The 63,857-nt window shown below is 29.7% G+C and overlaps 1 protein-coding gene across 1 annotated transcript; it reads right to left on the reverse strand.

The window, feature by feature from the left end:
- Positions 1–12,268: 12,268 nt before the first annotated feature.
- Positions 12,269–60,694, reverse strand: LOC112689594 (protein tincar). The gene is made up of 10 exons (XM_025563375.1): positions 60,362–60,694; positions 29,577–29,750; positions 21,520–21,837; positions 18,775–18,921; positions 17,680–17,873; positions 16,961–17,567; positions 16,720–16,879; positions 15,877–16,015; positions 15,082–15,228; positions 12,269–13,457 (listed from the first exon to the last, which is right to left on the reverse strand). Exons 2-10 carry the CDS (start codon positions 29,710–29,712, stop codon positions 12,639–12,641), a joined length of 2,667 nt encoding a protein of 888 aa, XP_025419160.1. The 5' UTR covers positions 29,713–29,750; positions 60,362–60,694; the 3' UTR covers positions 12,269–12,638.
- Between the last annotated feature and the right edge of the window lie 3,163 nt (positions 60,695–63,857).

Raw genomic sequence — 63,857 nt, forward strand, 5'->3', positions numbered from 1 at the left:
CTTTTTTCAGTCTATGATTGTTTAGAACAGGGGTCTCTGTATTATTTGGGTATTATTATTATTATTATAATTATTACTATTATCATTATTATTATTATTATTATAATTATTACTATTGTTATTATTATTATTATTTATAATTTTATATATTATTTATATCTGACCAGCAAATAAGTTTTAACCAATTCCCCTACCTAAAAAAAAAAAAAAAAACGGTGAATAATCTAAAAATATGTAAAATATTCAATGTATTTTTAAAATATTTATGAATATACATATTTCTATAAAATTAAAAAGACATGTGTTAATACATTTTGGTCAGCTAAGAGCTTTTGATATTTTATGTGGCTCTCGAGGGAAAAAGTTTGGAAACCCCAAGTTTAGAACAATGAGTGAGTTATACATGGTATAAGGACAACAAGTTGGTGGGTTATCGATTTTTTGTGATGTCTAATAAAAACAATTCTCAAATGCATTAATATCTAATTGCTCAAAAGTTAACGTATAAGAAATATATGTCTCACTATCATAACGCGGAGCGACTTTAAATCATCTCTTAGTATTATATATTATATGAAAGATTCGAATACGACGAGGACACATAAAAGGACCCATTTAATTGAACTAGTTTAATATTTTAGTAGCAGTTACGTCAATCCCGCAAATAAATAGACAAATAAGTAAGGGTGGACTTTATGGACAAACAGGGATGCCCTTTGGGCCATTTATTATTTATAATTTTAATCAAACGCTGGTTTAATAAAAAAAAAAAAAAATATAGTTTTCAATATTATACATACACGCGTGCAAAATATACAATATATCCCACGAGGATTAACTGCTTTAGGAGATTGGTTCTTTTGAGATTAATAACTCTTCGTGGGACACAATACGTTTTTAAAAACAATTTTTCAGTATTTTAGTCAATAATTTTTTTCCAAATAAATATTTTAATTTACATATTTTAATTCTGCCGATCGTTTCCATATGAATACATGATTTTCTGTAAATCTTATTGAGCTTATCAGTTCATAAATATCTGTACGCGGCCACATGTAAAATGCATGGTATGGATTCACTTGTTTGGTACATAGAAAATGGTTATTTTATCTTTTTTATTTATTTTTTATATATTTATGTCTTATACATAATTTTGTATGCGAAGATTCTCTATTACGCAAACAGATAAGTTTTTGTTCTGATAGTAATTTTTTTTCTCAATATTTATCGTATTCGTTTAATACGGTTTGAGAATCGCAAGGTGGATTATCTTTTTGGTGCGTATAATGGTGCACAATAACCTACTAAAGTCGAGATACCAAATGCAATATGCACGATATCAAGATTTGGGGTAAGTATCTGTTACTTTGATATTAGTACTTATACGTACCTTTATAATTAAATCATCACGAATTCGAGTAACTTGTCCAACGTTCATTCGAAGGCGCACTCACATTTCGTTGTCTATTGTGTTTTTCCTTGGATATTTGGTGCCCGCATGATTGCTGGTTTATTCGAACGCCCGGTAAAGGTGGAAGAAGATGAAAGTTCTGGACCAATGGAAATTTATGAGGACGATGTTGTGTCATGTTCATTCCCATGACTAATGAATCGACAACGGGATTGGATACAAACGATTTCGGAAACGAGTGCAACTCAGGTTGAACTTTTAGACTGGGACATGGCTCAGAAGAGACAACTAAAGGGCCGCATCAAATTAAATTTTATTATTATGCGCCATGTCAAATATGTCTCAACCTTTTTTATATAACTTATCGCACTTAAAAAGGCCATTTTCAGGGTCACTAATTAAACCACAAAGGACGTTATCTGCAAAAACGCACTATATACCTTTAGACTAATGGAAGAAAAAAACTAAGAATATCGGAAGCTGAACTGGAAGAATGGGTAATCGACGATCGAAGAAGAACGATTGACAGGAAAATTATATTTACGAATAGGAAAGATCATCCCCGATGCGTAGATACTGAATCCATCCTGATACCAGCAATACCGGGTGAGTGACAAGAAAATACTTATCACTAATAAATACACCATAGTCAGCTACCAAAGATAAGTTTGCTAGTTGGTACGATAAAATATATTTATATCGAGTACAGTCCATGAAAAAGACTCTTAACATTCTCAGTTCGGTTGTCCATTCGACTACACGTATACCATTACCTACTCGAACTCAGTCCACAACCATTCCACCACGTTCCAGTTGTCATCAAACCACAACCCAACATTGCATCGATACCTCTCCTCCTAATCCTTTCGCAGCAATATTCACAATGACACAATGAGTCGTGGTAGCCGCAAACGAAAAACTCTTCTATTTCGAATTCCCTCCACAATCGTTCCGCTGAGCAATAGTGAGAATGGGAAATCCTTTTTAACACTCGCTGCTAAAAAGGGTGAACTGCATCCTTTCCCGTCACTGTTAGAAGCCGAATCATTGAACATTCAATCAGTTAAAATTCAAGCCACTGCTTAGGTTTAAAGCTGGAAGCAGAAGCGTTGGTTCACATGACTAGAGTGGGTCCGCAGGTTGTAGATAGCAGTATTTAAACACTCCCACATGGTGAGGGATGGATTCGGAATAAATTGAATACATCTTTCCGAACAGCGAACTTGCGTTAAAGACTACAGCGGCTTCTACCAATTCGTATAAATTGCGTTAAATGTTGATTTTGCCTCGAGACGCGAGGCCTTTCGACGAGCATAATTTAATTCGAATTGGTTAACGGAGCCAACGTCAAAAGGCTAGTGGGTTCGAAATGCGATCGTCCCTCGAAATCGAGTTCCTGTCCTTACATGGCGGCCTGTCACATTTCACGTTAATATCGGATCACTTCCCTCATCCTATAGCCAAATGCGATGACGGTGGGTGCCTGAACTGTGATGACCGCGGGTTGGATTCCGTATTAACACGGAAGATAGCGGGGTAACTTCCCATTGACGAGGTATGTCCAACCAACGATACTAACGATATGGATGGTACGTCAGGTGGCACGGCGGCACAAGTTACGTAAGCTCTGCGTGTTAATTTCCCGCACCAAATCAACTGAGGTTGGTTTTGACGGGGTTAATGATTTCAACGGAGAAATAAAAAGGAGTCCGAAATTTGCGCAATTGAGCTCACATTCGGTCCCGTAAAGGTCAGGTTAATTTCTGTTCTTTGTGAGAAGCTATATGCCATTGCGACGAGATTACTCCCGCGGGATATCAGAAATACTCAGGATGGCAATGTTTACTTCTTTGGGGGTGTAACCTCTTTAGCGACGCAAGGCACCTGCTCTCAGTCAGCAATCACAGTCATTCAGAAAACACTGAACCTCCAACCAATTAAAAACAAAAAATTCCATCATTAATTATAACTTCTATAGATTGGCGTAAAATTGCTAACCAAGGTAAATATCTTAACATCCGACCCTTATAAATTCAGGTTAATTCAGAGAATATTTAATCAAAATAAAATAAATATTCATACCTTTGCACACCCTGAATGCAGGACTCTTAATATCATCCTATAGAGTATTCCTCTTGACATATCAATTGATGAAATTCAAGCCAAATTAGAAAACCTTTTATTTAAATCAATCTTCATCAAAAGATTTGGCAGCCCCAACAAAACTATGTCGATTTTCTTAGTGATCCTAAAGTACAATAACTTAGTAAAAAAATGTATGAACTTAACAATTATTTTACGTACAAAATATCGATTGAGACATACAAAAAAATCGGACCAGTGCAGTGTTTTCCTTGCCAGCATTTTGGCTACTGCTCGAAAAACTGTTACCACTTAACACGATTTGTTATATGTACTGGTCAACTCGCCGTAAAAGACTGTACAAATATCAGAGATGAGACACCAACCTGCTGCAATTGTGATGGGCCACATACGGCAAACTATCGAGGTTGCCTCTACTATGTACATGTTATCAACTTAAAAGCCACAAATAGCATGTTATTGTTGCAACAAGTCCATCCAGCCGAAAAATTCAACAATCACTTATCTAGTTCAACCACCGTTTACAAGTCAACCGATCACCCTCCATCAGCTATTCGCAAGCCTTAACCCTCTCAAATCAACCAGTAACCAACACAAATTTTCTATTAAAATTATAAATTGATCTAATAACCACAGTTGGATCAAAAACTTATATTCACAGCTCATGCGAGAACGACGTGCGAAAAAGCTAGCAGAGCCGTCCAGAACCTGTCTAGAATTTTGCCCAACGTCAGTGCTGCTAAGCAAGCCAAACGAATGCTCATGTCAAACGTGGTGCACTCAATGCTCCTTTATGGTGCCCCAGTGTGGGCTAATAAAATGAGCAAAAAAGGAATGTCGAAACTGGCCAAGGTCCAGAGACGCATCGCGCTGAGGGTCGCGTCAGCTTACCGCACTTCATCTACAGATGCAGTCCTAGTAATAACGGGAATTCCCCCCATAGACCTCCAGGCTTTAAAACGAAAAGCGATATACGACAATCGACTGAGACCAGAAACCGGCGAGGTGAGAGAAGAAGCAGAAAGCATGCTGAACAGGACATGGCAGGGCCGTTGGGACAGCGACGAGGCGAAAGGCAGATGGACGCATAAGATAATCAGTGATATCTCGCGTTGGAGGAATAGGAGGCACGGGCACACTGACTATTGGCTGACCCAAGCACTGACTAGCCATGGATGCTTCAGCCACTACTTGCATAAAATAGGAAAGCTAGGAACCCCAGAGTGCTGGTACTGCGGTCACAACGACGATGACGCATTTCATACGATCTTCGAATGCGACGCCTGGGAGACTAGAAGATTCCGCGTGGAAACAGAAATTGGAGGAAGACTTCAACCTGAGAACATGATGGACCACATGTTGAAGGATAAACAGACGTGGGATACCATCAACGGATTCGTACGCGAAGTGCTACAAAAAAAGACTGAGGAAGAAAGAAGGAGACAAGCAATTGTCGCAGCTGCACCGTTGAGACGGCACCAGGGATCTGAAGTGAACATAAATTATTTATATATTACTTTTTGACGTATGCCGAAGGCAAAACTTGAGGGGATAGAGCCCCTCATAAATTGTAAATTAACCTAAGTAACTTGTGCGGTCTAACACTGGGGTATTGTCTCTGTGCAGACCACAAAATGTTGTATGTTAGATGTACCGATCCGTGATTGTAAGGGCTAGGCAGGCGGGGGATTGTCCCGCCTCCCACCCGCGAGGTTATATAACTACTGTGTTTTTCTTGTTGTTATTGGTATTTTTGTAATATTTATTTTTTTCCAATAAATGATGAATACTAGGGGGTGAAATGACTCACGTCAGTGCCATCCCTAGTATTCGGTTCAAAATGTAAAAAAAAAAAAAAAAATAACCACAGTTATAACTGTGGAAGATTCAAAAACTCAATTAATAATTATAATCAATTTATTCATAATCGTACTATCGTCTCAAAATGAATCTTGAGTTAAAAATTATTATCTGGAACGCTAAAGGTTTTAAAGACAAGATCAATGAATTTAATGCATTCACCATCAAAATTATATCTCGCATCATTCTAATAAACGATACTCAACTCTACTACAAAATTACAGTTAAACTTCCAAATTATTTCATCTATCGCACAAACAATATCAGCCCAACAAATGGAAAGACGCATAGCGGCACAGCAATTAGTGTTCGCCGCAACGTAGTACACCGATAAATTAAAATTAATACCACTACAGCATCTACTGCTATAGAAATATCAACAGGTAACAAAAACATCCAAATTACGTAAGTTTATAAAAAAAAAATTACGAACAACTCTCTAAGGGAATGATATATATAAAACTTACGGCAGCGGACTAATTATAGTAGCGGGTGATCTAAATGCAAAACACACACATTGGAATATTGGCTGTACAAATGCGGCTAGAAGGAAACTACATAATCACATTTTAAAATCCGACTTCAACACCTCCGATATATTCATTATATCTAAACTGTATCAATTACTTGTTTAATGCATTTGAATACAATTATTTTCAAATAACGTTTTCCCCCGTTGAACGTATCTAGATATAAATTGTTGACCCGCAAATCGTATTTCAGTCACACCTAATACTGTCCAACGCGGCTGCATTTTTAAGCTTAGTGCACGGTCGGCCCGGATTGATCACGATTTCCTAACTAAATAACCTAACCTAACCACTTGCATATATATGGAATTATTAGATACAAAATATACTATGTTAATATCGTAAATTATCCCAACATTTTTACTAAGTAAAATGATCGACGAACAATTGCACACCGTTTCGTGGTGTCACTGGCGCCTTGGACGTATCGATTCCGAGCACTCCTTTGCCACAAAGCTATGTTCTCAAATCATTCGTTCTAAAACATGATGCACCCTATTGCACAAACCCATCATCACCACTGTTAGCCAACGAACCAAGAGTTGCAGAGGCTGCTTATGAATCGGTAACTAATTTTCTTTATGGCTTTCCATTGTCTTTGAAATAAAAATTAATTTCTCACACCACTTTCTAAATTAAAAGAATCATTGTTTTATTACAAAACAATATTTAGTACTATCAAAAAACACTACTTTTCCGTACAATCTAAGTGGCCATTTTATAAAATAGTAAACCGTGCTAAACATGTTCTCAAAAACGTCGTAGGGTGCAAATATCGTTCGTCGTCATGGATGTGGCTGAATTGCCTATACAGAGCGCCGCACGTCGATCCTTCAATATTGTATTATAACGTTAACTTAAATTCAGTATTTGTTTTTTTTTTATTAAAATTTCATTTAATTGCACTGCATTTTTATTTTTTGAACAACAATAGCTCATAAATTTGCTGAAATTCCATATTTCATCGATAAATTCGTTGAAAAACAGTTATTTTAATAGTTACATAACTTGCGAGCAAGCCTGAGCATTACGAGTTAATAAGTTAAACGTTAAGTTAATTTAACTTATTAACTTAACTTATTTCATAACTGATAAATTAACTTAACTCATTATATGTATTATCTATCTCTATACAGTAGGTATACTCTACTCTTATACGTATTTTACCGTAGACATTAGAATCACAGCTTTTCGCGTTCTTTTATCGTTAACTAAGCTCGTGTAGGTACGTTAATACATTTATTGCAAGCTTACTTCATCACAACATCTTAAAAAAGCACATGCAATTTCCAAGATCATTAGTGCAAGAAATATAGATAATTATCGATTCTTAAAAATATTGTTATATTTACACTGCAGTACGTATGTGTAAAAATATAATATTATTGCTCGTGTATGTATGACCATGGTAAAAAAAAAAAAAATTAATAAAGATTTTTCATGTTCCTGTGAGTTTGATAAATTGCTTTTTTTAATTTCGTTGGCCTTATTTCGGATAAATTGATTCACACTCATACACGTGTACACGAAAAAGGTCTCTATAAAATATATAGGTAAATGTTTCAGTTTTTAGAAAGTTAAGCCTATTAGCGGGTTGCCAAGGATACGCCACGTAGCGAATAATAAGTCTGTTAAAAGTTTCACTTTTGTTCCTCTTCGTACATAAATATAAATCCATTGTTATGACTATTATTATTATTTCAACCAAATCATTTAGAATACCATAACATGGTTGTCGTTTATTTTATGGAAACTGCGAAAATCTAAGTTTCCCGTATTGTTAGTGTACGTTAAGACCGTGTACACTTATAAAGTAAACTTTTTTTCTTGTGTTGGTCTTTATATTCTTTATCTGCTAGTTACCAACAATTTGTGTTAGATTTAGTTTGATTAAACTTACATATTCGAACGATTGAATCGATTTAAAAACAATAAATTGTAACGCACAAATTAATTGGTACAATATCGTTGTGAGACTCGGTTTGTCAAAAATCACTAACAGCATTCTACAACTCTATAACTTCGAATAGCCGAACAAGATTTGAAACGAATAGCCGAGATTTTCCTCGATCTGCATTTCACGTGCATGTGCGTACTACGTACAGACTTCGATTGGATGACCTGCAGCTGTGGCGCGATCGAAATTTCATTGATTCGGAGGGGAGCGAACGGGTACAAACAAGTGTTAATGATTCACACGTTCAAATTCAGTCTGTTACAGTGATTACTATTCACTTTTAATAGCATTGCAAGCTATGTTGATGTGGATCCTAATTATAATTTGTGCGTGTTACACCTATACGTAAGCGATGATCACATGATTTTATGTCGATTCAAAAACTATTATTTTTTCACGGGTATCGCATAATTGATGTGTGGTGGAACCCTCCCCCCCTCCCTTAATAGAATAAGAAAAATGAACTATACCGCACCTGCCATTCGTAATCTCTGAACTCTGCACTCGCGAGTGTTGCAATACCGTCTGACGTGTGCAGTATGAAACGGATGTATAATGTTTAACGATAAAAAAAATTTTTCGATTCTCTTCTGCGGGTTACATATAGTTCAACGGCAACCATACGGGATCGTGCAAGAAAATTTCAAAAGTTGTCACGTTACGATTGAATTCCAGTTGTACATAATCCGATGGCTTCTATATTTTTACAAAGAAAACGAGTAAGTTGTTGAGATGTCTGTAGACATATTACCGTTAAATGTGTACACCTTGTCCATACGATATTATAATATATAACTGTTTTCCAATGGCTTATCGAAAAAAAAAATCAATTCTTAAACACTACGTCTGATATAACATTCATTGGTAACGAATCGTCTGAAAGGTTGTTGAAATCATTTTGAATAAAAAAAAAAAACCTCAAATAAACCGAAATACAACACGGCGTGCAGTGGATCAATGTGTGCGAAAATATTAACGCGAACACGGAAATAAATACTATCAAAAGCCAATGCATATGTTGTAGAGTACTCATGTGGGCACGATAAAATAAAAAAAGAATGCTATGATAATACAAAGAACATATTTGCGGAAGTAATAAAACACAATCAATATTATTTGGGAACTCCGTTTCTCTTATACTTCTTAACATACGCTGCACTTGTATTATTTCCAATTCAAACTTATAATAAGTTTTTCCACGTGATAAAACAGTGAAAAAAAGTTTTGTACAGTTAGTTACGACGTCTTGAAAATTGTCGATGAAATCGATCGATTGCAAGTCAGACAGAGTTATAAAACTCGTTTCGAGAAATGTAAAGGTAGACGTGGACGCTTAAATGAAATCGGATGGTATATTCATGCCAAAAACGTTTCAAGAAAAATATCAATCAGCCGATTGTCATTAATGAATTGAACAAAAACGTACTAAACACTTTATAAGTTAATCTATATCTACCAATTCAGGAAGGTGGAGTTTTATACACGTGTAAAGTATATCTTAAAACCGTTTATTAATACGTAAAAATCAATGACTTATGGATTGGAACAGCGTTCTAAGTTTAATTAAAATCTCGTGTAATAAAGTAATACGTATTTCATCGAGACGACTTGTGAACCGAGTGTTATGTTTCACAACACCAGTTCCGTAAGTGAACGCCGTATAGTCGATAATTGCAATTTATTTCGGCGAAAACTAAATCATCCGGTTATGTTCGTATATTTGGGAATTCGTTCGACCAAAATTTAGTGATGATACGAGAAAACAACTAGTGAAAACAGTGTACAATATAGCCTAACGATATTATACGATTGGGTCGGACGAAAAAATAAAAATAAATAAAGAATAATTGACGTTTAGCAAATCCACTGCATGACAATACTTTAATCCCATGGTCAATGCGAACCAATGCATTATTTTTTTATTTATATTCCGTTCAGATTTATAAGCTCTTTGGAAATAGTTATTTATTGAATTCGCGCTCGACGCCAACATCAAAATAACGGTGCGTAATAGCCAAAAAATCGTGTGTAGTTTTTAATCTCTACTTGAAATATATTTCATTCACAATAGAAAAACACTGGTTGTTACTCTGTAACACACGTCATAGTGATGGCATTTTAAAAAACTCATATTTTCCGCTAAATAACGGCAATAAATGTACACGTGTCATAACATAATAATGCCTTGTTTGACATGTTCACTCGGATTCAACGGGCCCACGTTTGAATAAAGTTTGGATGAATGGTTTGTGACGCGCGCAGTGGTGGTAATCCGTATTTATCTCGAAAACCGAATCACACGCGGATTATGTACGGTGAACTTTTTGCATCCGAATTGACATTCAGAGCACTCCTCACCGGTATGTAGATTTGACGACCAGACGTAAAACGTATATATAAAGGTACAATACGATTGTAACCGGGTGTCTACGGTTTGACAGTTTTCACAACATTTTATTCTGCAAAATAATAATTCAAACGCTCTCTTTGCGTTACAATAGTAAAATTATTGTGAAACATAATTTGAATTCGATGTGGATGGATAGGTTTTTGGGTTGTAATAAAATATTTCTGAGCTACAATACGTATTGGTTCAAAATACAAATGAGATCTTTATTTTAAAATTATAAAACACAACGTATCTAAGTACCTATAAATAATACATTGTAAATAAATCGGAAAATAATTATTACTATAATCATAATATAGTTATTATGTAAATCGTTATAATATGGCTTTTTATGGTTAACACTACGCAACAATAATATGATGATGATATGGTCGACAAAGGAAGGTAAGGATGTAGGAAACAATGCGGATTTTCACTTAGAGTGTTATATTTCGCGTGCTCAAATGCACGCAAAATGTATGTTATCTCTATATAATTTAATATACAATATATTATAATAACACATTTTTTTTTCTTCATAATATATCCATAAAATTATTATAGATATGTGCACACGTAATTTATATATATATATATTTAATACATATGTTTAAAAAAAAAAAAAAAAAAAAAGGTATATAATATGTAAAAAACATTATTTTGATAGTAAAAAAAACCTATAAGTATACAAAAAATTGTACGAAAATAATGGATAAAAGCCCAAATTTTATAAAATCAAAACATTGTAGCACCAAGGGTAATAACAGTCCATTGAAGGGAATATTAAAAATAAAATGGACGATAGAAAATGAGTCGGCGGAATCGTGGTCACATATATATAATTATATATTATATCATACATACGACCTATTTATAATAAATAAATAAATACGTACAAAACGTAGGGATATAAATATTAAAACGATATTATAGCCCATGAAAAACCGTGAGGGCGACGATATATCTTTGACGAATTGACAGAAATTGATAAAATACATGTCAATCGAATATACGATTATTAACCGTACGTAAATTTTCTTCTTCTACATATCATAGTCTTATTACGCGTTGCACGAAATCTAATATGTAATGTCATCATTTTAATAATACCCATTAATTGTTTGAATATAATATTAAATCATAACACAAAGATAATATTTCACGTATACATTACTAATTACGATCATACATAATCCCTGACAATAATAGATATATTCGTGATCAGTATTTATCATAGCTGTATAGATAACCCAGGTATTATCAATGTGTTTCATTAGCCTATTTTTTGTATGGTTTAACCAAGGGATCGATAGGGATTTTTTTTCACATTTCTATCCGTAATATGGTTACATTGGCACAAGAACTAAATAATTTCAGAATTTTCCATTAAAAAAAAAATTAAATTAAATTAAAAACAAACTTTAAATCCATATTACATTGGAAATTTTGCAATTCATCAGTAATAATATCCGTGATAAATATTCGAACAATTTGCAATATTATAACAATAAAAATACAGGATAGACAGATATAACTGTAAGTCCCCGGAGGATATTTTTATAATGTTGTGTAACTCGCATATAACAATAAACATCCCATTTCCCTGTAATATTATTGTTTATACGAACATGCACGGCATGAGTGTAATTTTTGTGGCGGAATAGGACGGCGTCGTTATATTTATACTGCATCTAAAATAATACATTATTGTAATATTTACGAAAACAAAACTATTTCTCTCTCATTCTACCATAAATATATATATAAATATAAATTATATTAGATTGATATAATATACATATACGTATGCAGTCTATCGGGTAATAAATATATATATATATATATAATAATAAAGAGAAAATTAATTAATAGTCACAGACGGTAAGCTCAATGTGACAATGATATTCATATATAGATCTCGGTCGGACGTATGTACTATACAGGTATATTATTATATACGTAACGATAATATTATAATAGTTTACTATAACTAATTACAATACAATATGTAAATATATAATAAATTAGTGATAGTGAACAATGATAATAGTAAATTGTAAATCGCGAGTAAAACACACACACACACACACAAATAAATACTCGCAGAAACATAGAAATCGCATACGGACTAGATAGTTCCTTTCCACCACCACATTATCTCACTGCTGTCCGCTGGTTGTGGCGTTAAGGGATGGAAAAGGTTACTGAATGGCAACGAAATAATTTCTCCCCATGAAGGTATAGAAACAATGCAAGAAGATCACGCACCGCAACGGGTGAGCCACGAGCAGTTGTACAAAACAATCGTAAAAAGTGTACAAAAATAAAAAAATTTAAACCTCTCGTCCGGGTCGGTGCGCGGATTTTAAGAACGGATCGTCGTTTACATTACTGCCTGTACGACTGTTGCTGCTGTTGCTGCTGGAACAACCTGACGCCGTTGTGGTGCGTTGGTATGGTCGAGTGATTCCGAGACCGGACGGCCGCGATCGCGGCTGCCGTGGTGCCGCCGTTCGACGACGACCACTGCAACCGCGAGTGCTGCTGGTACCCGTTGCTGTCGTGCTGGTACTGCTTCTGGTTCTGATACTGGTGCGAATAATGCGCTTTGTTGTTGACGAGCTGCTGCTGATGGTGGTGCTGTTGCTGATGGTGCTGCGGAGGCGTCGGTGGCTGTTGCACGTTGTGTGGCATCGTCCTCCAGCCCGGCACCGAGCCGGGCCGGTTGCGCGCGCCTCGCGGTTCCGTGAACGAGCTCAGCGACACGTTCGTCGGTCGCGTGCATGGGTCCGGCGGCATCCGGGCTTTGGCCCCAGGACCACCTTTATGCCGGATCACCACCGTATCCACGGACAGGTCCGCATAGCTGGCCCGTCGTCTTTGCTCGTCCGTCGGCGACGGCGTGGACGTGGCCGACGGCAGTTGAAGCGGTGGCGGCGGCGGTGGCAATGGCATCGTGGCCGCCGTCTCCTGGCTACTATTCGAGTGCACACCGCTGGAGGACTCGCTGTGGCCACTGCATACGGCCTGCGGCGAATGGCCGGCCACGGACGCTTCGGATTCGGACTTGACCGCGTCCTCCTCAAAGTCATCTGTGGCCGTCACGGACGCAGAACCGCCGCCATTGAGCGCCGAGCTGCCCGTCATCATCGTCGTCAACCCAGTCGCCCTGTATACACCGTGATACGGGTCTTGTTGCTTACATACCTGTAACCGAACACGTACGGCAAAACCGTCAGCAATTACAAAAATCTGTTAGCGATCGGGGGGGGGGGGGGGGGGCGATTTCGTGGTGTATATTATATCCGTATAAACGGTTTTATGTTTGTAAACTTTGTGTTACCGATAGGTTTTGTAAAATTACTACTTTCAGATTTTCGGTTAGGGTGTGAACCGCTGGTCTCCCATGTCCACGTTCACTCGTGGATTTGAACTTTTTCTTCGCTACAAAATGTATTCTTTAATTTTTTTCTTTTTAGTTTCTTCGTATTGTCACCTTGTCGCCGCAGAAGCGCATTGCATTTAATTAAATGACAAACTTTCGGCTTACGCGATAGTAGCGGGCTAACAGTGGCATTCGCACAGTAGAAGTGTGGGTATACACGGAAGAGTTGGGGGATGCTTGTATCCGCCACTGAAAGTTTTGAAACGCTTTTACAAAAATTAACTTCGTTGTTTTATTTGCAAGTAGTCAGCGGAATGTTTATAAGGAATTTATCTGTTCGCCCAAGTGCGAGTTCAAATACAACTACGTGGCCAAACATAGTATGCAACACCAATGCAAAACTTTTAACAACTTTTCATAGAATCATCTGTATTTAAATGAACTACGGGCAGTATGCATTGATAAAATAATGAATTTAATTTCTAACGCTCCTTATAACACGTTAAACACGTTTAATTAAAAGTAAGCTTTGACGACGTGTAAAATGATGGCTTAATTATTTTTCTGGATTTGTAAATGAAAAAGCAATTTTATAACGATATTATTATAGGAACCAGGGAGAGAAATAAAAACTATATAATGAATGTTTATGAAAATAATTTTATTACACCCGAAGGAGCCCATTTTTTCAAGCAAAACTACCCTTTTATTTTGAAAAATATTTAGTTTTTTCAATCTGTTTAACGTGAAATTTACCACGGGCCTTACAACCCTTTATAAAGTAACATTTTAACGCAGTACAGATTTAACTAAACAAATTTGGATTCCCCTAATTTTGTGGAATTCAAAGGAAATTAACATGGTTATAATGTTATTTCAATCAATATTTGTTAAACAACTATAAATTAATATTAGATAGTGTTGATTTCATTACGGTTGCCGCCGAAGTAATAGAGGGCAAACATATCCTGAATACGCTATAATAACTGAAAACGTGATAAAACTACAGAATGTATAGCAACTATACACATATAAATAATTTTAATATAACATTGCCGGTAAAAATGTACTTGTTATGAATGATTGAGAAAGAAAAATGTCTGATAATGTTTTAAATATTAAAATGAATAAAATGTTGGATCCAAATTTTTACTAGATAAAATGATTATCTTTAAAAATGTATGATTTCAATAAATTTATATTTAATTAAATATAGTTTAACTCAGAGATAGTACAATAGTTAGCATAAAGTTTACGAGGGAACTTAAATTTCGTGTTTTCTCAGACCAAATCAAAAATGTTGGAAAAAAATTGCTTTTAGCAAATTGGCTTTTTAACTGATAGCCAACGAATCATTTTTTAGCAGAGATACGATAAAAACATGAACAATTAAAATCGTATCACTTTTTGTGATCTCTCATGAGATAGTCTACGTGTAATATTTACTTGATTTTTGCTCTTATGGAATTCTGCAGCTGAACTAATGTCTTCCACGGGTGGTGGTGGAGGTGGTGGTGTGGCTGGTGAGTAAAACAGTTCTCTTGTATTGGCACTCGCATACGTTATCACGCCTTCTCGGACCGTTTCCAATAGCTGCACAACAAAAACCATCAAATACATTATTTATGTCTCCTTTGATATACGTGTGTAGGGGGTTTAAAAAAGTATTAAAAAAAAAAAAACATCACTAAATATGCCACTAATTAATATCGGTCGACTAAGATACCATAATTTATTTTTATAGCGGAATGTATTGAACTTTTGAACAACACACAGATGATTTTTTTTGCGATTAGCCTTATCAATCCTTTTTTGCAAATTTTAAATATTATACATCATTTTTTTAAGAAGGAATCTTCTTATAATTCATTTCGAATTATCTAATCAAAATGTAACGTTATAAAAAAAAAATCGCATGTAAGATTTGTTCAACAACACATTTTTTTAATTCCTTCGTTTCTTTTTAAATACCATAGCGAATTTGATGTTATGCTATTATTTATTTTTAGCCTATAATTAATTTAATAATTCATGACAATTTTTTGATATTTAAAACATAATAAAATGGTAAGTATGACACTTATTTTTATATCACATAATTCTTATCTACTAATCTGAGACTAAATTCTTGTTCACGTTTTAAAGCTCACTTCTATTCAAGACGTAAACTGATCCCATCCGCATTTTTAAAATACTACAATACCATTCACATTACGAGAAAATTAAATTAATTGCACTTGCCTTCGTGTCCTCAGACGTGTTGTCATCGCTGTGGTCGTTTGCCGCTCTGGTGACCATTGGCAATTCACGCAGTTTCGCATAATCTCCATCGTCCTCGGGGCTTACTCCCCTCCGGTCAACTTTTTGCATAGGAATGCCTCTGTGGGAAAAAAATCATTACTTTATAATCATACCTACATGATTGCGTATTGTGTTTCGAATTCGATTTGTCCGTTCCATTATTCGTGGTAATACAACTCGTATGTACACTGTACATTAAATTATATTTTGTACCAACAATCGATTCACCAGTGGGTGGGAGTAATTTGGGATGACTATAACTTATGAGATAAACACTTCTTTTTCGTTTCGTTTTTTTTTTTTTTTTTTTTTTTTATTTACTGAGCAACACTATCAAACTACAAAAATTATAATTACAACTCTTCGTTAAGTTTTTTCATGATACATTGTTTTCTCGAATGTCATATTCATTGTTGAATCACATTGAAATTAATATCAGACGTAGGCGCAGTCAGAATGACTCAGATTTCATTGGACTAGACAATAAGTGTAACTATTTCTCAGTTGATAAATTCTAATGAATATGTCTTACAAGTCGGCTACCACTGGACAATATTTATTATTAGACATTATGTTAGAATAATATTTTATGTATAATAACGACAATATACTTTTGAAAAAACTGTTGTATATATGATGCATCATATATGTTACGGTAAATAGTATTGAAAGACTAAATGTCTTAACGTTTTACAAATCATTGACCTATTCTAAGTTATACTTGAAAAAACTATAGGTCACGTGCCACAAATATTTATTGTGATTAACATAAAAGTTACTTACTTTGTGGACTTTTTAGTTCGTCTGCAACTAAAACAACCAGACGGTTCGTCTGATTCATCCATTTCGCTCAAACAACTGCGCCCAGAACTAGACTTTGGTCGCGGCCAGTATATTTGTTCGTCACTCATCGTTTTAGGTGTTCGTTTTGACTTGTGCTTATCTGAAATAAGAATGATAATCATATTATACCAACGATCCAAAGAACATGTTGTTGATGAATTATGCGTTGAACGACTCTCACTGTAATTCACTCGAGTATAATCGGTCACTACTCTTTCCACTACAGAGGTCACGATTCTTTTAGCGGTTTTTTCAGTCAACGAGTACGTTGCGCCTTGAGCCACCACCAGCATGGGAACTCGTTGGTCTTCATTGCCGTCATCGGACATACCCAACGAGTCGTATTCTAGGAACAGGTGAAGGTTGAACTTCCAGCAAGGCTTTAAAGTCAACACGGACCACATGGCTATCCACACGAACACGTGCGCGGTGGAGTTCAACAAGCACACCAAGACCACACCGTTTAAGGACGATCGGAAAACAACGATCGCATTGTACAACAAGGGGCTTTCGGATGCTATGACGGCGAGTAACGTCAAAACGCTGGCGCAGTACGGCATCAGACTAGAGTAGGCATCGGTGATCGTCTTATGACCACCGGTCTGACGTTTCACAAAGGTGTTGAAACGCGAATACCCGTAATAGTAGATGATCGAGTTGGACACGAATATCAAGACCGTGGTAATGGTAAATAAGACCGCGGTATCTAAATAGTCCAACACTAGATGATAAGTGTTAGTCCCGGCCGGCAACTCCTTCACCATTTTGCTGACGCCCAATACTTGCATCTATACACACACACACACACACACACACACACACACACATGCACGCACGCATACACATTTCAACGGTAAAACGTGAATTTGCTGTAGAGAAGAGTGTAATATAAAATGTTACCTTGTACAGAACACATGTGAAAAGATATAGGGATAAGCACTGTATGGCGTTGGCAAATAGCTGGACAGAAAAGAGTGTGGCGAAACACTTATTGGTTTCCCAGAATACGGATGCGTAACGACCGCAATAAATGAACAGAGCCATGGCGTAGTTTAAAAATTCAATGGACATTGTACCATCTGTATCCGCACCATCTGTAAATTATTTTAAACATATAATAATCAATAATGGAAATTTGATTTATCATTTTTTTGACAATATTGAATGTGATCGTGGTTCCATAAGTTCCGAGTGTGTGTAATTGTTTAGTATAATTAACACCGATATTGATTGATACAAAAAAAATATTATGATACAACGGTTTTTATTCAACTCAAGATTTATCAATAAGTGTTAACAATACATATTTATTTAAATTTTATTAAATAATCTTGTTGCAGTAAAAAAGTTTATGACAAAAAAAAAACTTGATAGCATTAATATTTAGACAAACAGTGGAAGTTTGGAAACTAAAACCGTATACAGTATAATTCACACATATCAGCATAAAGGCAGAGTAAAAAAAACAAATTTAATTTAATTAAAGAATAATTCTATGTACTTAACTAACACGTAGGTTGGTCTGCCAATCTTAATATTTAATTGTTCGATGTTAATATATCTGATCCCGACGGCAAATGTATTCTTTTACATTTTCTAGACAGTTTATATTTAATTTTTAATACGTTTTACAAAAGGTTTTATATATTAATTGATTTAGATCTTATTTAGTATTTATTTTACTATTATTATGACTGTAATCTTACAGTTATAGTATAAATATATTTAAAAAGTTGAAAATACAATTGTATATATTCTAAATAATATGCCACAACGAAATTATTATTTTTTGCGGTAAATATTTCATTTACATTAAAAACTAAAGCTAAATTATCACAAAATTATAACATTTTATAACAACATCACAATTAATTATTATTAAATGATTGAAAAAGTTATTAGTTTGTAATAAATTTGAAAATTTTTCGTTTTGTTTAAAGAATTACAACATTTTCTTTGTATTGAAAAAATAATGAAATAAGATAAATTACTTACAGGATCTATTGGTTGATGGCGATGATGACTGAGGAACAAGAACCGACTGTGTTTTAGGTTCGATGTGCAATTTCAGGGTTGAGTTGGATGAACCTGACTGATGTCCACTAATAACCAGAAAATCCAAGTCGGTTTTCCAAATATTATCTAAAACGCGTGCGAAAATCGTTAGTTAGATTACTCATTGTTTAATGCTTAACGGAGTTTTTCAAAAGACAATCATGCATAAAGAAATTTGTAAAAACGTAAACGTCATTATTAATAAGAAATTGATAATGCTATATGAGAAATATCAAAGGTTTAAAAGCAAACATGCTAAAATTTGTTTTAAAGTTAAAAATATTTTTTGAGGATGGCAGTAATAGGATAACATTGTAATAATAGTTTAAATGTTAATTGCTTTAAATTAACTCGTAGAGCAGCTAATTATTCGATCTGAATCAAACGTTAAAACCTTAATTTTTATGACATTCTGTGAACTTGTATTTATGATACTATAAGAAATTATAAATTATCTAAAAATAAATTTGTATATTTAGTTTATAACGTATTGTTTCTTTATTAAAAGTGTATATACATGCTCGCTTATAAATTTGATAATTTAAAATTAATTTTACTAATTTTTAATTGGTTTTTTTCTATAATGTAACTTTAATAAATACTATGTAATTATCAATCACGTAGTACGAAACATATTTTAATACAAAAATAGTATATAAAAAATATATTGGTCTACGAGCAGTGAAGTTACATGCCTAAGTTGCAATAAAATTAACAAATAATTATTATTAGCATCATGTTATCATATTACATAAATATAAATATAATAAATTACTTAGTACTGATCTACAATATCCAAAATTATTTGTATGAACATATTTCTTACTCTGTAAAATGAATTGATCACAAATAACCAACAAATACGACTAATTATAGATGTAATAACTAATTCATGTCATCAGTTTGTAGTGATCAAAAATATTAAACCAAAAGTATATTTAATATATGGCTCTACAGTAAACGTTAATATTCATTATCCGAAATCGACAATTATTATTAACGTTACTATTATGGGTTAATACTCTTTTAGCTTATTTACACAATAGAGTTATGAGTGTATACTATTTATATACACTGTATATAGTCTATAGGTGACCTTACACTATATAGGAGTATGAATATTCTATGAGAGATCATTATCTGGTTGGGTGTATGTAGAGTCTATGTATGTATTTATTTTTGAATTTTTACTTAATATTTACCAACATTTAAAAAAAAAAAAAAAGAAAGAGTATCTACGCTATGCAAGAAGGTGTGTTCGTTTTCGACCAAGACCATACCCTTCCCTTTTCGGCTGATTCACTTTTCGACCAAAATCGTACCCTTCCCCTTTCGGCCGATTCATTTTTTGATGAAATTTAAAATAGGCGAATTCCCTTTTCGACTAAAACAAAAATTCATTTAATAAATTTAAAATAATAAAATAACGATATACAATGTTTCATTATGATGGAAACTACTATATTATATTAATGACGACGGGGTTTTAATCACGTAGCGAGGTTTTAGGTTCACATACAGAGCATAATCCCATTTGCAACAGTATCAAGGTTTATACAAAAACTAGGTTAGGCTTGAACTATAATTCCCCCTAGGGCGAAGCCCCATTCCTCCGAAAAGTGCCACGCAGTGGCACTTGAGTTTGTGAGTGGAGCCGGTAGGCGTAACAAGCGAAGTCCTAACATTTTTAAAATTAAAGTTCCGATTTTTTTAAAAAAAAAATGCAAACAATTTTCACTACGACAAGAGATAAACACTAGATACAAAATATCATTATCTTTTATATTAATATCTTAATAATTATTGACAAAAATTGTACATCATTATTTCATTATTTTAAATTTATTATATACATTTTTGTTTTGGTCGAAAAGGGAATCGGCCAAAAAGCGAAGGGTACGTTTTTGGTCGAAAATGGCCATACCCTTAAAAAGATACATTGACTCGTGAATTTAACACACAACAAAGAAGAGTAAAATTAACCATTTCCTTAAGAATAATTTGGGTTTTTTTTTTAGTAAATTCATAAAATATAAATAAAAAAATATAGTAAAAATGAATGAAATAACTGCATGCCAGAAATTTACGCCATCAACGACAATAACGAGTGTAACATCTAGAGTAACGTATTAGACAGTATGTTAGCATGAATAAAGATACTAATAGAAGACATTTAGGGAACCAAAATCTCCCTCCCCTGTATCACTGATAAGTTCCTCTACTAAATACAATCATATCTTAAATAACATCAACGTTGATGATATATTGTTGGTGTATATGTGCTAACGGAGCGGTTTATTATTTTAAAAAAAAGAACATACAATCAAATAATATTATGAATCCATCGATAAATGATATTCATATCAAAAATTAACTTATTGCCTTCAAACACATTACCAAGTATCCAAATACTTGTACGCTTTGAAAAATTCGAAACATGTTGCAAAAACGTGCGTTTGAAATGTTTATACATACTAGCATATAAACATTAGGATTATTAACATGGTTTTAAAAACGACTTGTACGAATGCGTATTAAAATAATAAAATGATAATTATAACCGAAGCGATGCTACTAAGCTTATCTCTGTTGAACAGGGGAAGGAAAGAATAGGTAATCTAGGAATAGGTAGGACATTATTAGTACACAGGAGAATTGTAGAGTACCCCGTGTCATAATGCTTACCTGTGGACATGAGACCGACTTGCACAAGTCTAGCTTCGATCATGAGCTTGACGACAAGCAGGGCTAGTGCGGTGAACGAGTGCAGCGTGGACGAAGACGGCGGACCGTGCGTCCAGCACGATGACAGCCGACGACGGCGGACATCCAACAGGTTGCCCAGCTTGTCCGAGTCGTTGGCCATGTTTCCTGTGCGGAAGGCCGCGGTAAATGCTACCAACGGCACAAGGATCGCGGCCATTCCGATGGTGGCCACGAAACAGTGCACTTCGTATCGGGGCGGCAGTACGCTCTTCGGCGGCCATACTACTTCTAAGTATTCTGAAAAAGATAATAGCCCGACGATGGTGAATAAGGTAGTGAAGTCATTGTATTAAATCGATTTTTGTAGATTCTTGAATTCCTAGGCTATTTATACCTACAAATGCATTACCTAAGTGTGTTTCGTTTGATTGTTAACGTAAATAAGATTTTTTTTTTTATTGCAATAAATTACAAATTTGGCGATTTATTTATTTTTTAGTGAAATTTCAACGATTTTTTATAATTTCTGTAATATTTTGAAAATACTTTTCTTGATTTCATTACTTATAATGCAGAATATGAATGCATTTAATTTTGTTGTATTTAAATGTTTTCCAAGCAATTTTTAAGACTATAATGGATATCTGTATATTATACATCTGAGAATTAAGTTTTTTTTCATAAATAATATAATTTTATGTGGACTGAGCACTGGTGAAGGATTAGAGTGGTCTATAATAATAAGTATTACATCGTAAACTTAACAAGAATGTCTTCATATGCTTTACAACATATTAGTTTCGAAAACTTTCATATAAACTTTTCCAAGTAAAGTGATTATTCGGTTTATTTACAGGTATGCTTTTCATTAAATTTTAGATTTCAAACAATGATATATAAATGTACCGGAATTTTCAAAATGTCTGTTTCAAGGGCTTTCTTTTATTCAAAACAATATTCACTAATAATCATAATTTTCAATCATTAATATTCAATATGCGTATATGAATTTTTGTATTTTTTATGGGTTCTTAAGTAAATTTTTCAAAACATAATTTTATGAAAGTGTTATCAATTTGTGTCGTGATTTTGTTATAGAAATTTTATAGAATAGGTACAGACAATAATTATGAGGATAACTATAAATGTTGAATAATTTAAAAAAAAACACATGGGTTTTCTTGGTAAATTAATGTTAATAAACTGTATTTGTATACTGTGTAAGTCTAATATATCTATAAGTATAAAACAATCTTGCAGAAAACATATTATTACTCAGTACTAGAGTATTATTTTTGCTATATATCAGACAATATAATCATTTGTTTCAAAGGCGCTCTCCTCGCTCGCTACAGTATCCGATTATATTAAATTGTCAAATCAAAAACTTATTACATCGTCCTAAATGCAATATATATATATATATTAATATACAGTATATACTATCATTCTTGCGTATATCACGATTGTTCTTACTCATAAAACATACTGCATCGTATTTAAGAATAGTTATCTGTAATCTGATATTATATTTTTCATGTACTGTTCAAACAACAGGACATAATATGGAAAAAGATAATTGTTTTTTTTTATTTTTCGTCTTAGTAGGAGGTATGAAATAAAAATGACCTCGTCATTGTTCATTATTGATTTTATGAATACTGTGCTTAAATTGATTTATTAATAAAATATTCTGTTATTAAACAATGTAATATAATATAGTTCATGCACTGTAAATTATAAAATAAAACAACATACATATATTTATATGGAATAAATAGACGCAATCCATACAGTTTTTTTTAAACTATGTACAAAAATAATCACCTTAAAATATTTATAAAGATATGATGAATTTCCGAACAAATATGTTTGGAACGAGAATGAACATATCATTTTTGATTTTTCTCGCAAAAAAAAAAAAAAAGAAAAAAGAAAAAGAAAACAATTACTTAGCATCTATATTTTATAAGCCATTTTAACACTAGTCGTAATTACGCTACAAGCTTATTTGTACTTGAACAGTATAAACAAATATTATATCAAAGTTTCATTAAAATTTAACTTATACTGCATAAATTAAATAAAAACATATTAATACCAACAAAACCATATAGGTATGCTAAAAATAATATTAATAATTTATTCGGAGTCAGCTAAAATACATTTATTTATGTCTTTAAAATTACCTATATAATTAGGTACCTAAAATATATTGGAATATATTTTTCGTATTAATGTTTGTGTTTTTAATTTGATTCCAAAATAAAAGATTTTATAAAAATGTTGGGTACTACTACAATCAATGTTTGAGCATTTAAACTTTTAAAGTTAAATGGTTTTAAAAGCCAATTGAATTATAATTGAATCAAGGGATTCAACGATAAGATATAATTAAATGAGAAATCTGGTTTTAATTTTATTTGAAAGTTAATTAACTGTAGAGATTCAATTATTATTATTAATTCGCCCATAACAAAATTAAACAAACGTATATGGTGAATGGTATTTCATCATTACTAATTAAATCTTATATTGATGGTAGAATTCAATGTAATCTATCTATGTTTATTAAAAAATAAAATAAGTTTCTGAAAAATATCAGACGAAGTGTATTAAGTACAATGAAAATATGTCACCACAGTACCACGGTAGTTTGGAAATTAACCTTGTATAAAAACAAACCCTTCTGGTTAAACTCTAATTAACCAAAAGAAATGACAATTCGGAGGTAATCAATTTAATCAGTTAAGCATTTGAAAAAAGAGGTTCTCAAAAAGAAGATAATTTATATTATTTGTAATGAACTTTCTTTGATGTAATACTTCAGTATTCTATTATGATTGAAATACAATACTCGTCCGTTGATCAGCTCTGCTTACTATTTATTTACGTTTTATTTAATATTTATCGTATATAAAATTTTTATTAACAACAATAATTGCTGTTGATTTATATGCAACATAAATTTGATTTTATCGAAAGAATTTATTCCTTGTATTTTGTAAGTTCATAATTTTTCTCATATGGTTTTAATAAATTCAATGTTGATTTGCCATCTTGAATAAACTTGATATTGTTATTATTATTATTATTATTATTTTGTTCATATATTTCAATTAATATTAATTTAAAAATTGTTAAATTTCTCTTGATTTTAGGAATCAAAAACTAAATGTTACGATTTTATTGACTTTGTACAATACACATTTTTACCTAACGATAAATTTTTAATTCGAAACTGATCATACTTTACAAATATAATAATACTCCAAGCTAAGCATTTATCTACTTGTTTATATATAAAATATTTTTTTAATTTATTTCTATGTATATTATATGTTTTCGTTCTTACCTTTAAAATCATAATAAACTTATAGAACACAAATTGTGTGTATGGAAACTGTTCTTATTTTAAATTAATTATGGTTTTGACCACTATGATTCACATCATATATAATATAATATTTATATTCATTATCACATATATATTGTGCATAGTTCATACCTCCTCAAGAAAAAAATTAATAAATAAATAAATAAATACAATAAAACCAGCAAAGTCACTACATTTTAAAATTGTAATCAAATAATGTTTTCAGTTGTATAAGTTCTTGTGAAATAACTTATCCGTCAATAATTCTTAATAAATGTTGAATAATTTGAAATAATTTTGGTACATATTTTAAGTTTTATATATAATATGTAATATATATAATATAAATATATCAAACAAACTCAAATAAAAAATAATGAAATTATAAATATATACATTTTCAAAAACATTTTAAAGATTTCAATGAATATATAATCATTCAATATACCGTTTCAATAAACTAATTAATTACGTAGCGTTTTTTAAAAATATGAACTCAACTAATGTATGGAAATACAATAACAATATTATTGTGATTTTTATTACACATATTTATTGGTAAAGTATAGATAGACATTTTAGTTTGAATATCTAATAAAATATAAGTACAATAATTGCTTGTACAGATCAACCATAATAATGTTTCATAACTTGAACAGATTATATATTGCATTAAAAATAATAATAATATCCTATTTCAAGTTAACAAGTGTAAATAATATTTTTTTTTGTTTGTAAATAATAATAGATACTGCTCCGCAAAGTATGCGGTGTGTATGTATACATGCCATTATTTGAAATAGTAAAGTATTAAGTTTCATGTTCAGCAATCGGTTTTGTAAATAACTTTCTGAAATTAATCCGACAAGGCTCGTACAATTTAAATGGATTTATAATATACAACAATCTATTGGACTTGAGTCATATACAACGCTTACCTATTGTGCGAAAGTAAACGACGCCGAGGCTGATAATAAAATAAGAAATGTACTGCAGTAGGTAAATGAGTTTTTTTTTTTTTTTTGCAAAAGCCTTGAGGATTCAAATGAAATGCTAGAACAAATGATGCTTCGGTTATTAATGGATTTTCTCGGAACACTTTACCGTGTATTAATTCTCGATTACGGACGACGACAACAAAAACACGCCGAAAATAAACTTGTGCACGACGATAAACGACACGTCTCAAACAGAATTACGGACAAGTCAAGTGCGGCGTTTGGGTTTAATACTGGTTCGAGAATCTTGGAACAGACATCGGTCGTATTATACAGTGCACCACTGTAACCCTGATTAGCAGCGAGAATGGATAGCCGACTCGCGTCAATCCCGTTTAACCAATAATATCTTAATCTTTGTCAGATAAATATAAATTACACTTAAAATATTCAAACCCTTTATTTTTCTCACTGCGGATCACTACTACTTATTTCCACCGACATTTTCATTGTTTCAATTGTTTTGGTTTCAAAGCTTTCCTTTCTTTATATATATACGTATTTGCGATGTTTACATTTAATGCACAATACTTCTCAGGCAATTCTTCCCAAAATCACTTTCTATTGGTCAAATTCATATTTCCCGGCACCCTTGTTTTTCTCCGCCATCATTACACCGTTGAAATAAAAAAATTGTTTAATTTTTTATTCATAACTTTCGTATTATCACCCCTTAGCCTTCATATTATATATTATGCCCGTCACGTACAAGTATAAAATATATTATGGTTACGTCAAAATTAATCTTATTTAATTTTTTATCTGGCATATTATGTATAGTATATATGTGCGCAAATTGCGCGCAGACATCATCGTCAATCGACACTGTTTAAGAGCAAACAAATCCAAAATGCACTGTTTATTCGCATTCAACAGTTGGATAATCAAAACAAATTGTTTTGTTGAAATCATTTTTTATAGCTGGAAAATTATAAAACGATAAAAGAAAACGATAGTATAAAGAAATATTAATGAATCACTTTCCCCTTGCTTTATTTCATTTACAATGAAAATATAATATATCCAGACGCGTATTACATTTATATATATAAAATATATTACCAGAAATATTCTTGAATATATAAAAGGATATAAAACATCACCCGTGGTATGATTCAAAGATATATGTTATGGTTTAGAAACATCTCCATTTTCTATATTGTATACCTACATGCAGTGTTAAGCGTAATCGATTAATTTATGTAATCGATTACGATTAGTTGACTATATTAGTTATTAATTATTTAATCATTTTTTAATGTAATCAGTAATCATGATTACATTTTTGTAATCTGTAAACAGTTGCATTTTGTTGTTTTTCGTTGCATTCTGATTCGTATACGGTATACCTACGTTCTACTTATTATATTACAATGAATGACAACGAAGCAAATCCTGTATCAGAAAACAATAGAAATTCATCATCTCTAGATTCACCATATAACCACCACTTCGACGATCAATTGATGGTAATTTTTTTACATTTTTACTTGAAAAATCATGTATATCTGAAAGTATAAGGGTGGTTCAATATGTAAAATATGAGCCAAAAATAGTAGAACTGAAAGGTTATAGAAATTTGTCTTCTAATTTTGTTATACATATAATACGTCGTTATGGCCTTGATGCAGCAGAAGAATATAAAAATAATTTGAGATTAATTAGATCACCAAATAAAAAAATTAAAACTTTTGTTAAACCATTAGAAATTAAAACAACACAAGAAGACTTTAAAAGTAAATTCTGAACATTTTATTTTCAATGGTTCCTTTGAGATTTGTAGAAACCCCATATTTTAAGAAGAAAAATTGAAGCTTTAACAAAACCAGAACGTATCTGGGTATAAAGAAAATCTATAATCGACGCATTCTTACAAAGTATTGAGAAAAGATATTGAAAATTATTTTGATTTTTCTTCTCCTGAATCTCTTAATGCTTCGTTAACAACATTCTCATATCCGCGTTTTAAAAAACGTTAGTTGATAAGTGTAAAAACAAAAAATCGTGATCAAGCTCATTCATATTTTCAAAAAAGCAGCAGATGACGTGATAAGTACACAAAACTCACCACCACCTATTTTTATGAGAAAACACCCATAAATCAAACAGACGATTTGTTTTACTTCGGCATCAACTGGTATAGCAAAATCAGAAGTTCTAAATTTTTGGTCCGATGAAGAAAATAATTTCAATAATCTAGAAAAGTATTCTATTATTAAATAAGTTTTTATTCGATACAATACTCTACTTCCATCGTCAGTACCTGTGGAAAGACTTTTTTCATTTGCAACAATGATAAATCAACCAAGAATTCATAAATTATCTGATCAACTATTTGAAAAATGTGTTGCATTAATAGTAAATATTTTATAAAAATGTTATGATTTTTACATTATTTATTATTGATATTATTATATTATTATTATATATGTATACTATTATTATATTATTATTCTTATGAACTAAATTTATTACAATTTCTATGTTTACATTTAGTTTATTATTAAAAAATTATTTTTCCTAAAAAAAATATGTTTTTGTATTGTTAATTGTCATTTTTTTCTATAGTATATAAATATTGCTTACATTAGAATCATTGTTAAATTCATCCCTTATTTATTCATTTTTTACAATATTCTACATATAATCAATAAGTATAATACATATAAAGTGTGCTACAATGATCAATAAACTGCATCTTTTTTACATTTTTATCTCAAAATATAGTTGTTTTCAGTCTAAAATCGTTATTGAAATATCATTAATCATTAATCATTGAAAATTATTCATGATTACAAATTAACATATTTTGTAATCGTAATCCATACTACGATTACATTATGACTTAATCATTTAAAATAATTTGTTATTGTGATTATTGATGACATTAATTTATATAACATCTAAAAATTTAAATCATAATCTTTAATCATTAATCAAATTACGAATTTTCCAACACTGCATACATATATATATATATATATAAATCGTACGAAAAAATTTAAAACGTTCCCATCAATCGTTTACCGGCAGATTTTAATAAAAAAAAAAAAAGAAATAGGTATTATAACCGTTTAAATTAGAAAAAATATTCGAAGCTTTTAAAATAACATTAACATAAATGAGAGGCATAATTGTGATAAGAATATATAATATTTTCTGTGATTAATTTGAAAAAAATAAAATTTCATATTGATATTGATTTTTTAAACTTTAAGTGCCTATAAGATTTTAGGAAATCAGTACTTAGATTTTGTTTATGAATTTAATTTGAATACATTTTTTTATTCTAGATATTCCATTTCATAATCGAAAAAGAAAAAAATTACAAATTTTTAGGATACCAAAATTGATTTATTGTTAATATTTATTGTTGTTTTTTTTATTACTTTATGTATTATATATTATTATTATTATTTTAAATTACCAATGCGACAAAGCTATACTCTTACTGGTAAGTACGAAAAACCTTGAGTGGTATATTTTTTTCAAGGCTTATATGTATATGTGTCCGATATTATTGCAAATAAAATACAGTTTAATGAAACCATATAAACTATTTTGCACGTGTGTTCCCTGTGGGATAAGGAAAATCCGGCGAAGCATTATTTACGATTCGAACGTCATCGATTTGTTATATTAAATATATATTATGGTCATACCAGATAGTCTTCTAGTGGCCAACAGAACGGAATAGACGTTCAGCACGGTAGCTAACAGTCCGTACCATACGGACCACAAACTGTTGAGCTGACAGAAATGTCCTTTACCGCCTGCATAGTTGACGTTTTCAGCCATCACGTCCGATGCGTAATCATCTCTCGTGCGCTTTTGTCCTGCGGAAAGGAAAAAAATATGTCAACACTTTGTTTATATTGAGATGGGAAAAACACCACTATGAATTCATCTTCCGTGTGATGACAAGCAATATGACAAGTCTATTATACAGGGTCTTCTGGAAAAATGGGGGGAAACAAAAAAATGTACAAGATTTTTTTTATTGAAAACATAATTTACATTACATAATACCATTAATAGTCCACATGTTCAAGTGCTAAAAAGAAATTCCGTGATATAGTGTTAATTTGCATTTTGATGATAATTGTCAAGAAAATTAGGATCGTGTTTTTTTTTCAATATTTTTATGATCTTATTGCTACAATTGGTGATTCAACATAATTTGGACTTTGAAAGTGCTGAAAATAATTCGAGCACTGTTTTTGCTGTATAGTAATACCCCATCGACTAATATCATAATATTATTAATAAAAATAATAATAATAATAAAAATAATACACTCTACCGAATATGCGATGTTACGCTGCACTACGTACGAATGTCACCGCACGAGTAATTCTAATATATCACACCCCGTTATTCCACCAGAACGTAAACGTACAATATTATCACATTTATAATACCTCTCCTATGTGTATAATTTACCCATATCGCCGTGGCACACACGTGCTGTGTGGTACGGGAAATTAATTGTGTCGATTACACAGGCGCACGGCTTGCCTTAATAGAAATAATATTTAATTTCGCTTTTTTCTCTCTATTTTCCCTTCCCCATTATATAATTTAATTTTATTCCGTCTCTGAGCACGATGGATAATTTTTTTTTTTTCAGGGTGATTGCCCTTCAAAGTGCATATATTATATACATACCGGATACGTCCGATGCACCAGTTTAGTATTTCCGAAAAGATGCTCGTTCGACCGACGCGACCGAATAGTAATCGAAAAAAATACATAATACCGTTTTTTTTTAATATTATTTTCTGTGAAGACACCACGAATCTTCCTCTAGTTGGATTTTAGATACTAGCCATTTTCGGCAGCAATGATGATAATTTTTAAATACTCGAAATTTAATTAAAAGACAAGGCGGTTATATTCTGTTGGTTAGAGAGAAGCCTTTCAGCCATTGAGTAATGACCACTTTCGTACACCATTTTAGCTATTAATTTTAGCTTTTAAAATTAAGAATATATATATACATATTTTTTTTAAATAAAAATAACAGCGTATCTTTTACATGATGATCGTTGAATGAAGAGTATTAGATGAGAATAAAATGTTATTGTATAAAATTGTTATTTTTAATAAAATCATGTAATATACATAATCATATTTTTCAGTATCATATTATTTAAGGTTTATATTTGCGAATTATTAATCATTATCACTGTTATTTTCATATAAAATAAAATGTTAAAAAATCTTTTACTGATTGACAACATATTGATGTTCGATTTTTCATAAATAATTTAATTTGTATAGTAATCTTCGGTATTTAGAGCTGGTTAATTTTAAGTTCTTAGATATCATTTAAGATATTAATACATTTTTATTAAGTTTATTGGAAAAATTTCAATAATTATCTATTAAAAAAAAACAATAAAAAAAATAATGTTCTAGGTTTTTAAAGTTTAAATTGGTGACCAAAAATGGACCTTACAAAATGACCGGAAAGGGAAAATTTTATTTTGGTCGAAAACTATTTTTTCTGTACTGTTGTACAAGTTCAAACTCGTATTGTCAGTTAATGTGAAACGCATATACCGATAAAAAAACATCCGGTTTGAAGCACGGCGCAGATCGTATTTCTATACGCATGTTTTATATACACGCATCATTTATTCCGGGTGTTAATATAATTATTGTTGTAATACAATAACCCTGTAGTATTTTATTACAATATTGAAACACAAATAATTTCGAATAACCGAAGACTTTGAACTTATTCATGGCTTTCTACAGCCATTTTATGCCACAACGGTAAGAACAAAATATTTACGTTATCACATGTGTATTTCTCGTAGTGTGCGAATAATATGACTTAAATCATTGAGTACGATAAACGTAATATATAACAGCTAAATGCATACGTTTCACGTGAACTTCTATGTGGTATTATACACTTATAACGGTACTCGACAATGAGTGTTACGCGCGTACCACAATTATAATTATAATATTATGGCTCTGGTAGACTTGGGATTTTTTTTTAATATATTATACTAAGTTGAGATTTTATATTTTGTTTTTTTTTTTTTTTTTTGTAACAAGAACTGTTATATTTTAATTGTTTAAGTATACGGCATATACGTGTCTCAAGGGCGAAACGCATTAATTCGTCGAATGCTAATCGTAACGTAATTATTCCACTTTACTATTTATACTACATTTAGTCTCTACACATAAAATTCAACGACTGAGTTACTATACTATTCTTTATAAATACTTGTATGTCATCGTTGAATTCATATCGTATAGTAGAGTGTAAGACTACCATAGTACCAAAGTATTTTACATAGTACGTGCAAATGTTTTGTAAACGATACATAATACATATGCATATCCTTGAGAATTTAATGAAACAAAGTTTTATGTATATTTTAGAATTATTTTCTTGTCAATAATAATAATTGTAATTCAAAATAATTATTATTGTACCTAAAACATGTTTAATGATGTAAGTTACTTTTGTAATTTTTTTACGGTTCATACATTAAGCTTTGCTTCATACAATTTCTGGTGCCGCACTATCATTCAAATAAAAATAAACTATTATTAAAAACAACTAGTTTGTGGCTAGTAAAAAGCTTTTTAATACGTTTGTAATATCTACTGAAAAACTTGTCGTTTTTTTTTTAACATATAATATATGAAAGATGTATTTGTTAAAATATGATACAAAAATATAATTATGAATAAATATTTGGTTATATATACATACCAGTTCATGGAATTATAATATAATATAATGTAATCGCATAATTTTTACAATAGTAATATTTAGACCTACATATTCGATGAATAAAATGTCTCCCTATATTTCACTCGTACACTTTGAGACTTAAGTATAGTATACGTAGTAAACGATACTATTCAAGCATTGTTCAATGAATAGAATAATAATACTCATCATGGTCACGTAAATTGTAAAATAATTAATTACTTCAGTTTGTGTTGGATAATACAGAGCATTTGTTTTCATTCATTGGGATTAACAAGAGCTATTCGGATATAAAGTTTACAATTTGAAGGTCGTTTTAGAAATTTTGTGCGACTTATAGGAATTTCCAATGATACCAATACCAAAACAAAAAAATTTTGGTATAAAAAATCTATATTAAGTTAATGATTGATTGCCGTTCACTGTATTTGATTTTGAATTAATAATATTTAATTCAATTTTTTTTTTTTTTTTAATCTAGTAATAAAATACGATTTTGCCTTAAAAAAAAATTAAAAAAATTGTCATTCGTTATGGTTCGCAGTGTAACTGAATAAAATAGATATTTAGAATATTTTGAATCGAATCATCCATAGTAATTACATCGTTTTTTAACCACGTTGGAATGTAAATTGTTATTTTTTTTTTGTACAGAAAAAACTTTACATTACACCGCTCGGGATCGAATGCCATGCCAATATTAAGAGAAAATTTTTCTAGAAAGAATTGACAATATTCTTTTATCCAAAAATGTTTGTACTATACACTAAATTCAATCGAACCATTTCTGCCATATACCATTGTTTTAAAAAAAATAAATACCCAATAAATTCCATAAAAATAATAAGTTTTTCCCTTATTCTTAAATGTATTGGACATCATATCTTATGCACATCTGAATATATGCTAAGTGAATTTAAATCTAAACTTATATTGTATACAACGGTGATTTAGTAATCATTTAAAAATAATTCCCCACTTGTAATTTGTCGAAAATTCAGATTCTTTTGGATATAAGATAATAAATTATTTATAATGTTTTAGAAAAAATACTCTTTTAACACTTTTTTTTCTACAAGTACACTTATTAAAGTTAATATCCCGAACTAAATATTAGAAGATTTCATTTATATCACACAAGATTAAACAAAAACAAAATTTTCTAAGACTTATTAATAATACTTTTATACAAAAGAAAATTTGTCATTTTATATTTATATTTACAAATTCTTGTAAATCATAAGACGAAAGAACACAAGATTTACAAAAATCACACAATTGAATTTTAATTATAGTTACAAAATATAATAACAAGACAAACTTGAAAATGTAATTTCAACATTTTACGAGTAACATGCTTGTAAAAAAATCATTATTTTAACCGACTCAAAGTTATTTGTTTAAACCGAAAAATAAGCTGTTATAAGAAAAAATACTTTTATAAACACAATGGTGTAACTTATTTGGATACAGTATAATAGATCAGCATAGCTACAATTTATTATTTCTTATTCATCTCTTACTTTTTTTTTTTTATCGGTAGAACCTAAACAATACGTACTTTTTTTACATAATCCAGACCTTGAAATTGCATTTATTTAAACATTTTGGGTACGTGATCGGATATTTAGTAATATTGGCCCATCATCATCATTACCCGCCGACTGAGTTTTTTTCAACATTATCGGTTCAATGCATCCCCACACCTTTAGAATAATAAGTTAAGACTATCATTACCTATTGTCTTTCAAAATAAATAAATAACTACATGTTCATATAGTTAAGAATATTGATTGCCAGGTGGCGTTGTACATTAATTTTAGGGTGAATGAACGACAACTACCCGATTCTCCAAAATCCATTTACCTAATATATGGCATATTATTATTCAAAACATGAAAAAATAATAATAATAATCATAATACAATTTTGTTCGGAATTTGATTTACAAATTATGAAACGTGATTTCTTTTATTCCTTTTTCATCAGGAAAGTAGTAAGGAATCTCGTTTACAAAACGTATATCACAAATTAAAAATGTGTGATGATTATTCCAAGAAAAGCCAGTGGTGATAGATGTAATGGAATATATTATTTACTTCATTATAAAATAAATGAAAATACACTACAGAAAAAACTTCTGCATTTCAAATCCAGACTTATTCAAATACTAATATTTCACTGAAATTATTTGATAATTCGTTGAACTATAGCACTATTATATAACTATATGGAACATAATTTTAGCAAATTTGAAAATACCATATTCAACTAAATTTGAATCTTCTCGACAGCATAAAAATTGGTTAATATAATTTATTCTTAAAAAATATATTTAACTTGAACAAAGTGCAGTATATAATATCATTATACTACAGTTAATTCTCATTATCTTTAAATACTATGAACATTTTATGAGAAAATTGTACAATAAAATACGAAAATCATAATGCAATAAAATAAATACTACAAGCCTTTAGAACTCTTGAGTTATTTAAACAAGGATTATTTTTTAAGTATATTCAAACATTTCTTAGCATAACTTACCATAAAAATATTTAATTGTAAAAAAAAATATAATTATTTTATAGTATGAACTTTGAAGTATAATGTATTAACTATTATTAACCTATTTAAAAATTTGTAAACATTTTCTAAAATAATAAACCACAAAAATACAGTTACGATGGAGACATACCACTCGTTCACGTTGTTACCAGAAAATATAAAATTCAGTGGTGCAATAAATCTTAAACTCGGCAGTTTTTCTCTGGTTGATTTACAGTATGCGTGTAATTACTGTTTTGTGTTCAACCGCCAAGAGGGGTTTTCAGAAAGATGTCTGTGGGTCACGTTATTTCAGGACATTATAATAAACTGCAATTATATTAAACTTAATTTGCATATCTGCATAGAATATTGTTTTTTTTTTTTTTAAATTTAATTTATTTAATTATTATTTCCTATGTAATTCGTTTTAAAGGGATTGCTGCGTTCACATCTCGAAAAACGTGTGCATGTATATAAATAACACCACAACGTGTTTTCTGTAGGTTTCACGTTCGGTTTTATGTATTCCAAAAGATGGAAGTTTTTATTGGATTATTTTACTTATTTTATGGCAGCGATGAATTGTTATGATATAAAATAAGTATAACAGTAGAGAATATGAAACACGCATGCGATTTTTCGTTTCAATAGAATAAAATAATAAAAAGAAGGGAAAAGTAAACTTCAGCTTCCTGGTTTTTAAATGTAATTTATGAGTATAAAATGAAGTATGACCTATAAATAGTACATTATACATACTACCTCATCAAATCAAAATTTACTTTAATAAAATAACAAACATTAAATCTATATAACACTTGAAGCGACTTTGCTGTTATGCGCATTTTAAACGTGAACAAAATAATCGTTTACAGTTATATGAATTTAATATTAAATGTTAAACAATATTATTTTGGTAAATATGAGCAGATTTTTATGGATTCCAATTATTATAATACACGGAAAACCCAAGGTTTAATTTATTTGATTATAAATATGTATTAAATAAATGTATTTTGAAGTTATTCATACACATCTGTAGTTGCTATGACAATAACGATTTTACTATACATCAATATCGGAGACCGATACTATAACTGCCCGGTGAAAATAAATATAATCACCAGGGGTAGATATGAAGCTTTTTAAGGGGGGTGTACGAATAGGAATATTTATGAGTAATAAAAAAATGCCATAAATACTTGATCGTAATTTGAGCTATTTTTTTAAAAAAAAGTACAACACTTATAATTACATTATGTTTCGTTGAGCGATAACCTATAGATAACATTAATTTATGTTTAATTCTTAAATCATATAAATTATCTAAGATTTAATTTATGGCTATATTCATAACTATTATTTATCATCATGAAACTATACAAAGATATACATTTATAGTATTCAATAGCGAATATTTATAAATATTCATTATGTATATCATTATGACTTATACCAGGTATATTATACCAGTTTCAAAAATATTATATGATAATATCAAAGTTCAAAAGGATTGTTTGCCCCCCTCGTTAATCCACCTTTTCTAATCACTAACACATTTTTGTACATTTAAACCTAAAGGTACATTTTTCAAGGCGCGACATGTAGCCGCGACTGTCGATGAAGACTTGTCGTCGCGACGCATTTTTTCTGATGTGTTTTACTAGATGCGACATATCGCTGCGATGTTAGTAGTTATATTCTCAATTCGCTTGCAAACCTGTCCAAGTACAGATTTGTTCAGGTGTAACGTGTAGTTAATACAAATAATTTTAGTTAATACAGTTTTGTTTAAATTATTATTGATCCATTTATTGAAATATGTATTAATAATAATGATATTTTGATATTGTTATTAAATGAAGATAAAGAAGATTTTATATTTTTCCATCTTAAGTCAAAAAAAAAAAAGAAAACAGATATGTTTAATATGTTAAATATCGTGATACTGAAGGTTTTTACGAAATATTAATTAATAGACATTTAAAAAATAATATCAATCTTAGAAAAGGATGTCTGAAGAAAAATAAAAATCCATTTTATGAATATGAACCGGAAAAAGTGCCTCCTATTAACAATATAATTTTATTTTTGTTATTGTTTCAATAGTCGTTGTGATGTGTCGTGGCGACTTGTCGCGCAGCACTGCTCCCGAAGCAATAGTGTCGTCGGTCGCGGCGGCCCAAAGTTCAGTCAACCTGTCGCATCTTGCAAAACAGTTGATACTATTTTCATGTAAACAGATATTGACGACTTTTCTCACCTTGAAAAACGTATCTTTACTGTACTATTTCCAATAACAATATCTAAATTAATTTGGTGAGGTGATTTGAAAACACAATAAATAATTATCATATGGAACTAGCTGATAAAGGTATTAAAAATAGATAGCTTATATTAAAAATATAAGGAAACAGATAATTTTAAAATGTTACTAAATCGTCCCAATAATTAAGAAATTTTATATATAATTGTAAATGATATCTTGGCAACCAATTATGTTCATATTCTTATGAAAACAGCATAATAATAGTATATAAGTAATCAATTGTATTATGAAATCTAGGGTCGAAATCTAGGGTAGGAACACCAGATTCCTATTATAATAAACAAGGAATAAGGTATATTTTTAGGGATAGTAAAAAGTTACTTTTGATAAAGTTGATGGTTGTTTGTAAATATTCTAGGTAAAAGTATTTTACTTTAGTTTTTAGTTGCTGTAGCTAGGTATAGTTTATTTAAAATATTTTAGTTTAAAAGTCAAATCCCTAATATTCTATTTAATTGATTATGATAAGTTCATGTTATTAATAAAAACATTATTTTTTAGCAAAAAAAAAAAAAAAGTAGGATATTTTTTTGACATTTTATATTTATATTTAATGAACTGTTTTTAACCACTTATAACCCGTGTACATTTTATAACCTTAAAAAAATTAAAATAAAATAAAATTTTATTTTTACTTCTCAACTAATAATTCAAAAAAATATCAGTGTTAAAAAAAAATTGTCTATGTACCATGTACATTGTACATATAATCGATAATTTTAAATGAAATCCTAAAGTTTTTTACTAAGAAATGTTATTAATGGAATGCCTATAGTACAGCCGTTTGACAAAATAAAGTCTACACGGTATACAATAGCTGTCAAAACGTACGTCTGGCAGGTTGTAAAAAAAGACCCAAAGGGTCCTAGGTTATTAAAAGAACCATAATAAAATTCAATAATGGGAAAATAAAATATAACTTTAGTGTGTATAGTAATAATTGCATCCACAATCAACTCTTGTTGGCTACCGGTATGTGTACATAGGCTTCGTATTGTCAATGACTTCTGTGCTAACGCTTACGCGTGAATTAAATTGACTTCACAGAGAAAAATATATAAAAGGGTCGCCTGTAGATCATTATAATATCAGTTTTTTATATTCGTGTAACCACAAAATGATTTATACACAAAAACATCAAACCACCCATTTAATTTGTTTCCAATAAATTAATTAAACGCGTGTGGTCCCTGTCAGCGCTCTGCGATGTGGCAACAATAATTTACATTATGATGACTACTTAGGTTGAACGTTTACAAAAAATAAGCTCGCAGATTATATAACATTCCATGGAGTGCTTTTAAGCCTGTTGAAATTAACGTCGCGTGTGCAACAGTATTTGAAACTCACGTCGATTTAAACTAATAATATTTCAGGAGTATTTAGAGAAACTCTCTCACGACAACAGGATTAAGTGCCTATAGTACACAAACATATGTTGGTAATATTTTTATTTTTTTGTAACGTTCTCACACTCCAAATGACATTTTACACCATTTGGGTCGATGAAAGAGAAACGGACGCAGATGAAATGTTCCGTCGTTGGATGACCTCGTACAGTATATAGGGTTGTTTTTCTTAGGTATATATGTACATATGTGTAATACACATGTCCATCTCGGGTAAATGGAATGAACGATAAACGATATAAAATATGTCCAAAAAAATCATCCTATTGTCATTGTGAATTGTAACCTGTACAATAGGCACATATCCTGTAAAACCTTTTTCGCACACCGTGTCACATACTATCATTCAGTAGATATTATGCAAATATACACATACAAATATGTCAGCCCCTGACAATTGAGATTTTTTGAACACAAGGCTGATTTGAATATTCGATAAGACATATCCAAAACTTATATCTTGATATAGAAATGCTTTTGATTCATAAAAAAATAACTTTCTAAAGGAAGAAAAAAATTGTTATTGTATAAAACTACGAAGAAAATAGTATTTTTTTTACGTACATGCTAATGTACTAACTAAAGCTAATACTATACTTACTATGTGGGTGGTGCACGATAGTCATATTTATTTTTATCAATATTGCAATCGAGGTATTTATGATCTATTGAAACAAGAAACATATTTTTAGTTTGAACCACCATCACAAAATATTTGAAAAAACAATAATGATTAAGACAAAGATAAAACTATAAAATCACTATTTTAAAAAATAAATACTGAAAAATTTACTGAAATGTAATTAAATTAAAATCGATCAATACACAAACAACATAATTATGTTGTCCTATATCAGTTTTATTTTAACTAAATGTTGATAAATTGACATAAACGACTCGTGGAAGCAATTTCAATTAGAAACAAAGTTTAGCTAATGACCAATTCATAAACAATATTACATTAAACATAATAATTCAATTGATTCAGTTGTATTGGAATTCTTTAAATTAGTTAAAATAATCGGTAAATAACTATAATCCTACACAGATTATTAAATTATCAATCCAACAATGCTCCACAAATTTAACTAACCTGGTACTCCAAATCTAAATATTTGTCAAATCATAAAAATATGTTTGAAAAAAAAAACTATGAACGTTAATAATCAAAAACTATTCAAATAAATGTCAAAAAATATTAACATATTGTTACATGATTAATTAAAATAAAAAAATGATTACCTTAATATATAAAGACATTTTATTATATTAATATCGTTATGTTTGAAGTAATTTTAGATTTTTTGTATAAGTATTTCAAAAAAAAAAAAAAAAAAGTATTTCAAAAAGTGAAAATACGTAAAATATACTAGAAATAGTTTAGAACGAATAATTTAATTTTTAATTATTACCATGAATTAATTTTTAAACTTTAAATTATATTTCTTTCCGTTTGAGCATGAGATTTTTAAATGATTTGTTCTATAGAGGGCACGCTGTATAAAGTTAAAATAAACACAACAATTGCATTGAATTCCAACATTATAAATTATTAAATACACAAAATATGCTTACCATTTATTTTAATGTCATTGTATATGTCTAAATATATTGAACGTTAAGCAACTTTATATTAATTGTTATTGAATTTGTATTATCAATTCGCTTAAATGTAAAATATATATTAAAACAAAAAAAAAAACACCATTACGTCAAGCTGATAGCAAAAAATACAGAAGTATAAACATACGAGTATTATATCTACCATCCACTGCATGATAACCGACTGTGTATAATTTAATTTAATTGAAATTATTTCCGCTTAAAAAATACTGCAATATAAAATATAAAATTTTTTTTTTTTATTATTATAATAAGAAAATATACAACTATACAATTAAGCACAACAAGTAATAATGATGGAGAGGATTACATAACATGAAAAATGGCACGATGTAGGAGGGCTCACAATGGAGCTACCTACTTGGGTATTTTATTAATTAATGGAGAAGGTCTCTAACCCAAATATAAAATATTACTTATAATTTAAACATACTACAACAAAATTATTGAATAATAAAAGTAACTATAATAAGTGTTATTTATGAGAATATGTGTTACTAATATTTCTATGTGAGCCATTATTAATAAATATAGTGAGTATTATATTGTATATGTTTTGTAGTTTAATAATTATCTAAGTTCATAGAACATTCCAATTTATTGGGAATCATGGCACTATGATACTCACGATACGCTAATTATCATAGATTGAGATACGTATATTTTATTAATTATTATTAATTTTATTTTATAGATACATATTTTTAACTTTGTATATTTCTATTTGAAAATATCATTTAAAACATGGAACATTGTATTTACTATATATGTACTATGTAGTTATAATTTTTTATGATTCGTTACTTAAGTTTTTTTTTTTACTTAAATAAATAACAATATATTTTAAGGTGTGTAAATGTGAAAAGTATAACAATGGCAGACACTTTTATGTACATTTTTATTAGTAAATAATAACGCTTTCGCCACACACAAAACTAAATATTAATTTGGTAGATAATGTTTATGTTTATGTTTGTGTTTATGGTATCACGAAATACTAAAAATCAAAAAAGATTACATACGTTTTTCTGTTTACTATAGCGAATTACAGAGAAAATATATTTGATATAAAAAATTTTTGTTCGATAAAGTATGATAAATAAAGGAGTTTGTTGTGAGTAGTATTATTTTTATTTAGATTATTATACATTGTATACATATCTGGAAATTGAATAACCAAATTTAATTGAATTTTGTGTCATGAATACATAAAAACATAATTCTAGTGTACGTGTCTATGTGTATGGTAAATAAAAGTAACGAAAAAAAAAAATTATAGATATCATTCGATTCACGATGAAATTACAACTGGAATTTTCTATAATAAAGCTTTATCGAAGTAAAATAAACGATTGAAACGATTTAGATGGTCACTTTATTATAGGGATGGTGGACATACTTAGTTCGTATTATTTACGTGGTCGGCCATAGCGTTATTTCGAGCGCGATTTTTGGTTAAGTCCAAACTAAAAGAAATACGTCGCCGAAGGACGCAGGAGGCATTGCGTATTGATTTTTGACGTATACCGCCGATGTTGCGTCTTTTCGTCTTCCCCCAAACACAGGAATAATAGTAATATGTACGCTTATTTATGTGTGTGTGTGTTTGGGGCGAGGGAAAACTTCCTTTTGCAAGAACCTTGACGTAGGGCGTAAGGGGTTTGAAGACGAGTTCCTTGTTATCTTACGTTAAGTGTGCATTACAAAAAATAACTAAGAGGGGCCCGTATTCGCGATTTACGATCTAATAGAACACCGCCTATATACTGATGTTATTAACCACGTGCTGCAGATCGTGCAAAGAAGTTCGGCCACCCCATGTCCAATACCATCGTCCATATGAGATTAACGCGTACCCCTGATATAAATTTATATATTTTTTAAGGTTATTGCCACGCCACCCCACCCGTACATTCACTACCTTGCAGGCTACACGATAAAAATACAACACTATTTCATATGCCCTTGGGGGTTTCATGTCACATACACCAGGCAGAGTACTTAAGTTGACGGAGTTTCCCGTTAAGCTTTATTTTCACCGTATATAATTTTCTTCTTCAACTACAATATCAACATTGAAAACTGTTTATGTTAGATACATGTGTGTAGGCGCACATGAAAATAAATCTACGACACTATAAATTTTGACATATTTGGCTTTGGTCCAAAATAGTTATCTATTCGAAAAGTTTTACTTCCGCAATAATATTTTTGAAATTATTTGTAGGCAATGAATTCAATTTTCAGTAAGGTTTTCAAATGGTAAAACTTATTTTTATTCAATTTAGATACGGATATTTCAGGCAATATAAACGTTGTTTTGAATACATGCAATCAGTTTAGACATTTTATTGTGACAAACGTAATAATTATCTTTCAGTACAAATATGAAATATAAAAATGACAAATATTCATAGGAATAATACTGATGTACTTCTTTAAAGCTCCAAAAGCGTTACATGTTTTAGTACAAAAATAATTAATTTTTGAAATTTTTCAGTATTAAACATTTCACAAAGCTAATTTAAAATATAATAGTTATATCCTATACAACTTTACTCTTTGACAGAAATATTGCCTTATATAGGAAGCTTCCGAGCATATACCAGATAAATACAAGCTGTTACACTTCATTGGCCATTATATGAAGTCATGTGCAGCTTGCTGTTAAAAATATATAACTAAATCACTTTTCTAACCACTTCAATATATTTTAGTTGTCGGTATATATATATAAATTGTATAAACAATATATACCATTTTTTAAAAATAAATTATAATTTTAAAAAAACAAGAAGCACTTTCTACATAATGAAATATTAATATGAAATATACTCGTAAATGTAAATTGTATTCGTATAAATATATATATTATTCCCATAGTTTTGTTGAAATGTATATTCAAAAGTGGTTAGTAATCATATCAACAAAAATAATTTATAATTTCTTCAAATATGACTTAAACAATTAGTATTTAATTTAATTTTTATATTATTAAATTACATATTACTAAATAGTATTTAATTGGTATACGTATTTTTAAGTACGTCTATTTATATAATTATATAAAAGTTTATTTGAGTATATGTACACAATATTATTACATAAGTTAACATTTGATTAATTTCATTACATTTTAACTTAAATTGAATTTATTCATCGTGAAAAATAATAATATATATTTTTAATACTTTTTTGACAAATTAAATTAAACTGCAGGTAATTTTAACGCAAAATTAATTAAATATACAAATTGCAAGAAAACTTAATCACTATAAATATATCGTTTGTCATTTATGTTTCAATTAATGATTAATTTGAATTTAATTTATTTTTATTTCATATAGCAGTTTTATACATTTTACGTATAAAAATATACACATATATAAACAATAAATTAATCTTTTCAGTAAATTATAATTTATTTCGATATAATATTAGATATCATGAGTTTAAAACCAATTTAACATTTGAATTTATCGGTAAATTGAAGGACATTAAGCAATGACTGAATAAAAATACTTGATCGAAATAAAATATATTACCTAATTTAATCGTTTTACAATACCGTTTCGATAGCATTATTAAATTAAGTTTTGCACAAAAGATAGTAAATTACAATAACTTTTTACGTAGATTACTTAACCAAGAAAATTCGATAAATCAATAATTTTTTTTTAGTAAAAGTCATAAATTTTATACGTCAATTGTTCACGCCTCCATATTAACCATATTAAACATTAAGAACTTCAAAATTGTTTACTGTACATAGACAAATATATTGCAAAAACAAAAAACAACATAGTAATGCCATGATATATGTAAAATGTGTTTTATTGGCAATGCTTTTAATTGTTTTAAAAATTATAATGTATTATTTCCACTGAATAATTTACATATCAATAAAACAGGTATATAATTAAAACAATTCACATATACATTTAATTACAATTTCAAGCATATTATATTTGAGCTCAGGTATCTAATTGTAAAAATTATAAAATTAAATATTGTTTTTAGGAAAATATATTTTTATAAAATATTAAAATTCATATTGCATTATTATTATAGAATAAGTACTAAAAAAAAAAAATTACTTTGGACCTAGATATTTTTTACAATTTGTAAAGTAAAAATGAAATTAAAATATATTCAAAACATAAGTCTTAAAAATGCAAAACATCAACTTATATAAATGTCTACAGTTTGAATTAATGCAGTGCAAATAATTAAGAATAATGAGTTCACAGTATACTTTCATAGTAAATATTTCTTCATGGTAATAAATTAAGTGTACAATTTAAGTACCTATTTAAGAGGATCACTATTAAAAATTAGGATTTTAAAACATTTTAACCGTATGAACAAAATATTCGTGTATAATATTTGCAGCAAACAAAGTATACTTTTTTAGAACTCATTGTAAATTTCCCAAGGGTTAGATATATCAAATTTTAAAAACCATTCTTGATTTTCTTACCCTCGAGGGTTAAGAATGAAATAAAACACATTATTACAACAACTTTTCAATGGTTAACATTTTACATAATAATTAGCCTTTAGTACATAATTACAACAACGTTCACGTTGATAATTAGTAATAAGTAGTTAAAATACACTTATATATATATACTAGTTAGAAACGTTTTAAATTGAAATTGTAAAATAATGTAAGAATATAATATATTATACCAAACTTAAAAATGATTAAATTAAATGATTTCTTTATGAATATTTTAAATATCATAAATATTAAACAAAAATAATATAAAATTGTATTTATTAATTATGTTTCATACACTTAAAAATTATAAAATTATAATTTCACTTAAAGTCATAGCAAAAGAAAATAATATATTTGTAATAACCAATACAAATATATTGTCTTTCATAAATTGGTTTCGAAACAATAAATAAATGTTTAATACGTCGAATCTTGCATTAAAACAAAAAAATAAAATACTAATCTGAGTAGAACGCACAATAAATTTAGATCACGTAACGAAAAAAATTTGAAAACGAAATCAAAATTCCTATACATAAAATAAAAACATAAAGTTAATGGTCATGTAAATTAATAATATATGACACTATAACTATATGACTATTATATGACTCTATAACTCTTTCGATTTTTTTCCTACGTGCCAAGAAGGAAAAATTAAAATATTTCATAGGTAAAACTGGGAATATGTACCGAGACATGAAACATGCCAAATAAAATGCATAATATAGAGAATTATCGTAAATTTACCAGGTGGCATTTTACAATACACGATATATGCAGTGTGATCGAATTGGGGGGCTGTGCAGAGGGACAAAACTCTTCTACGATTTTTTTTTACTTTTTTCGATTACTCCAACTACATTATTTTACTAGAACGGGGAAAAGCCATATTTACCCAAACTAATGTCAAAAATAATTTTTATTAAAATTTGGATTTCAATTTACGTCAATTTTACAACGAATTTTACGATTTATAATATCAAAACTATTTTCGATATTCATTTATTAACACGTTAAACTCCGCTAGTACTATCACTTTATCATTGCCCAGTTTTCGTTAGCCGAAATTACGTTTGGTCGACTAATGACTACGCAGCATGGTTATAGATAGAACCTTGTTATGCAGATACGCAGTACGCGTCGGACATGGCGACCCACGCTTAGCAACATACAAAATAAATAAATGGTTGAAAATTGATTCGAAAATGTGGTAAATATAATTATATTTACGCTTATATATTTTTATAGTAAAAGATTATATGGTGGTTATAATAAGCAACGGCATTGTCGTCATTTAAGGAAAAAAATAAATATTAATGTCTAGTATATACAGTTATAATTTGGTACATACTTTATCTATTGTATGGTTTGTTTTTAATATTATTGATATTTGGATTTTAAATATTTATGTAAATGAAAAGTAACATTCAAAATATACGTAAGGTTTGGTGGAAGGGGTATGGAAGGTGAAGCCCCACACGGGTCTGTATTAAATAATTGCGCACGTAGAACGTAGTTTTTAAATCCTTAGACTGAACTCCTCTACTTATTTTTGCCCAACTCGAGCACTGTATATACGTATATGTACAAATGTGCAAATATTCGTCATAATATGATATTAATACACGTATGATCAAATGATAGCCATCAACGATAACGCGTGCCAAACCATACAAACATTCAGTGAAAACACTCATTATAATATTATTAAGCCGATCGGGTCCTACAACGTAGTACACGTTTAAAAATATATCTATACATATACACGATATAAATATGTTATACTCGTAATTAGTAAATTTGTTAATTGTGGGAAAGGATTTAATTCAAAGTTAAATACAATACTATACATTGTAATAATATTATTATATTTAAAATAAAGTGACTGTCATATTGAAAATAGGACTAAAAATCACACATATTATTGTTTCTATATACCAAATCATGATTTATTTAAAATCAATTAATTTTCTTAAAATATGACAGTTTATCGGTAGACATGAAGAGTGGTGGGATATTTAGATTTTAATATCCCTACCGTACATGTCACTGTGTATAAAATAATTGTATGCGTGTATGCGTACAGACCCATTCACTTGTATCGCAACCGAGATCGCACCGCTTGTGCTATCGTTTTTCTCTGTCTGAAAATATTCAACGACCCGTAGCAACGCCCTCGGGTCGTTTTGAATACCGCACTCGAAGGGATTTGTTAAAATTAACGACGTTTGTGCCATGCGAACCACTGCTGTATACAAACGGTGGTCTCTGCACTCGCCGATAATATCGTAATAAGCGGAACGGCAGCAATTGATTTGAAAAAAATAAGATGAAAAAGTAGCGAAAATCCTATTTGCACTTTTCTATGCTAAATGCTCACTCGCACTCTCGACGGGAAAATAAAGTCGAAGGCGAATTCGTGAGAAAACGATTTTGGTAGATCTTTTTTAAAGACTTTTCGTATTGCACTAACAGTGTCAATTAGAACCGAAAATATTTTCAATTTATTTCGAACAATTTTTATACTATTTTTTAATTATTATTATTATTAATGAAGTTGTAATATGACATACGAACTTGAATAAGTATGCAGATAAAATTCCGTAAACAGCGATCCTGTTCCAACAGTAAGTCACCAATTAAACAGGAAAATAAAAATGTCATGTTTCGATGCCAATTAAAGCGTGTGTGCGTGTTATATACGTTTGTCAGCGCACTTGTTTGTATGAACATGTTAAAAATATATGTATTTCAGTAATTGAGAATATCATTAGTTGTCTTAAATGTGGTGACGACCGAATAAGTTATACGCAAACCAAAAACAAACAATACGTGCAATATTTCGATTTTTCGAATTCGCACGTGGTGAATTCTGATACGAACATTTAAGGCGCGCGTGCACCTTTTTCCACCCTTGTACATAATATTACGTATATATATACATGTACATCGTATTATTGCCCGTTATATACACGACAACCACGACAACGGCGTGTATAAATGTATGAGTATATGTGCATACTGTTTATATATATATATATATATATTATACGCGCGGGTGTTGCCGCTGGTATGACTTGGGCGCGTGTGTAACCATGGTTACACGTTCGAAGGGTGACCAGACAGCTTGCCGATACACCTACCCTTCCTCTTTTACCCTTCGGTCGTCGCTCGCATCGCGGGAACACTATATACCGAAACAGCGTCAGTCGTCAACGCCAACTTAAAATATTCAACAACCTCGCCGAACTGCAATTTTTATAAACATATACGTACTCGTATACTTAAGTGACATTTTTTATTACACTCATTTACACATCACACAAAATCATATACTCGTATTTTAAACACTCGTCCATGTGGACACTACGTATTTGTATGTCGAATTGTTGATATAATAATAATTATACACGTTCAGATTATCTACATTTGTTTTTTTATACAAATCGTGTGTGTGCGTGTGTGTATGTTTGTATATGTGTGATGATGAGGCAAAAAACCTGCATTAATTGCATATCCATTTATAATAAATTTGAATTGTTTCATTTTTCTTTACTACATGTATACAAATAGAGGTAATATTATAGTATGCCTACATGTGTTCAAAATATAGAGTATATTTTATAATTTTGAAAACATTTGTCAAGATATTTTAGCTAAGTACAACCTCTTCGAAGCATAAAATATGCACTTACTGATTCAGGCGTATTTATTTGGCGTATTATTTGTTACTATTCAAAACGTATACGTTTTTTTATTGTAACAAATAATCGGATGTGATGAGTTTCTTGTTTTATTTTAGACATGCTTAGACCGTGAAGGTATGGCCACATATTATTTTATTTAAATGATTTAATAATAAATATATTGATCTCTATTAATCATTAAAATATTTAATCGGCGATGAACGAACATCTACTTCTATGAATTTAGCCTCGGATAAATCTCACAATCTCACACATTTAGTGTCATGTAATTGTGATAGAAGTATTAATAGATTCAATTTATCATAATTTGACGATCCCTCTCTCTAAAAAGAATGGATGGGATACGTTATTGACGAGGGTACAACTCCATCCGTATATTATAACCAAAATTATAACCCCTCTAAGCCAAAAGTCCTCAAACGGTGAGTGTATATAATTTTGTACGCGCGTGATACTCGTTTGTGATATGCACACTAAGAAAAAAGTTACTAATAACTTATGGCGTAACTACTAAAAAAGCATTAGTACTTAATAGCGATGGGGTGCGACGTATAATTCCCCATAGAATAATGTATAAAATGTTTTAAACCGTTTGCTTTTAAAAGCATTGTTGCTGGTAATCAATTTGGTAACACTGGAGAAAAAAAAATGTTTTTTTTTTTATTTTATTGGCTTTGTAGTTGCATTGTTTATGTTTGGTTTCTTCAATAAGAAATTACAAAAACATTTATAGATAGATATTTTAGATTTACTTAGTGAAAAATCATAATAATAATAATAATAATAATAATAATACAAACAAAGGAATGCATTGTCATATGAAACAAATGTAGTGTAAAGAATTTAACTTTAAAACATTTTATTTTTATTTTGTATTATATGAATGATTTAAGTAAAATATTTTATATCATCAAACACAATTGTAAAATATAAATAGTGCAACCATAATTATTAATGTTAGCTTAAAAATTCAAAAATTAGTTTCTATATATCTCGAAAAATTTGTTATGATTAATTGTATGTAATTTTTGTTCAGTTTCTTTTTTTTTTTTTTGTAAAATATTTTATTAACATAGTTTTTCGTATAATTGTTATCTTAGGTATGGTGTGTTAGTTGTTTAGTATATTATTATTATATTATATATTAAAAAATACATACTTTCGTAACAAAAATATATTCCTATTAAATATAATATAGATAATAAGCAGTTAAGTTACAAACAGGAAGAAAGGAAAATTATATAAAAGGGTAAAGAAAAATCATTCAATACTTATATGGTCTGTTTGCAAAGCCGTATCAAGGGAGGGGCGAGAAGCACCTACCTACCGGGTGAAATTTCTGAGAGGACGCAAAAATGAAATATTCATATTTTATGTTAAAAATTGAAACGATTAATGTGGTATATTTAATTTACAAAAACTTCAACATACTTTATATTAGTTGAAGCAATTGTTGAAAATAATATCTAATAGTTATAATATTTTTTAATTAAAAATTCTCGAAAATACAAAAGGGCAAATTTTAAAGTTTCACCTCGAATGCATGATTTGATTACTACGGTACTACCTGTTTGAAATAAAACATTTAAATATATTAAACTTGAAATGTTAAAAATAAAATAATCCATGTATATTAGATGTAACAGCAAGTAGATTTATATTTATAAAAAAAAAAAATATATTTTGTTTTTATAAATTAAAGATTTTAGATAGTATTGATTGATTTTCTGTTAAAATAGTATAATTATGAACAAATAATAAGACCACTTGCATTAAAAATCATATTAAATCATATTAATTAATTATTTTAGTAAAAATTATAACATTTAATACTGAGACATTGTGTCTTAACATCGGTATAATTATTTTTTAAAGAAAAATTCTATAGCAACCATTGCAACGGTTTAATCAAAGTTTCTAAGATGGTGAAGTACAACAAAGATCTAATCAGAGTACACGAATAATTTTAAAAACTTAATACCTTAAGTTTAACTTTTAACCAATCAACCTTATTATGAGCAAAACTTGACAAAATTCAATCACACTTAATAAATGTGTATTGTAATAAAAAAAATATTTTAAAACTCATGCTTAGTAATTTTTTTTCTTCAAAATATAAACAGATGAAATTCCTATTTCAAACTATGTGAATAGTCGGAGGAGTAAAGGGTTGAGTAAAATAGAATATTTTAACATTTAAAGTGTATTATACTTACAGACAATTTAAATAACAATGCGTATTATGATATAGTTTATTGATAAAGCATAAAAAATATTATTTCAGTATGCATTATTTCATAATAGTATGTAATCTTATAAGGTAGGAGCCAAAGAAAAAAGTCACATCAATCATAATCCGTATAAATAAAAATAATTGTTTACTAAATTTTCAACTGTGTAAAATAAAAGCGAATAAATAAATTTACAATAATTTTCTTATTATTACAGTAGGCTAGATTATGCTATAGCAAGATAAATAATTTTATTTACTCAAAGAAGTGTTGAAAAATGTCTCTAGATTATAAAAACAGAAATCTTGTTTACCTACATTAATGGAAATTTTACTTTTATATGAATTATTAAATTATACTTAGGTAAACAAAAAATAAAATGTTACAATCGAAAATGCAAATAGTTTAATATTATATTGTATAACTTGATGATTATAAACATTAAAACAAATGTTAATTTTATTTTCTAATGAATAATCATTCAAAATCGTTTAAAAAGTTTATTAACTTTTCAAAAGGTTTATTATGATATATTTGGTTCAAATTGGACAGTTTAAATAAACACTAATAAAATGTAATAATTATGTCCAGTTGACAGATTTTAATAATTATAATACCAACTACATTTAGTAAATTTAAATGCAAAGAATTTTTCTGAAATCTCTAAAAAATTTCATTAAATATTCATTGACTAAGTAGTAAAAAAAAAACTTAGGATGTTAATAAAATACCATACCATATTATGTACAGCAGGTGGTTTAATTGGATATATCCATAAATGCATTAAATTTTATTATGAAATTCAAATTAAATTTACTCCTTATTTTTCCGAATAAAATTAATTCAAAACCCAATACAATTGACCTTATAACCACATTTATTTTCACCCTCTGCTAACAAAATAGGGTAGTGCTAATAGAGAGAACACAATGAACAAATGAGTCATAGAAAGCCTTTATATGACGTCGATTCAAAAATAATATGTAGAGGAAATCAAGGTCTCCTTTACTCTTTTTTATTAAATAGACACAAAATCCTATTAATTTTTAAACCTTACACTCTATACATTTTTCAAACACCTGCAGATTAAATAATGATCATTATAATTATTGAATTATGGTTATACTAATATTTTATATTAATTTTAATAACTTTTCATTAAAATATATTGCCAATATTAATTATTATAAATTGATGGATTTATTAAGTAACCTAGAGAATGTATGCTAATAAAAAGGTTACCACAATATTATAATTATAGTCATACCTTTCAATTACCTATACTTGTTATTTTTTTTTAAGAATCACAGTATAAAAATAATATATACCTAAATCTAAATAATATTATATTATACATAAATTCGTAAATATATACAATACAGATTTATTCAGGTAAATAAACAGTTTTGATTTTTACATTTTTACTGGAAAATAAAACATACTTGTTAAAATTAAAATATTTTAACACTAAATGTGATACATAAAATAAAATTATACAATTATTTTTCTTCTATAAAATCACTAAGTAGTTGTAATAAGTTCTTTACTTTTTGTTTTAAACTAAAGTATAAGTATAAGTCAAAAAATTGTAAACCATTGTTGAAAATCGTAGATAAATTAGTAATAAAATAAAAGCTGATCATAATTATAATGAAATATAACATATTTATAAAAATATATAATATCTATACTTATAATTTTAAAATACAATACAATAGTAGATGTCAACTACGAATCCAAGATATTTTATAAGGCATGAGCAAGATATGAGTCATAAAAATTCATAAAATTTGAAAAAGTACACTAATTACTCTTAAATAAAAAACCTATTAGTCATATTTTACAATTTTCATAGAAAGTATTTCACTTTTCATAGTTACTTAAAAAATAAGAAATATATAACAGAAATAGGATTTTTCATCTATACATAGTAAATTACTTGAAAATTCAATGAGTATATTAAAATTTTATAAACCTTTTAATATTAAAGACCTAAATTATCTTTCATACTAGTTAATTTATTTTCATAAAAAATGTACTTATTCTTAATAAATTATTTTTATAGTTTCTTAAACATAATATTTCTATAATTAAAATATTCAAAAGAACAATGAAACTGAATACGATCCAAAAAATGTTTTCTAATTAACCGCAATCAAATAACAACATAGAATAAATATTTTGTCGGATAAACAAATAATTGTTGTAAGAAGCGAGCAATCCAAAATATTAACATAAAAAATTATACACAAACCCAGTTTAAATAAAATATTCAAACTGCACCATACTAATTGTATACTATTGAAAATCACTTGGAATAATAACCCAAAACTACGTCATCTCGTGTGGGTTTACAATTTCTAACTGTTGGCCTCAAGGGTATAAAGCGTTTTGAATGTTTATATTGTATTATTATCGAATTATTATAATATGTTCAACACGTTAATAAATCGTACAACACGTTCTAAGGGTATTATATAACAATTAAGTATATGTACACACATAATTAATTATAAGTGAAATAATACTTCAGATAGCACAAAATGTATGTGTTTTTAGAAAATTTTGAGGTACGCACGTTATAAGTATGGAGTTTAATCAACTAAAATATGAATATTCAACGGAATTTGCATGAGAATTTAACATATATAAGTTAATAAACTGCTTATTTGCGAATATATGTTCGTAATTCATATAACTTTACATAGAATAAACGATTGTATAATGACTTCAATAACGGTATTTGTAGTGTAATTAATAATAAACAAGTAAAATATTTATGAATTTCAAGTCGCGTCGGAAATGGGGTGCAACGTCTAATGTCTAAAAATAAACCTACTTACGATCATCATGATTAACTAGTTGAATATTACTTATTTAAGCGTGTACGATGCACATATTTCAAGAACAGTTCTGAACTAAGTGGATTTTTTTCAACGGGAAAAAAAATACTATTTACATGCACCATAACGCCGTTGCTCGTTACACCCAAAAGGTTTTAAAAGACGCATTTAGGTATTTTCGGATTTCCGTCGTCGTTGACTATTCAACAGTCACTCTCATTTGTGCATGTGTGTTTACGTGAGTGCATACACACTGTTCTCTTCATATCCGTATAAATACACGAAATATACCCGAGTTCCGATTACTTCCTCTGTAGAATAAGCTCTCTACCACTTTGCATCTTAAACGGAAGCCAAAATCGATAAAACATTTACCCCGTAAGCACTGTACGCAGTTCGTAAAGTCCGACAAATATTACCTCTTTGTCTTATAAAGCATACGCAAATATTCGTATAAACGGCAAAGGCTGTCTACTTAACGCGCGGCCATATACTCACATGTGCGTCTCATATACAATAGACACAATCAAGCAAACAATACATCGTACACAATGATAATAATAATAATATCCTTTTCCTATTACCATGTTCAGCAATCGGACACAATGCTCTTCTCCTCTACACTGCTGCGGCTCATCGTCCTTATATCCTACCTAAGTCCATTATTCCGTTCCTCATAATGCGATGTGTTTAATTTTACCCGGTATTGTTCCTATAGGATGACAACACTATGTACTACGATGACGTTGACGGGGTCACTCAGCACATGAGTGTGTAAAATGTCATAAATATGGTGGCTCTGCATTAAACTCGTGCGTTAAATGATAATTTACAAAAATATACATACAATGTGTGTGCGTACGAACAATTTAACGAAAACAATGTCTACACCAGGTGCACTGTCTACAATATAATTTTACATTACATATACAATTATTACTCATAAAATTTGTATTAATGGTATAAGCTCGTTATTGATATTGTATACATTATTGTTTCGATTTTGTTTTATTCAAGATCTGTCTTTGTCATTTTAGCGCCAATAACTGATTTTCTTATTTGATACTTCAAAAATTAAATTTTACGGACGTGTACAAATTTACCCAAGAATATATAAATATATAAACTCAGTACACAACACAGAGGACGCTTCTATTTGTAGTATTATAGCCGACACAGTCGATAAACCCGATCAAGAAAAATAAATTGTAGCATCTTGACATCCGGTCATACATTTTTACTGGGCGTAACGGATTTCCAATGATGCCGAAAAGCTCTATATTATTGTATCCACATATTTCCATACTTTTTTTTCTATTCGTCTAAATTGCAGTGTTCTCCTTTTGCATGGAATGATTTAATGATGCACACGCGATTTCGTTAATCACAACTGAACTATTTTAACGTTAGTGTTAACTTCAGATAATTACGAAATTAACTATGTTAATTTTTTAAATTACATGATGGCATAATATAGTCTATCACCCTGTTACATTTTTATCATTTTCATATGTATATCAGAAAAAATAAATTCAACAGTGAAAGGGTTAAATGTAATTTTTATACTTGTGTATTTTAAAAATTAGATAATATTTTATAATTATTTAATTTTATATTAATGTATATAAATCTATAGTTGTATTAATCTTTATTTCTAACTAATAATTTATTCTAAAAATTTTAAATAAAAACTAAATATTTGCGTCTCATCATAATAATTAATTTATTATGTTCAAAAAGGATAAAAGACAATCGGTTTCCAATAAAATATATAGTATAACATAATGTTTTTATTCTAAAATATCAGTATTTTTACAATTATTCTCAAAAATCGCTAATAGAATGAATATTCAACAATACATTTTAAAATCAGTCTTATAACTCAAAATAGCAAAAACTGGTATCTTGAAATTTTATTGCTTTTAGTAAAGCAATGTTATGTGGTTAGGTCATATTTCTATAAATTATTTTAATTTTAGTCCATCATTATGTAAATTTGCATTGAAATTAATTACGCACAATGTCATTCAAATGTTATACTCGTTCGAATGTATTATACACATATCACGGAGAATGTATACATAAATAAAAAAGAAAGTATCATGAAAAATATACGTAATAAAGTGTTATTATAAATAAAGTCTAGGATGACTATGTAAACGCCATACTAATAAAGTAATTACATATACTGATGACATAGGATCGTCGTCCAGTGCTTAAAAAAACACACGCATGCCAGTTTATTCAATTAAAAAAAATTTAAATTAAAAAAAATACTAAGTACATTATACCAGAGCCAAATACAAGTTCAACCGCGGCTCAGAACCGGAAGACAGTATCGCGTGCCTATAGTCAGAACATAAACTAAAACACCACCTGGCCAGTAACCAGGTACAAAAACGGGTGGCTCCGTAAGTAGGAACCGGTTTCACACCATGCACACGGCAAGTACGACACTTCACAAATTTTAAATTATATATATATATATATATATATATTATTTTGTGCACTCAACATTTATTTATTCTTTTACACCTGGTAGTAGTGGTGTCCCTGTGATGTATTATTTTCTCAGATTACACATGTGTTTTTGAAAAATACCGTTCCTTGCTTTATTGGCAGGACATATGGTCTGATTATATTGTCACATAGCTGAAAACAACATATGCACGGGGGTATGTTTGACTAAAGCAATAATAATAATTATTTCAGACCAAATATGCGTGAAAGAAAGAGTGAAAGATAGTTAAAGGGAGAGAAAAATTATAAAGCAGGAGAAGACTCATAGCGGACGACTAAACTAGGAAGACGATGCGGTTTTTTGGTCCAAATTCGGAGTGAACCGACGATTTTAAAAATAGTGCATGCGAGGGTCGACGACACGACTTGCCGCCACCACAGTCGCCGTCGTCGTTGGCCAATGCCAATGAAAACACGGACGTGCATTATTCGTGTCTTCGTGAAAAATACAAATGCATATGTAATATATACACACGTTTTGCCATACTGTACAAATATATTACATTATGAGACTTAACTTTTTTTTTTTGCACCGGCTAATATTAGAAACTACTACTGTTGTCTATTATATCCTCCAAACCATTCTCCCATGGAACTGATAAATCTTAGGAAGTCCTCTGTTTCCACTAAACGATCTGATCACGAAAACAAACGCATTTATGTATACCATACACACAACCCATATACCCAGAGAATAAACGTTTAAACACACACTCTTAAATGATTTAAAAATATTATATAAGACTAAGCACTTACCAAGTTGTCACGTGCTCTTAAAAATTTCGCAATAGTTTTACCTAGCTAATTGTAATTAAAAGTTACGACGGTTCTTAGGGCAATAATTATCCAATGTGTATACTTCAATAAATCATAATATAAGAATATAAATTTAACACGTTCAGTAACTCATATACTTAAAATCAAATCATGATTCAAAGTATAAACTAAAAAATTAATATATGTCAAATGTTTGTTTCTATTACTGTTTATATATAATTTATATAACATATTTAAATTAAAAATATTTTTTTATACAATACCAGTATATTTTATTAATACTATTAATGAAAACTTAGTTTATAGGTTTTGAAAGTTTTAACGGTTATAGACAAACGCATTCCATGTAATTTAAATTGTTCGAAGATTTTATCTAAATTCATTTTATCGATAGTAATAGTTTTTCTTTTCAACTGGTATACAGTCAAATAAAATAATTTTTAATTACGTTACGCATATAAAGTGTGAAAAAGATTATTATTTTTTTTGTGGATAATTTTTTCAAATATAAAATTTAAAATCTCTACAAAAAAATAAAAATACAATAATGTTTTTGTATTTTTATTTAGGCAGCTCGTCAAGGTTGGTAAAAATAGTATCAAAGATACAAGGGGTCGTCATATGAGTAATACAAATAAATGAAGGAGTATAGAGAATAAATTACTTTTAAATGGCAACAAAGGACCTCATGATATTGTCAGAATTAATCGTTGCATACGATCTACATTTAAGAACATAATATAATAGTTACGATAGTTATTTGTCTCTAATTCTAAATAAAATATACAAATAAAAATGCTTCATAATTAAAATGGCATAGTTAATCTGATAAAGACTATACAAACTAATTCTTGTTTATGAAATTATGTACGGATTTAATTTAAATTGTACATCGAAAAATATTCTTCGTAATTAAAATTAAATACTCAAAATCAAGTATGCCAGAAGTAATATGCTTAAAAATGTAAAAATAAATAAAAACATTTAAACATTTTAAACAATAGTTTAGAGAAACTGAAAAAAATTTAATTAATACTTACGAATTACAAATAAACTTGCGAAATTTATAGAGATTTTCGAGGAGATTTTTGAATAAGTTTAATGAAATTAAAACATTTTAAATAATTGCAATAATAACGAGAAATAAGTATAATTCGAAAGATACAAAAGCAATGTATGCATAGTAAAAATGTTACCATAGAAAATTCGGATATAAATTAAATCAAACAATCATTCTCGTGAGAAGAATTTCAGAACTTATTATGGAATTAAGAATACAAATCGTAGTTAAAAAAATTAATTAATGAGGTGTATAGGTTAATAATTGTATCCGCTAATAGATGAACTATTAAAAATTACAGATATTAAAATGTAATTTCATGAAAATAATACCGTCGAAAAGATCTGATGAGAGAATTTCGATTACAAAATAAAGACTATTGCATAGTAAGATTATAACCGTATATACTATATATAGGATACACGCGTACAAAAGAACAGTATATATCAAATTAACGCTTTCCAAAAGCACATTTTAGACCTGTCTGTATTTGCACATTATATAATAAAAAAAATATTATAATTATGTACGGAACTCAAACTAAAAACTAAATTGGTCCTTTAGCAAAACTTTAAGGTATAACAAGGATAAAAATTAAATCTCGTAGAAACTTCTCAGTCGAACGCGATAACGCAAATAATAAACTGGGAACGCAATACCATATATACAGAAAACGACACTAGATTTATGTAATGCAAGGTATTCTTGGAAAAATTCGTTTTTGTGATTAATAAAGAGTTTCCAAGAATAATTTTCAATATTTTACTCTGCTTTTGTGTTGAAAGCTCGTTTCGTACTTAAATTATATTGCAAGGACTAATTTAGCGAGCAGTCGCTGACTTCACATTTTAAACTAAACAAATAAAGTGTACACATATATTATACATATACGTTTCGAATGAATAATTCATAATAAAAATAAAAATTAATTAAACATTTTTTTATATTAATTAATATATTATCAGTTAACAGTAACAACTCAAATATACAATATATCAACATTTTTAACTTTAGATTCAAGTCATCATGATTATGCCGTTATTGTAATGCAATACCCATTCAAACAGAGTCACCCAGACAAAGAACACCCTCCGAATCAATCTAGATTTTCATTCGCAATCGTCACCGAAATCTATACAGGTCTCCGGTTAATACCCGATTGACGTACGTACGTAAACAACCACGTCATGTTCTACGTCGCGTTACTGCAGTATGGTATTACCACGCCACTACCGAATAACAATAATGTCTAGACAGTTATGTTTATTTGCTGATCAACGGTCGTCGTCGCGCGCGATTATTTAAATCAATATTTATTAACGGAAAAATTATGATGCATTATTCAATCGCCGTCACTATAATTCGCTCAGACCTCGCACCACGAGTAGAATTAATTTATGCGTTTACATATAGATTGGACGATAAGATCCTTTCGACAGATAACCCTTTAAACCCCATGAGATAAATTAACATATAAAATGTGTACATATCGTTTTGCACAATATGTAAACTGTTCAGTATGAATCACATAGGTGCGACACAGCGGTGTAAGCGAGTATAAACACCAGTCGTCGGTTTGCGATCTCGTTAAAACGAATCGCAACTGGTGTGGCAGAAAGAACTCCCATCTGCTACCCGGAGAAGGATATGAGGGGGTAATAATTTTAAAAGTTAAAACGTCCCACGCGGAAAACCGCCGCGAAAAGTTTTGTCGAACGTCCGGGGTGGAAAGTATGCACACTAGTGTGCGTAAAACACCGCAGTGCACAAGCACGCATAATATTATACATAATACTCTCTGCGGCGTTTGTCAATACTTAAATCTGATACATATAATGCGATTATTCACCGTGCGGCACGTATACATCACCAACTGACGTCCGAATATGGGTTTGAATATGCCGTATGTTTGAATAGGTTTAATATGTTATTAATTGTTAATTATAATTAACAGTACGACAATTGTTTACCTATGGTCCGCGACGCAAACATTTCCCTGATCGTATGCACACACAATATGTGCAGATGGGATTGTATGAATAAAATTATTGAAATAACATTAACCCGAGGGAGGGACTTATTTTTACGGGGATCCGCGTGCCGCGAAATGCCCGCTCTAAAGAATACACTGAACAATGTAGGTACTCACCGAAATGTGGTGTCGGATGAGAGCCGCGAGAGGGACTTAATAACGGCTTCCGGGACGTCTTGGTCGCAGCGATATTTCCGTGGCCGCTTCGATCGATCTATAATATGAGAATCCAACGATACGTTATTTCCCGTGGGAGTCGGTCGGATTCATTGCGCGACGATCGTGTGTCGGATTCGAATGCGCGCTCGTGAACGAGGAAAACGGTAAAATAATAACGATATCTCGACGAGCGGGGCGACGGCAAGGCCGAAGAAACCGGTACAGACGAACGCACGAGATCGGCATGAACGCACGATACTACTGGACGTTGAACGGTATAACGCACTGCTGATGGAGATACGAGGCGCGCGACCGCGGACGACGACGGTTCGGGAACGTTCGCCGACGCACGCGTTCACCGTTGAACGGTGAGTGGCGAGGCATCGATGACGCAACCGCCACCCATCAGTCACCGGATGCGGTGCAAGGCGCTCACGAATCGCGGCCGCCAGATTGCGACACTTCCCTGGCGACCCCGAGACCCGAGGAAGACCTTTACAGTTTTTTCTTTTTTTTTTCCTACCCTGTAACGATTCCAGAGTGCACTACGCGTACCGCTTCGTCGTGACAACTTTTGAGGACTTCGCGGTAAAACGCAATAAACAGTGTCGGCTGAGCTTCTTGGAAAACCGTCTTCGTATTCCCTTGATACTCGCCTGCTATAATACTTTCGTGCGTTTAATCATTGATTTTAGAACATACTAGTATATTAATATATTCTAAAATGGTTTACAACGATGCCGTAGCCAAGAGGTGAGGATTAACGGGTTTTAACCCCTTCCCCGAAATGTCTTATTGTAAAATATACAATAATTTTAAGAGACATGACTAATGTTATATCATGTCGTCGTTAAACAATTTTCACAGTTTCAATCGACTAAATAATAACACATTTTACATTTTAACCTATGTTTAATCGACTTAATAAAAAAAAAAAAAAAACAGTACTTATGTAAGAGAAAATTTAAAACAACCCTCAAAATATATTTCAGGCTACGTCACTGGTTGGCGTCATTTTATTATATGGGTATAATCAATCTTAATAATGGCATACTTAGATAATCATTCAGGAGAGCATAATCAGTACATATGATTTTGAAATACTGATGTCAAAACCTTCACTGTTTTAAAAACTTAAAATTCTGTGATCGATACCAAACTTAAACAACAAAATCAAGTATAATGTACGAGTATAATAAAATATACAATTAAGACAGAACGATAATTATTGCTATGAACAATAGATTTTTATTTATTATCTATGATTATAACGCAGAATTTAGTATTTTTATTAGAAACGGTTTTTATTGTAACTAAATAATTGGGTACTCTAATTAGATGGAACGTAAGATGGGCGAGTAGTCATTATAATGGAATTCAACTTCACATCACAGCTTTTACAAAACAGTGAAAAAATGCCTGGGGGGGGGGGTTAAAAATGTCTCTATTGCCTTCCCTACAATATGACACTTAGTTATAATATCCATCATTCTTGGAACTTTGGCCATTGTATTTTTTCTTTTAATGACCTTATACCATATGTCTATTGTTATTATATTATTAATTTAAATAAAGATTACTGACTTCGTTTTTTTTCCTTCTGATTTTTCCGTTAGAATACTATACATTATTTTTTCTTCGCGCTTACACTTGGGACTCTGCCAGTATCTGTCATAGGGGATTACAATTCAAACCTTCGCCATGGGTACCTACGTGCCATCAAATCTGTTTCAAATATTTCTTATAAGCAATTTATAATAATTCACCACGACCACGTCACATTGATTAAAATATTTTTAATAAATCGTATGATCAAATTCATGGTGTCGATTTCAAGTAATACGACTCTGAATCTGTCATGACTAATTTATTATAAGTCAAACCAATGTTATTATTTTGTGGCTCATTTGCAACAGGTATGGAATAGTATGGTATGATGTTTGGAAAATGTTCAATACATATTATGAAATAAATTTGAAGTTAATTTGCCAGTGTCGTGATGCTAATTTTACATGCATTATTAGATTATTACTACATTACATCATTAGATGCGTTTTTATTGAGAATGTCACTAGAAACGTTCTCCACTGAATTGCATTATAATACACACTTGAAAACGAATAAATAGTAATTACTATTAATTTACTATTATTTTTCTTCTTGAACAACGGTGGTCAGTAATTGGCACAAAAATATTAGGAAATATGGAGAATATATAAGGTATTATTATCCATTATTCATACGAATTAAGGAAATCAAGGTTGATGTAAGGATTGATGCAGAGATCAGAGGTCTCTTACCTGTTTCAATATTACTTCACATTGATTCAAACACGTTATTACCAACACCGTCTATGAATATAAAATCAATTAACATTCGTTGCAGTAACTTTTTTTTTCACCGATGCATTTAAAAAATTGAGGCATTTTGTAAATTATAAATCATAAAAAATACATGTATAAAATAATATTACAAGTTACAAGTGCCTCCTAAATTAATATGTGGATAATAATTATTATTAGGTTACTTTCGTGTTACATTTACACCACCAGATTTCATACATGTATTCTACTATAAAATATTCTACTATATACTATAAACCGCAAAATGTGAAATAATTTAACACAATTTCTTAACATTTCAATCTAAATTCAATTGGATTAAAATGTTTTCAAACGGTATAATATTTTTAATAAATCCTAATGAATCATCCAATACCAAAAATATTTTAGAAAACCAAAAATAATCAACGTTAAATAAAATAACGCACAGTATGTACATGATTTTCATACTATTTGATAAATTATTAATTACATATTACCTAATTATTTTAAATCTTTGAAAATATGTTGCATTAAATTCAATTTATAACAATTCAATCAACATAATCACGTTCTTTCTAGGAAAAGGATTTTTCGTTTTATGTAATAAACATGTTCTATTTTATTTATACTAATTTATAAACTATTCTGAAGTGCGTCACCATATTATTACTCATTTTTGATTAGTATGATTTCTCCACACAACCCATTTTTTAAAAGGCATTTTTAATTTCATTATTTTCTACTTAATACCTTAAAATGTCCAAATCTTTTTCAGCAAACAATAAATTAACTGTATCGACGAACATAAAAATGTTGGTTAGTTACATTTATATTTATAATCAATTTTTGTTTTATAATATTACATATTAAAAGTGTAAAATACCCATACGTTACTATAGCTACAAAAAAATTTTAAACAATTTCTACATCTACATCATATATTAAAAAAAAAAGAAGAGAGTTTTGATAATATACACCATTTTTATAAATGATATGTATTTTGAATACAGGTACAATGAATGAGTTGTAGAAGACAAAACCTTTTTTATGTTTCACCTTGAAAATATGTAAAATCTAAGAACACCTGCAACCAAATTTGTGTAACCCATGCAATACAGTTCTGTCTAGTT

Source organism: Sipha flava, unplaced genomic scaffold, assembly GCF_003268045.1.
Source record: "Sipha flava isolate LNK unplaced genomic scaffold, YSA_version1 45_pilon_pilon, whole genome shotgun sequence".
Taxonomy (NCBI): domain Eukaryota; kingdom Metazoa; phylum Arthropoda; class Insecta; order Hemiptera; family Aphididae; genus Sipha; species Sipha flava.

Coding starts and splice junctions, on each gene's coding strand:
- LOC112689594 (XM_025563375.1), bottom strand. CDS start 29,712: ATGGCTGAAAACGTCAACTATGCAGGCGGTAAAGGACATTTCTGTCAG. Junction 21,838..29,576: donor GGCCACTAGAAGACTATCTG/GTATGACCATAA, acceptor TATCTTTTTCAG/AATACTTAGAAGTAGTATGG. Junction 17,568..17,679: donor TCACATGTGTTCTGTACAAG/GTAACATTTTAT, acceptor GTGTGTGTATAG/ATGCAAGTATTGGGCGTCAG.